General features: G+C 42.2%; 2 protein-coding genes across 4 annotated transcripts; one reads left to right on the top strand and one right to left on the bottom strand.

Annotated features, from left to right (window-relative positions):
- The first annotated feature begins 17,425 nt into the window (after positions 1 to 17,425).
- Positions 17,426 to 50,447, top strand: fxr1 (FMR1 autosomal homolog 1). 3 transcript variants are annotated; one of them, XM_083767638.1, is made up of 19 exons: positions 17,427 to 17,517; positions 23,162 to 23,214; positions 24,291 to 24,384; positions 25,258 to 25,329; positions 27,009 to 27,157; positions 30,955 to 31,045; positions 32,322 to 32,438; positions 33,816 to 33,986; positions 34,836 to 34,914; positions 35,530 to 35,675; positions 36,115 to 36,201; positions 40,578 to 40,818; positions 41,648 to 41,741; positions 42,565 to 42,656; positions 44,048 to 44,254; positions 45,873 to 45,968; positions 47,793 to 47,875; positions 48,247 to 48,460; positions 48,567 to 50,447. In XM_083767638.1, the coding sequence occupies exons 1-18, from the start codon at positions 17,467 to 17,469 to the stop codon at positions 48,418 to 48,420; spliced, it is 2,097 nt and encodes a 698-aa protein (XP_083623764.1). In that variant the 5' UTR covers positions 17,427 to 17,466; the 3' UTR covers positions 48,421 to 48,460; positions 48,567 to 50,447. The 3 variants fall into 3 exon arrangements, with proteins under 3 accessions (XP_083623765.1, XP_083623764.1, XP_083623766.1); XM_083767640.1 differs by having other exon boundaries at positions 17,457 to 17,517; positions 48,247 to 50,447; XM_083767639.1 differs by lacking the exon at positions 45,873 to 45,968 and having other exon boundaries at positions 17,426 to 17,517; positions 48,247 to 50,447.
- A 1,367-nt stretch (positions 50,448 to 51,814) lies between these two features.
- dnajc19 (DnaJ (Hsp40) homolog, subfamily C, member 19) lies at positions 51,815 to 56,652 on the bottom strand. Its single transcript, XM_083767030.1, has 6 exons — positions 56,519 to 56,652; positions 55,838 to 55,889; positions 54,921 to 54,994; positions 53,862 to 53,941; positions 52,452 to 52,522; positions 51,815 to 51,976 (listed from the first exon to the last, which is right to left on the bottom strand). The coding sequence occupies exons 1-6, from the start codon at positions 56,519 to 56,521 to the stop codon at positions 51,906 to 51,908; spliced, it is 351 nt and encodes a 116-aa protein (XP_083623156.1). The 5' UTR covers positions 56,522 to 56,652; the 3' UTR covers positions 51,815 to 51,905.
- Between the last annotated feature and the right edge of the window lie 15,437 nt (positions 56,653 to 72,089).

Here is a 72,089-nt window from a genome sequence, read left to right as displayed (position 1 = left end):
GGTCCTTGACATGAAAAAGGTTGAGCACAACTGACATAGAAACATGGGTTTTTCAGAAAACTTTTACGATTTAGAAGCCTTTTTTTTTTTTTTTTTTTTTTTTACGTCAGGCCTAAATGAGCTAAGTACGCTATTTTCTGGCTGGGCACCTCCACTATAGAATGGGGAGGACTTTTTTCATTTTTTTTTTTTTTCTCCATTTTTATACGCAAGGTTTGTTACAGTCAATGTCACGCTAATCCTTGTGTGTGATATGTCTATGTGTCAACATTGTGAGAGGGGGAGAGTCTTGAGAGGGGCTATAACCTGACAGAGAATGGTGTGAATGATAGACAGACCCCCCCACTGTCCTCCATGACACCAAATTATGGTTTGTCGGAATAAGACGGGCAATATAATACGACTACTTTAGCCCATTCTGAACGGGCACCCATTTTGGTGTTGGCATCATGTTATGCTTTAGCTATTGAAAAATAGCAGATCTACAAGCTCATATCGCGCCACCGAGTGGCGCGATACGAGCTTGTAGGTCTGCTATTTTTGAAAAATCGAAGAGCGACTGTGACATTTTTAGAATCTGATCTCAGGTCAGAATGGGTTCGTCAGACCAGTGTGTGTCCGGCGGAAACCTCGTATGAATCTGATCTCAGGTCAGAATGGGTTAGGAATATATCGTCTAATACCCCACGGATTTGTCAATGCATGTGTGTAGAGAGGCCTTATTGTGGCATTTCCATACAGTCCATATAGCTGATCCAAGTGGGAGAGCTTTTACTGGTGTCATTTTTTTTTAATACTTTATTGATATGCAGTCAAAGGTGCTAGACAATACGTTAACATGAAGGTCACATGATAATATGTGTATGGTGAGTGACAGAGCTTGTTTGTGTTTACGGTCTTCCATAAAAAAAAATAAAGAATAAAAACCAATGACAACCGCAGAGGAGGTCATATTGGGTCCTGACAGTGCTTGTATTATTAACCCATTCTGACCTGAGATCAGATTCTAAAAATGTCTTCTACATCCTGACAGTTTTCTGAAAAAGCTGTTTTTCTATGTCAGTCGTTCTTCGATTTTTCAAAAATAGCAGCTTGTACATCTGCTATTTTTCAATAGCTAAAGCATGACATGATGCTAACGCCAAAAGGGGTTCCCGCCCCAAAATGGGTTAAAGGACAACTTTAGGTTTTTTTCATGTTTTAGGTTGTTATTAGAGAAAGTAAAAGATGAGTGTTCTTTTTTTTTCATTTGCTGCTTTTTTTCGTTTTAGGGATTTTAGCTGTTTTTGAAAGGGGGGCGGGGGGCTAAATATGTTTTTTCTTTATTTATTTTATTATTTACTATAGTCCTACTAGACCGCAAGAAATTACTGCACAAAAGATCACAGGATCTACTGAATGCGAAGGTAGCCTACTGGGGGGAAGCCACGCTGTGTGTCATAGGCTCAATATGTCAGTTTGACACATTCAGTAGATCCTGTGATCTTTTGTGCAGTAATTTCTTGCGGTCTAGTAGGACTTATAGACATCGCAAAAAGAAATCGCTATAACATTTTGTAAAGAAATACATATTTAGCCCTATGCTCGAATGCCCCCGCCCCCCCTGTCAAAAACAGCTAAAATCCCTAAAACTAAAGAAAGAAATTACACTCACCTTTTACTTTCTCTAATAACAACCCTAAAACATGAACCGTGGTTGAAAAAAACTAAAGTTGTCCTTTAAATACTAAATTATGTATTTTCACTTTCACAGTAAACTGACTGTGTCTCTGGTATATATATAGCAGTTGGCACTCTTTTAAGTAGATTCTTATTTTAAATGATCATCCAGATAACTTGTTTTACATTAGTTTATTATTTTCAATATTTCTGACCCAAGTGTACATATTTCCACATGCTTCAGTTCGACTGCGGGGCCAGTTTCTCATACATCTGTGGTAGGTAGCATTAATAGGCCTAATATAGAAACATATTCTGAACCCTGGTCCTCCGGTAAGTAGATTATAAACATTTATTATGGCGTGTTATCATAATATCCTGTGCAGCGTAGCTACTGCAAAACTTCTGTTGGCCGGTTCTCCCGCTGCAGAGGAAGATCATAGTTAACCCATTCTGGGCGGGAACCCCCTTTTGGTGTTTTAAGAATTACGTTATACTTTTAGCTATTGAAAAATAGCAGATCTACAAGCTCACAGAGTGCCGTGCTACGAGCTTGTATGGTCTGCTATTCTTGAAAAATCGTGAAAATGTAGTGCAAATCTTTGAATATATATTCTTTCAGAGCCAACATTAACTCAAATCTTTGAATATATATTCTTTCAGAGCCAACATTAACTCAAATCTTTGAATATATATTCTTTCAGAGCCAACATTAACTCAAATCTTTGAATATATATTCTTTCAGAGCCAACATTAACTCAAATCTTTGAATATATATTCTTTCAGAGCCAACATTAACTCAAATCTTTGCTTCTGGGGGGGGGGGTCCCTGAAACAACATATTTTCAGATGGGGTTCGGCGGCCAAATAAATATAATTCTGGTGGTCCTTGACGTGAAATATTTTGAGAACCACTGACATATAGAAATAATATGGTTTTTCAGAAAACTGTCATGATTTTAGAAGACATTTTGTAATCGGTTCTCGGTCGAAATGTGTTAATTCTGCGGCGTTATGGTAATGCAGAAGGTCCCATATCACTCCCAGCATCACACATACTAACAAGCTTAGGATAAGCCCCGCCTGGGATGGTTATAAGGTTTGAATTTCTGGAAGCGGTTGCTCGTCTCTGCAGCCAAATCTCCCTTCAGCAGAAACCTGGTGGTGGGGTGATTCCTCTGCTTAAAAATTAGTGCTAGTGCATTTTTTATTTTTTTGCAAGGATAGGAGGTTTGGCACCTTGCGAGTAAAAAAAATTGCACTGTGTGTAAAAAAAAAATATATATATATATTATATTTTGGCAAGGCAAGAAATGGTCTTGAGAGTGCAGCTAATCAGCTGGGGACTCTGAAAAGTAATGTTGCATTAAGAGATTTACAGGCATAGGCATTTATATGATCATTGTTGACTCATTTAATCCATTCTGGGCGGGAACCCCTTTTTGGTGCTCGCATTATGTTATGCTTTAGCTATTGAAAAATAGCAGATCTACAAGCTCATAGCGCGCCACCGAGTGGCGCGCTACGAGCTTGTAGGTCTGCTATTTTTGAAAAATCGTTGAAAAATGTGGCGCAAGTCATTGAATATATATTTCAGAGTGAACATTTTTAACTAAAATATTTGCTTCTGGGGGGGGTCCCTGGAACTACATATTTTGAGATGGGGGGGTCCGTGGCCCAATAGAGATAATTCTGGGGGTCATTGACATGAAAAAGGTTGAGCACCGCTGACATAGAAACATGAGGTTTTTCAGAAAGATGTTAGAAGCCTTTTTTTTTTTAATCGACGTCAGGAATAAATGGGTTAAAGATGCCAGCATCCTCAACTTTGTGCACTGTTAACAAGTGCACACGTTGAGTTGGTGTAACTCTGCACTTCTCCTGTACGTGGCTGTAAACCGCCGTGTCTCTGCCATAAGCATGTCATGTCCCAGCCAGGGATCATCAGTCCCATGTGATCCCGGTGCAGTAGCATGCCTGCCACTATATATGACAACATGCTAAATCCTGTTTGTGTGTCTCGGCATGCTCTCTCTCAGCCCTGAGACTAATCTAACCAGCACTCAACCTTGTCTGCCTGTCTGGAACACAGAAAGTGGGTGCATCTGACGATTTGTGAGGACAGGAGGGAGCCCCGAGAATGTGAATCCAGTCCACTCCACAGTTCTCTAGTCAGTATAGAGATCAAATGAGGACTGAGGTGACCATGTTCATCATTACGTTCCTCCGCATATTTAAAGGGGAATTTCTCCCTGAACCTTTTTTTTTTACAAAAGTAAGATAATTATGTATGTAAGATATAGGGGAGCTGGGGCTGGAGAGGGGGCTGGGGGGGGTCTTAACGCTAGAACTCCTATTCAATCGCGCAATAGTTTTTGTGATGTGACGGCAACACTCCATGCATTGTTGTTGACACTGCACTCTTCCTGGTCTACGTGAGCTGACGTTAGACCCCTCCAGCCCCCCCTCTCCAGCCCCAGCTCCCCTATATCTTTTTTTTTGTTGTCAATATACATAATTATCAACTTAACATAACTTCCCCCTTTAAAGTCGCAATCCTTTTCTGGGAGGAACTGATGAAATCCAGTTACTGTACATAAAAACAAACAATTTCTCAATGAAAGAGTATAGTAGGGAGACCTGCAGCTCATAACAACGGCAGATGTGCCAGTTAATAATAACATGAATCTAGTCGGGAACGATGCAAGTTTATGCAATATCCGGACCATACTTGTTGACATACGTCCCATACGACCATACGTCTGACAACGTACTTGTTGTCAGAGTACCCATTGTACCTGTTCTGTTGTCAGAGTACCCAGTGCGGTATCGCACTGGGTATCAGGGATCGCTGATGATGTCATCAGAAACTGCCGTCATACAGTTGCCACTTATACAGGAATGGTCGCAGTGGCACAAACGTGACCAATCAGAAGCCGATAGGTTGGGTTAGCTGGTTGGTGCCTACTACCCCCAAACACATAGAGGTTCTGGGCTGTATTCTGCGTGTCTTAAGTACCAGGTCTTATATTACTTAACTTAAGACCTGGAGGCGTGGTCAATGCCATTTGGCTATTCCGAGTGGCCAAAGAGCATTGACCACGCCTCCAGGTCTTAAGTTAAGTAATAAGACAGACCTGGTACTTAACCCCTGGGCTACAATTAACGGAAAAAACGGAATATTTCTAAAAATACAAACCTCCCGTTCACAGAATTAACGGAATGTCAATCAATGTCAGTTATCTAGGGTTCAACGGAGCAAAATTTTATATTTTTTCGCTAATATCACTAATGTTGGATGAATGAAAAATATAGCATTAGCTTAGCAATCCGGACCAGCCAAGCTAGTGACTAGGGTCAAAATACTGCCGGATGTTGTTGATCGTTGAACCGGAAGTGACTTAGGAAGATCCGTCTATTTTGGCCAAAATCAGCATAATGGTGCGTTCCCGCCATCTGGTGGCAATTCGAGAGAATACACTAGCAATGAAAAAAAACATCTGTTCAAACCACCAGATCTTTCTTGTATGTTAAAACGATGAATTAAAAATATGCCAATTTGTTACCCAAACAAAACAATTGGGATTGGTAGTCCAAGGGTTAAGACACTCAAAATACAGCCCTCTGTGTCCACACAAACAGACAGACAGACAGACAGAGACAAGGTTCTTGTATGTAAACTGGTACCACTCGGCACGGCACACTTATCTGGATAGATACGAACGACATCAGTCATACACGCCACTTCTGTGATTGCAAGAGGTGTATCTGAGCACCGTGCTACCAACAGTGGCGTGCACAGACATTTAAAGGGGCAGGTGCTCAAGTGAAAAAAGGGCACCTTGTGCAGCGCATTTTGGTGCTTTAGCTATTGAAAAATAGCAGATCTACAAGCTCATAGCGCGCCACCGAGTGGCGCGCTACGAGCTTGTAGGTCTGCTATTTATTTATTTTTATCGAAGAACGACTGGCATAGAAACATAGCGTTAGATTGTGGGGGGCCTAAATAATATAGTAGAAGCGTTTTTTATCAAGATTTGATCAATCTCACCGCATAGTCCACACACTACAAATTAAGAAAAAATAAATAAATCTTTTTTTATTTTTTTTAAAGAGCACATTGCCAAAAAGGGCAGGGGGTGCTCTAGCACCCCCTAGTGTCTATCTGTGCACGCCACTGGCTACCAATGCATAATGGCACTGTGAGCCGCCCACTGGCTCCCTGTATAAATGCACCACGTCTCTCTACATCTGTCTGTGCTGTACGTCTGTCTGTGTGTCTGTACGGCTGTATAATGCACGTAACTCGAGAACCGTCCGCCCCACCGACTTCAAATTCGACACAGGCGTTCCTGGAACGCGTGTGTCTACTCCACTCCCCTGCCCGGTGTCGAGTCGGTCGGACCCACGGTTGTCCAGAACCGCCACTAAAGGCCTCTAGCCCGGGCTTTGGACAGGGGGGGGGGGGCCCATGGACCATATATGGAGCTGGAACGGTTCTGACATCACAACACTCCCTATTTGGGCATGCCTGACACAGAACTCCATTATATAGGAATAAAGGAACACAGAGAGACAGATAGAGAACTCTCCATATATGGGCATAGAAGGCCAGCGACACAGACAGATGGGTGGAACGGGTACGCTGACGGGTACAACGGGTATAGAGGGTATGCGCGTGACATCATCATCAAACCAGGACGGCCCATATATCCAAACAGAAATGTCCAATATGCTTGCATTAAACAACGTTAATCCATTCTGAACGGGAACCCATTTTGGTGTTGACATCATGTTATGCTTTAGCTATTGAAAAATAGCAGATCTACAAGCTCATATCGCGCCACCGAGTGGCGCGATACGAGCTTGTAGGTCTGCCATTTTTAAAAAATCGAAGAACGACTGACATTTTTAGAATCTGATCTCAGGTCAGAATGGGTTCATCAGACCAGTGTGTGTCCAGTGGAAAACCTCGTATGAATCTGATCTCAGGTCAGAATGGGTTAAACTCACTTTGCCACTCACTTTGCCACTCGATTTTCCTCTATTCAGCTCTATTGCATATAGGGTGGGACATGGAGCAACTTCCATCGTTCTCCAACTTCCATCGTTACCGACTCTGTACTCTGCGGCCGGGCATCGGTCTAGTATGGAGAATTTGGTAAAGTCCACTGATTTCCAACCAACCAATGTATAAAATATGAAATAACACAATCCACCGAACAAATATCCATCTCTGTCAAGTGGAAGGTAAATGTTGTGCTGTGCTGCTCCTCATGCACTCACCACATGCCTTCCTCATCACTCACAACACTCACACGCTCAAACATTTGAAATACCCATTGAATATCAGCGTATTCAAAAAATACAAATTAAGTATTCAAATCTGTAAATGCTCCAGTAACACCTCAAAACTATCCCCTAAAAGGCTCATACTTTATCTCTAGAATGTAACTGTTAATTGAATTAACACTGAGGAATCTATACAAGGTGCCTTAATTGTTTTCAGATGAACCTGTAGCTCATAAATCATACAAACAGTGAAGGACTGGCCTGAGGATTATTTAACAACCATCCATATCTTTTATGTACAGTTTTAATCAAAGTACCCTAAACTGCAATGCGTCACTCACAACTCGGTGAACTCACAAGTGAAGTGAAATGTTCTAATTCTGTAGAACGATGACATAATTTCGGAATTATAAAAAGGCACTTTGGGTTTGTAGATCCTTGGAACTGTATGAGGTGATATCGGGCTGTATTTTGCGTGTCTTTAAGTACCAGGTCTTATTCCCTAACTTGAGTAAACTAAAGACCTGGAGGCGCGATCAATGCCATTTGGCTATTCTGAGTGGCCAAAGAGCATCGATCACGCCTCCAGGTCTTTAGTTTACTCAAGTTAGGGAATAAGACCTGGTACTTAAGACACGCAAAATACAGCCCTCAGTGTGTTATATTGACAAGGTGTTGGTAAATTGTAAATAATAGAACAATAGTATTTCTCCTGTGATAGAATATAATAGATGGAAGTATAGATGGCTTATATCACTATAAGTAGCATCTAATTTGAGAATCCACTCAACACACGTACTAGGCCCTACTGTCTGTCTGTCTGTCTGTCTGTCTGTCTGTCTGTCTGTCTGTATGTCTGTCTGTCTGTCTGTCTGTCTGTCTGTCTGTCTGTCTGTCTGTCTGTCTGTCTGTCTGTCTGTCTGTCTGTCTGTCTGTCTGTCTGTCTGTCTGTCTGTCTGTCTGTCTGTCTGTCTGTCTGTCTGTCTGTCTGTCTGTCTGTCTGTCTGTCTGTCTGCATGTCTGTCTGTCTGTCCATCTTTTCTTTCTCTAAATGGTAATTTCAGAACCTCACAGATTTGGCATTTGTAGCAGCTAGGTCCATCAGAAAAATTAATTAATGCAAACTCCGAGCGCTATCAAAATTATACATTTGGAGAACACAGATAGAGAGAGAGAGAGAGAGAGAGAGAGAGATGAGGACGTTCTGGTCTCATTAAGAGAGCAGGCAGAGTGGAATTAGTCTGAATATAATGACAGACCACACTATCTCATGTAGAAACAGCCCTGTTTTTCCCCTCGTATTCATTGGCACTAGTAATTAGTTTTGGCCCTAGAACTGCCACCCTTTACACTAGAAAAGGCAGATGTGATTTGAGGTGCAATTTAATCTCGCTTTAATGAAGAACTAATGGACGCATTGCAAATTACTTTTCTCCAAAAAAAAAAAAAAAAACCCTCTCTCTGATTGAACAGGCACTGTTGGTGGAGAGAGAGAAAAAAAAAGAAGAGGAGGAGGAGGGGGGTAGAAAAAATCAATTTCCTGCTTTTGAAAAGATCAAGAGTATCTTTGATAATGGTGAGAGCGTCGCCGGCTGTTTCACCGCAGCGAGCCAACAAGCCTCTTTTTTTTTATACCCCCCGACTCACACAATTCAGCTGGAGAGGAAGGGGAGGCCACAATTAGTGACAAAGCAAAGGCAGAGCGAGTGCTGTGCTGTGTGGGGGCCCGCCGGGCGGGCAGAAAGCCCCCTCTGGGTGCTCCACAGCCCTCCTTGTTAGAGATGCAGTGGCCCTGGAGTTGTCACGTAGCAACAATGAGGCCTGATAAATTACCCCTGGAGAAAAGAAGGAAAAAAAAAGATGTACTACTAATTTTCAATTACACCTATAATGCATTCCCCGATTGGAGGGAGAAATTGGACATCTGTGGAGGAGAACAAACAGTCATCGGACCTCTCTCTCACCCTCGCCCTCTCTCTCTCTCTCTCTGTGTCTCTCTCTCTCTCTCTCTCTCTCTCTCACTGTACATGTTTGCGATACAGGACTATACAGGAGGCTTGCATAGATAGCCTATAACATCCAGAGACTATTATTATTTTGGTGTTTTAACTGTTATACTTTAGCTATTGAAAAATAGCAGATCTACAAGCTCGTATAGCGAGCCACTCGGTGGCGCGCTATGAGCTTGTAGATCTGCTATTTTTGAAAAATCTAAACTTTTTCAGAAAACTGTCGGGATGTATAGAAGACATTTTTTTAATCTGATCTCAGGTCAAAATGGGTTATTATCAATATGGGGTGTATAAGCTATACTCTAGCTGCAGGACATAAGGAAATCGAGATGTGTGCAGAGTAATATCTAACAGTTTATTTATACATTAATTTATTATATTACACTGTAATTTGGAATATCTCTCTGCATGTTTGTGTTTGGAAAAGATAACGTGTATAGTACTTATTTTTAGGGGAAGAAAGTGAGAAAGAAAAAGAGGGCTTTTCCCCCTGGCTTTGGGTCGTGTGTGTGTGTGTGTGTGTGTGTCTGCGTGCGTGCGTATACGTGCGTGAGAACTGCTTGTATGCATGCAGCCTTATATAAACCACTTAGGTGACACTGTGTTTCAAACCGGCGTCGCTAACGGATGATGTTTTATAGAATATATCAAAGCCAAATAATAGTCCTTGAAAAATGGCTGAAAGGGATGCGAGAACTGAGGAGGGTCAGACATGTGGAACATGCATGTATCTGTCTCTCTCTCTCGCTGTGTGTGTGTGTGTGTGTGTGTGTGTGCACGTGTGCGTGCATGTATTTGACTAAACTGGGAGCAAGGCTGAAAGCCTAATGGGAGTGGGCTTAACTCTTGCACACAGCCTCGCTACATATCTGATTACTGGCCCCAGTAATTTTCTTTTCCTTAAATAAGGAAGAAATTGGATAGGATGAATGAAATTTGGCTGTCATATTGCAGCGATGGCGCGGCGGAGAGATTATGTTTTTCACATAATCGTTCATCATTTTCTCCAACCAGTGTTCAGGCTTAGCATAATGGAATTGGTAAACTGGTTTAAATCAGAAACATGTAGACAGACTAGACTGTATCAGGCAGACTGTGAGGGTCTGTGGTTTAAACGTCTCCAGACTCAGGGAAATGTTTTCCTTGCAGAACTAGGCCTACATGCAATGCATGCACTGACTGCGTACACACACACACACACTCACACACACACACACAGACACACGCACTCACGCACACAGACACACGCACGCACACATAGACACGCACACACACAGACACACGCACGCACACATAGACACGTACGCACACAGACGCACGCATGCACACACACACACACACACACACACACACACACACACACACACACACACACACACACGTCTCTCTTCACGTCAAACACAATGTATATATCTTGATTCTTCGCACATGTTCAAAGAGGTATATAAACACGGTATGTTTACAACACTCTTTTATTACATAAAAAAGGTATAAATCTCTAAACTAAATTATGAAATAGAACGCATGCAAACCATGTAAGCTTGACTTTAACACTCTAAAAAGCATTAATTATTATAGTGCCATGATGCAGTGTCTGATGTTGCGTTGTATTTCATATTTTAGTGGAATCATGGCGACTATATATACCTGTAAGTAAAGATGTCTCTATTCCTTACAGCAAACCAAACAAGAAGCTAAATCCTGAAAATGTGCATGCTGTTAAGAATGTCTCACGGAAACAATTAACCCTTTACATACATGAAGCTACCTACTGTAGCCTACATATTCTTTCCTTTTCATGTGTGTGTGTGTGTGTGTGTGTGTGTGTGTGTGTGTGTGTGCATGTGTGCATGTGCGTGCGTGTGTGTGTGCGTGCGCATGCATGCAGTTTTTTCACAACCATTTCATTCTAAGTATTTTGAAGCAGTTGAATTATTCATTTGGATATTATATTCAAAGTGATGGCATGGAAGGAGTGAGAGGGTTGACCTGTTGTTAACTTTGACTGAACAAATATAGTATGCAACAATACATTTAATTGGCCACCATTCACTTCCTGAGTTTGAAGTAATGATATGAAATTAAATAACAGCATAATTGACAATCGAGCAACCTCGTTTTTAGCCAAAGTCTCTCTAGTAAAACAGCCTAAGACATGTTAAGCTCAGTACAATCATTTGCTAGTTATATACTTATATGATTATTAGTTATAATTATGTTTCCAAACAAATAATTATGCACCAATGTGTAATGATATTATTTATTAATATAGCTATTGTCTGTTTAAACAAGCCTTGTAAAACAACATGGTTAATAACTTTGTAACAGAGAGAGTAATCATATTTGTTCTGCAACATTTCTGGACCTGAGGTGACCCAAACATGCAGAGAAAAATATGGGAAATGCAATTTCTATTGAATTTGGGTATAAGCTAAATGTTACGCTCTAACTCTGTCACTATAGCCTGCAATACCAAATGTTTCATTTTGTTTAGCGAGCACAGGAGGCTAACTCTTGTTGGCCACTAGGTGGCACAGTAGTTGCTTCCATAACCACAGCACAGGCTGTTGCCTACAGTATCTGAAATGTGTCTCCAAAATGCACACAGCATGTTTAATGCACTTAAGACTCAATTTGTTGTTGAACGGAGTCCCTCAGGGGGAGGGCTACTAGAGTCTTTTCTGTTTTCGCTCCACACAGTTGCCTATTTTGGAATTGAAAATGGAGGACCCTTATGTAAACAAGTCTTTAGTGCTTTCTCTGGTTTTATCCTCTTAACTGAATTTGTATTGACCTGTACTTTCCTTGAACTGTACCCATTCTACAAACTGATTAATACAAATTGTTCAATCAATCAATCAGTCAATCAATCAGTCAATCACAACGCATTGGAACACAACTCGCTGTGAGCTTGTCGATCTGCTATTTCCTATGAAAGTTTTCTCAGAATATTGATTGATTGAAATATTTATTAACAGTTTGTAGAATTTACAGTACATTTTAAGCACAAACTCAATACAAAGACTGTTAACTGTGAGTGGACGACCCAATTAAGCATTACACTTGTTTACAACAGGGTCCACATTGTTCAATTCATCAAAACATTTAGAGACATACAAAAAAAAACAGATGCTTGGTTTATGTGGTTAATGCAACTTTTCATAGGTCAGCCAAGTGTTATTGTTACGCGATACTGAACAATGATGATAATGATGCTTGGCTTATTGACAAATGATTAGTTTGAAGGAAATACAGGTCTGTCTTAAAGTTATATTATAGACTAGTGGTGTATATTTTGTGTCAAATGACCCCTTGTCTTGTAGCGGCGATGGTTGAATGAGTGGGAAGAAACGAAGAAGTCACCACAGTTTCCATGTCCTGTGGGTCAGCCCGTGCACCTTATCTGATCCATATTCATCACTAGAGCAATAGCACATTCTGACCTGAGATCAGATTCTAAAAATGTCAGTCGTTCTTCGATTTCTTTCAAAAATAGCAGACCTACAAGCTCGTATCGCGCCACTCGGTGGCGCGATATGAGCTTGTAGATCTGCTATTTTTCAATAGCTAAAGCATAACATGATGCTGACACCAAAATGGGTGCCCGGTCAGATTGGGTTAAGACATGCAAATCCCTTACGGACGGCTGCAATTCGAAACTGGACCCCGTAAAATCTGAATCCCCCCCCCCCACCCACTCCCTTTTCCCCCCTCACCCTATATGTTTTTTCCCCTTTTGCCTCTATGATTTCCTGTTTTTGGCTATATATAGAAGTGTATATTTGTATGTCTCTAAATGTTTTGATGAATTGAAAACGGTGGGCCCTGTTGCTATAACAACTGTAATGCTTTTATGGTGTCGTCCACTCACAGTTAACAGTTTTTGTATTGAGTTGTGCTTGAAATGTACTGTAATTCTGCAAACTGTTAATAAATACTTCAATCAATCAATCAATCAATATGCAAACTCCTATTTGCTTTGTTGGATCCACATTACCATGTTGTTGCTGCATGGCTGGCCCTGCCCTCCCTGGTTACAAGAAGGATATTAAGCTATACATCACCAATTCTGTCAATTGAATAATTCCCTGTTCATGCAGTAGATAGCAGTCATCTAATAATGTAATATCATAAAATAGATTGATGCATTCTACAGGATGAGTACAGTATAACAAATATACCACAGACCACATACTGTATGTTATTAGCACAGTATAATTGGGAGGGACTGTGGCCTCTGTTCCACTACACAATACTGGTTTAATATGGGTTACAAATATAATATTATAGCCTCATATATATATACACACACACACACACACACACACACACACACACACACACACACACACACACACACACACACACACACACACACACACACACACACACACACACACACACACACACACACACACACACACACACACACACACACACATGATCAGTACATCTCAACAATATTCTGTTTTAAGATGTCGAGATAGTCAGGAACTTTAAAAATAAATGCACTACTATCCTGGACGAAATTGCACCTTTTAAAACAAAACTTCTTAAATGAAATGCCTTGTACTGGTCCACTGAGCAGCAGAGCAGACAAGCTGAGCAAAAGACAATGCAGAAAGGCAGCGTGAAGATGGATAAGAGATATAAGAGATAAGAGATAAGATAAAAGACAAGCTTGCTGCCTCTATACCTATACACCCTCAGAGAGAGTTTTGATTGATTGATTGATTGAAATATTTATTAACAGTTTGCAGAATTACAGTATACATTTCTAGCACAAACTCAATACAAAGACTGTTAACTGTGAGTGGACGACCCAATTAAGCATTACACTTGTTTACAAGAAGGTCCACCTTGTTCAATTCATCAAAAGCATGAGCAGGCATGCAGAATGCTGTCGAGGAGGCAAGAAGGTCTTATTTCTCTAAACTAGTCACTTCAAATAGTTCCAACCCCAGGGTCCTATTCTAGGCTATAGACTCAGTGCGTGACTCGGTGGTCAGCCCACCTCCCACTCAGCAACTGGAGAGTTCCTGTTACATTTCACAAATAAAATAGAAGCTATTGGGCATCAGTTTACCCCCTGAGCCGGTAACGGACCCTGCAGCATTAAAAAAAAAAACATTTTGGGCAGGAACCCCTTTTGGTGTTAGCATTATGTTATGCTTTAGCCATTGAAAAATAGCAGATCTACAAGCTCGTAGCGCGCCACTCTGTGGCGCGCCACGAGCTTGTAGGTCTGCTATTTTTTGAAAAATCGAAGAACGACTGACATAGAAACATAGCTTTTTCAGAAAACTGTCAGGATGTATTAGAAGACATTTTTAGAATCTGATCTCAGGTCAAAATGGGTTAAGCCCAATGCCAGAGGATGAGACCACAAGAAGCTCCTGTAATATCCTGACCGTGAGGTATGAGCGGAACCAGCCACGTGCCTGGTCCTGCGGTCCCTGATGCCGACCCATTTCTCCAGGCACTGAATTCAAATTGAGTGGTCAACTGGGTCAAACACTGAGCTGCAGAGGTCAAGAAGGATCTCCACTGAGCAATCACCAGAGTCAGCAGCGAGCAGTAGATCATTGGTGACCGTATTGTTACCAGCATGGTTTCTCTGCGTGACATGCACTTTTGGATAAGAAAATCACACGTGTGTGAAGTGAGGGGCGCTCTTATCATCATACATCATCATCATCATACATCACACCGTGCTCAGCCAATCAGTTGAGCATATTCCGTGCTCATACAAACAAACACAAAGCTGTGCATATGAGCACATTACACAGTTTTGTCTGTGAACTGATTGTTTTAAAGCACTTTCTAAACACTGTTTTTGAAAGGCGCTTTATAAATAAAGTTAAAGGTATATTCAGTGATTTCACTTAATTCAAATATCACTTATTTTTTAGTTTTGTTGTGATAATCCTCCCTACTATAGAGTGTGCTGGCCATATAAGGAGTTCCTCCCTGTACCCAGTTAACCCCTGGGGGTCAAAAAACCTTAGGTTTCGTTTTTGACTCTCTATCCTGATTGGACGAAAGGCTGGGTCCCACAGCCAAAAACGAAACGTAAGGTTTTTTGAGTGAAATCACTGAATATACCTTTAATATTTATAGGGGTCAAGCCCTTTCTGTGGACATTCCGCCATTTTAGCAGTTTTGGCAGAGTACTAGAGGGCCGTGAGAATCCGAGAATCAGATCAGCCAACGCAGGGAAGCTGGAAGTACCCTCACTAAAAAGTAAAAACGCCGGGACAACGCTCCACACGTCCCAAACTCTTCTCCCTTCTGGCTCCAAAACTGTGGAATGCACTTCCCATTGCAGTCAGAACTGCAGCATCACTCCCAATCTTCCGCCGTAGTCTGAAAACCTGCACCTTTTCATCCTGGCCCATAGCACTTACCCTACCCCCTTAGATAGCATTTCTGTAGACTTAGATAGCATTTGATACAGACTTATAGCATGTTATGTAGACACTAAACAGCACTATATCATTGCATTGTATGTAGTCATGATAGCACGTCATAGTATAGATTAGTATAGTATAGTTTATATGTATAGTTTCATTATATAGATATTCCACTGTTACGTTCTTAGCTTACGCATGTTTCATGATAAATGCTTTTTATGTGATGTAGGCTATTCCCATGCTTTTTGTTCTTGCTTAATGTAAATCGCTCTGGATTAAGAGCATCTGCTAAATGCCTAAATTGTAATGCCTAAATTGTAATTGTAATCCCTCAGGAACTGAAGCTCACACTCATTCGTCAAAAGACCTTTAGATATCATAAATGTATGATGATCCACTTTTTGTTTGGCCAAGTCAAAGAAATGGCATTTCCATACATGCGAATGACTGTCTGACTGGTTACACACAAAGCTGGTGTCTGTGTGTACCACATTTGTGATGATTTGATTGACTGAGCAGTGAGCACTGATGTATGATGATAAGAGCGATGATGTGTGTAAGTTGCACCACAAGTGTGTAGGACTGTAGGCCTATTAGAAGAACTATAGGCTATGTATGCATGTGTGTAAATATGTCATAGCAGGCCTGAAAAGAAATAAAACATCAAACTCAGTTCATTGAGAAAAACTCATATTAAACAGGGTTATACTGTAGAAAATGAAACAATTACAGCCATAAATCAGCCATTAAAGCCTGGATGTCAGATAATTACCTCCAGCTAAATAATGACAAAACTGAGGTACTTATTGTGGCCCCTGACAATATTGTGCCTAAAGTGGTGGACAGCATCGGGCCCCTCAAACACAATGTGCGTCCAAACATCAGGAACCTTGGCGTCAATTTTGACCAATGCATGCACTTTGACACTTTGACAATAGTCTCACACGCGGAACTGGAACAAATTATCCATGCATTTGTTTCCTCAAGGCTTGATTATTGTAACTCTCTTTTCACCTGCTTAAATAAAACCACCATGGACCGCCTCCAAATGATCCAAAATGCTGCAGCCAGACTACTCACTAGGTCCAGCAAATTCTGCCACATCACTCCAATCCTGGCCTCCTTGCATTGGCTTCCGGTGAACTTCAGGGTTCAGTTCAAGGTACTTGTGCTCACCTTCAGAGCGATGCATGGTCAGGCCCCTGGTAGCCTCGGTACCAGGCTTTCATTTTTGTTGGTGCAAAAATTGAAAGCCTGGAGGAACGCATTGGCCGCTCTGGTCTAAAAGTGGGAGTCAACCCTTCCGGGTGGGCGTCGCTCCAAATGATGTGACGTAGCGCTGCACTAGGGGGGAGAAGGGGGCCGGGGGTCGACGGACAGATCGATGAGATCCAATCAGGGCGTGCGCAAATCTGAGCCGCGACCCGCCCCTCTAGACCAGAAACCTAACACGTTAGCTCAGGCTAGGCCCCTGGCTACTTGATTGACCTGGTACCTCGTTATGTGCCCAGCAGGGCCCTTAGGTCTGCAAATCAGGGTCTATTCGACCCACCCTCCAACAAACTAAAAACTAACGGTGACAAATCATTTCAGGCCGTAGCAGCCAAACGTTGGAATGCTCTCCCACTAGCACTGAGATTTTCCTCCTCTGTGGGCATTTTTAAAAAATAGCCTCAAAACATTTCTTTTTAAACAAGCTTTTGTGGATGGTTCAACCTGAACTTAATTAACCTACCTTTTGTTTTATGTACATATGATGATCATATTGTTGTCCTGTTGAGCTGAATTGTACAGCACATGTTTTATCTGCATTGTTTTGCTTGTTTACCTTGTTCTGTATTTTTATTGTATGCAAAGCACTTTGTGAGTCCTCTCTGTGAAAGCTGGTGCTATATAAATAAAATGTACTTACTTACTTACTAATTTATTGGGTAATCCAATCTCTCAAGACAGACCCTGCAATATACAGGTTAATTCCAGTTCCCAACTATCCCACTGACTTAACATTGCTCCTTGGGGTGGATTCCAAAATTAAACTTCCAACACACATAACAGCACCTGTCCCCCCACAATCCTTTGCGTGTTCCAATATGGAGGAACTGGCGGTGGAGGTCCGTGGAGCAAACGGAGCTTATTACAAGGTAAATAACCGGCTTTAAAACACACGAAAACAAACGCCAAACCCCCACCGCGAACACGAGACTACGCAGCGAAGCTTTTGTCACGCCGTATAGTCGCACGTCCCTGTCGTTGTGTGCAAATTAGACTTATACAGGGCTGGGTTTGAATTGCTCCCAAGTTGCTAAAGCTAGTCGTAAAGTTAGCCTGGTATGCTAAGCTAAGTTAGCATTCCAGGCTAACATTTGCCATGGAATCGTCCGTGATATCATAACAGCGCGCCCGTCTAGCAAAGGAGGCTCCCCGGAACGCAAAACGGCCACTATTGTCACGTAAAAGGCTTAAGTTTACCAATAAAAAATGGTCGCGTTTACACATTTTGCAGCTGAGAAGTTATTTTTCTATCGAGAGGCCCCTTTGTCAAAACTTCTTCAAAAGCACCCAACGAGGCGATACACAGTACACACGCTCCAGGGCTGAGATATAAGGAACCTTATGGGTCTGTATGTAACTCAAGAGAGTGTACAAATGGAACTTCCATTTGTACACTCTCAGAGTTAAATTAACAGTGGTTTTTACAATATAAATTGGGGTACCAGAGATAGAAATGCCATTAAATCAGGGGGTCCGTATAGCATAATGCGTGTGAAACTGGAGGGGGTCCATGAAAGTAATGTGTTTCGGAATCACTGCTAGAGCCGTAAAAAATCCTCCCTTATCCGGGCCACTGGCATGTGTTTTCAAATAGGGGGGGGGTCCCTGGGCCAAACAAATGTTGATTTGGGGGTCCTTAGACACGAAACAGTTTGGGAACCACTGCTGTAGTGTACAGTGACGTGAACCGTGCGATCCTTCGTGTGTTTGTCCCAGAGTTTGAGGAGCTGCAACTCTCTCACCTGTTAGCGACGTTCTTTCACACAGATGATCATGACCTGATAATATCATATCGAACTGAATGTTCCATGGGGATATTTGATATATGATTGTATTTGGCATTAACTAGACTAGACGCAAAAGTCGAAGGCTAATGCTGTTGTTGGCTAGCAGGACTCTGTAAGGACAAAAAGTTTAACATTAGCCATTGCCTCAGTTTCTCTGCTACGTAACATTACACCCGAGAATGGTATTCTACAGCTGACATGGTCACTCACAAATAATATTCCAAATGAGTAAAAGAGAAAGTACAAAAAAAGCCACACACTGGCCACCCACACGGAGCTTCTTGGAAGTTTTAATTGTGTGTTGTTTTTGGTTTAAGTTGTGGGGCATTGAGTTTGTGGCGTTTATTGAACGGACGCTTGTGTAACTAAACTGTAACACACTATCTATCATTTGATTCTGATTCATACCTAAGCTATGTGGTTTTCTCGTTTGCGGCGGGTGTGCGAGTGTTTGTGTGTCAGCTGCCCCTTGTCAATCTGGACCAGTTGTCATGTCAGGACAGGGTCACTGATACTCTGTACTCTGTCTAAGCTATTTCTAGACATGCCTGCTTGACTAACCCCTTCCCCTCCTTTCTAATGGCCCCATTCCTCATCTTTCCTCCCCCTTGCTTCCCCTCTTCTCTTCTCATCACACCTTTTTCCTGTCCCCTTAACTATTTTCTTCTCTCTAGTCTACTCGGCTGCACCCATCTTTTACAATCTGTCTCTTCACAGTCATTCGACCCACTCAACCATTAATTTATCAGTCTCCCTGGCTGCGTGATCCCGTTGCGTTGTGGCCCTCCTTGTTGCCATGTTGTCCAAAGCCGAATCACTGAGTTCTACTGTGTTTTGTAATTTGTGTATCCTGTTGATGTTGTGATTTGGTTTATTCCGTTTTCCTAGTAGGAATGCGTTTTCATTGATGTGTGCGTTGTGTTCCAGTCTTTAACAAATCAAGTACAAACCTTTTTCATTCAAATAATATCATGTGCTCATTGCTCAAGCACATTCCTGACAACTTTCCTGACTTTATATGTTTTTACTGACAAGTAGTTTGGTAAACTTTGATTCCTGTGACTTTAATGATTTGGCTTGCCTTGGACTTAACGTATGGACTTAACGTATCCCTTCTCGTGGCTTGAACCGGTGTCTTACTTGACCCTACCTCTGGTATTTTAAGGTTCACAGACCTTTATCAGTTTATCTTTAATGTTGTTTTCCAACAAAGGCATTATTTTAACTGCAAACCAAGAAGACTGTGCAGGAATCTGTTTTACGATAGTCAGCCCATAATCTTCTGACTCACCTGGTCTTCTGACTCACTTCTGATGTACTGTAGGTGTGGACATTTTCTGCCCTTATTATATCTGTTAGAGTAAAAGGTGAACATTAAGGAGAATATAATAAAGAGAACATGGTCAATTTGCAATTCATTAGATGCACAGATAAAATATGACTATGTATAGGATATTATTCAGCAGTAATTAAAGCAGATAAAGCAGTTGGATACTTGGTTTTATAATTGCTAACTGTACGCCTATTTGGTGCACAGTGATATATATATATATATATTAGGTTAACACAGGACATTGCGGAAGCACATAAACCTCTCAGTCGTTCCCTTTGATTAAATACCAGCCAGCACATGATCGGCCAACAGCCAATGTTTTGATTTCACTCTTCCAATAATAACGGATGGATAAAAGGAATGGATCAAGGAATACTAGCCTAAATAATTCAGTCCTAAACCTGTGTCCGAACACACTTTTTCCTCATATGTGCAGTTTGTGAACACCTCATACATTACAATGTGGTGGAGCCACATTTTACAGGAAAAATCCATCCCTGCTTAAGTTGTGGACATGTTGAGTCGTCGACTTGTGCGGTGATGACTAGCCTTTGGAAACATACTTTGGAAACATACCCAGTGGAAATGGGCAATCATTATTCTTCACCTATTAGGAACAAAGCAAAAACAATTTTGGTGTAACTAATGTGATTCATTTATATTCATATATTCAATCCAACTTTTCATGAATGCTTTTCACTTTCCATTTCATTACGCAATCCAACTCTTCATGGCTTTCACTTTCCTTTCACCAGGCCCAGGAAATGCCTGGTGTCAGGAAAGTCTTAACAGCTTTGCAAGACTGTTAAGTGTTGCATTTGTTGCTGCATTTGTTTATGGCTGGAGGGGATTTTGTTTTGTGACATCATGCACACATAGCTGCATGAACGTGTAAATCTCCTGCTTCTTTTTCTTTAAATGAATATATTTAAAGATATTTTTGGGGCATTTCTGCCTTTTATTGGATAGTGCAGTGAAGAGTGACAGAAACGCAGTAAAGGCCGTCGGGCTCGGGTATCGAACCTGTGACTCGCTGTCAGGCTGCGTTAGAACCTATATGAATGAATGAAACTTTATTGACAGCCGTAGCCAGTAGATGACAAACAACAATTAAAAACATACAACACAGTTACAAATAAATACATGGGTTCATAAAACTCTAACTCTCGTAAAAAAACAAACATAATAAAGAATCTATAGGAGGCACTCATACCATTGTTTCCACATCAAAGAGCGTTATCTAACAGTGCTAAATCTAGGATTAGTTAACACCTTAATCACGTTATTATGTGACCCATCAAGTCTGCTTTTAAAGCTGAACATGAGGTTTCTCAAGAGAGCCTGGAAGGTGGTTAGACCAGAGTCGCAGAGAGCTGACTAGCACTGCCACCCCTAGGCTTCTTCAGGAGAATCCTGAGAGCATGGTTATAAGCCACCTTTAGCTTGCGCAGACTCTCTTTTTTTTTTTTATAGTTCACCCATAAGGGGGCTGTATACAGCGGGGTGCAGTACGCTCTAAATAGGTTCACCTTGACCTCAACTGAACAGTAGTGAAATTTCCTGGCTAACATATTAGCTTGGACATAGAGCATTCTTCGCTGTCTATACATGTCGGCATCATCTTCCATCTTATCTGTAATGATGTGCCCCAAATATTTACAACTGCTGCATACAGAGAGGGTTTGATGCGACAGGTAGAACACTGGAAAATGCGGTATGCACCTTAACCACTAGGCCATCAGCGCCCCGTAAATCTTCTACTTTTGAGGGGACGGGCATGCTATGCTGCATACAGACAGACAAATCCTTTTCTAGGCTGCTTGACCTCCAGGCAGCCACACCATAACAACAGTGATATTTTCTTCATTAGGCTGTCACTCTGTTGTTTAGTTGGGCTGCTACAACGTTGAAATATTATTGAGGCTCCGGCTGCTGGCAGGGTGAAGCCATGGCTCTAAGCCAGTCGGTTCTTCATCTTTCACAACAGAAAGTGTCTGTTTATTCAAACTAAGGGCTATGAATTAAGTTAACCCATTTTGGGTGGGAACTCCTTTTGGTGTTTTAAACATTATGTTATAATTTAGCTATTGAAAAATAGCAGACCTACAAGCTCGTAGCGCGCCACTCGGTGGCGCGCTACGAGCTTGTAGGTCTGCTATTTTTTTTTTAATCCTAAGAATGTGGCGCAGATCTTTGAATATATATTCTTTCAGAGTGAATGTTTTTAACTCTGTCCAAAATGGGTTAAGTAGGCCTTTCTTTTATCTTGGCAAAAATGTCTTGGTCATTTTCCTTGACACTTGTATTCATTTGTCAGCATGATGTGCCTTGAAATGCCAGTCGCTAGACTTCCATTGCAATTAGGAATACAGTATAGCAGACGCTCTTTATCCAGAGCGATATAATACATTAGGCAAGGAAAACGGAAGGTAATGCGGTACAACAATGCATAGAAATAGTGATCTAGGTCAGATGATGGGTAAACAAAAGAATAATAATCAATAATCTGTACATTGAGAGTTGAGACTATCCACAGTACAGTACACACTATAGGATGCCAGGTCTACAATAATGTGGCATCTGTCTACATATGCTATCTAAGTTACATTTTAGCCCTGGAATTTGGCATAAGCCTGTAAGTTCATCATGGCCAGTGCCACGGCCCACGGGTTAAGGTGGAGTCTGAAGAGGTGGGTCTTCAGTCTACAGCAGAGGATTGGGGCGTGAGTCTGCAGTTCTAACTGCAATGCTGGGGAGTTTCTTGTTCCAGAGTTTGGGAGCCAGAAGGGAGAAGAGTCTGGGACGTGTGGAGCGGTGTGTCCCGGATGTTATATGTGAAGGTTCTGAGTTTTGAGTCGACTGTGTCCGTCTTCCCTGTGTTGGCTGATCTGAGTGAGAACAGGAGGGGTTGTTGTAGCGTTAGGTCAGGCTTTGACGAAATGAGGCTGCACGCCCGAGTGATGTAAATAGTCCCGGGATGCAGGGATGGTCTTTTAGATGAGTCCCAGGAACATTTTATGAGTCAGGAGTCATATTTTGCCTTTTTCTTTTTACAAATTGCAGCATTTAACTCCCATTTAATTTTATATGGTTATAATATGGTTATATTCATGTAGAAAACGGAAGACGAAATGATTATTATAACTAAAGCTAGCAAAATAAACTACCGGTAGAATGAAAAACACTACAGTAGTGCATCCTGTGGATGCAGAGGTTGTTGTTTTATTGCGTCCCTTAACTATAAACTGCGTTTTGGGATGCAAAATGCACCCTATTTTAATCTCTGATCATGCCCATACCCTTTTGTTTCCAAAGATGGAAAAATAAATCATCTTCCACATTTGAATGCAAGTTGTATTTAAAATTAATTCATTGTTTTTGTCTGACATGCAGGGCTTTGTCAGAGATGTCCACGATGACTCATTCACCATTGCCTTTGAGAACAAGTGAGTTTTTCATGTTTATGTCCATGCATTTAAATAGTAAATACTTGTTTGAAATGTGTGCACAAATACCCTTAAGAAAATTATAATCTAGTTGTGAGGGCATATTAAAGTGGTATGTTAGCAAAAAAAAAAGCTAGTGTTGGGTAATTTAACCTCAAAGTAATGGTTATAGCATAATATATATTTGTTTTCTAATGTCCAACGTTTACGGGTTTATTTGATGTGGGTGGGGGAATTGGACATGGGGTGGTTCTGTGGGTGCTGTGCACTGTGTGGGTGGACTGGGTTGGTTCTGTGGGTGTTGTGCACAAAAAATAAGTGTGTGTATATGTATATATATACCCTTTCTCTGAGTGTGTGTGAATGAATGAATGAAATATTTATTTTCGTCTCATGCCACTTTGGCCCATCCCATATGGGATTGTATGACACATTTCACAGAGTACATTGAATACAACTGACACTACAGTCGTTCCTGTTTATACATGCGTGTGTGTGTAAGTGAAAGTGATGTTGCCTGTGTATGTCCCAACATTCCTAAAATAAAACCAAACCGAATGGGGTGTGGTTTGAAGGTCTCAGGCTTCAGCTCAACATATACGTATATGTTGTTGTTAATTTCCATTGTCACTGTGTCCAGTTAGCAGCCAGAACGTCAGGTGTATATGTTGTGTTGTGTATATGTGTATATGTTGTTGTTAATTTCCATTGTCACTGTGTCCAGTTGGCAGCCAGAACGCCAGGTGTATATGTTGTGTTGTGTATATGTGTATATGTTGTTGTTAATTTCCATCGTCACTGTGTCCAGTTGGCAGCCAGAACGCCAGGTGTATATGTTGTGTTGTGTTGTGTATATGTGTATATGTTGTTGTTAATTCCCATTGTCCCTGTCTCCAGTTAGCAGCCAGAACGCCAGGTGTATATGTTGTGTTGTGTTGTGTATATGTGTATATGTTGTTGTTAATTCCCATTGTCCCTGTCTCCAGTTGGCAGCCAGAACGCCAGGTGTATATGTTGTGTTGTGTATGTTTATATGTGTATATGTTGTTGTTAATTCCCATTGTCCCTGTCTCCAGTTGGCAGCCAGAACGCCAGGTGCCCTTCAGTGATGTCAGGATGCCGCCTCCCGCTGACGGGAAGAAGGACATTGGAGAAGGGGAGGAGGTGGAGGTGAGCATGAGTCACCCTAATTAACAGAGGATTGTGCCTTCACACGCGAGGATTTCGGCCGGTTTTAAGGAAGATTACATCGGCCGTTAGCCACACAAGCTAAAGGTTGCTACATTTTGATACATTAAGCCCCCGATTATAGGGAATAAAGCGATTACGGGCATTTATGTCAACGGTAATGATGGCTTTTTTTTAATTCATTACGTCAATAGAGGGTATGTGCATGCTTAAAGTGAATGGCACATCGAGTGGCAAAGCGAGTGGCAAAGCAACATGCAAAGTGAGTTTAACATTATTTAACGTTGTTTAATGCAATCCGATAGGACTTTTCTGTTTGCATATATGGGCTATCAAGGCTAGAAAGTAGTTTTTTGCCACTCTGTAGGCATTCCTGCATAACTTCCGGGTTTGATGATGATGTCACGCGCATACTCTCTATAGCCATAAGGGGGTTAACCCATTCTGACCTGAGATCAGATTCATACGAGGTTTCCAATGGACACACACTGGTCTGACGAACCAATTCTGACCTGAGATCAGATTCTAAATAATGTCAGTCGTTCTTCGATTTTTTTCAAAAATAGCAGACCTACAAGCTCGTATCGCGCCACTCGGTGGCGCGATATGAGCTTGTAGATCTGCTATTTTTAAATAGCTAAAGCACGACATGATGCTGACACCAAAATGGGTGCCCGTTCAGAATGGGTTAAAGACATTTCATGCAGTTATAGATGATTTACTATTTATAACTGCTTGCTCTTTGTTGCGCTCTCATTTCCCCCTCTTTCACTGTTTATTGCATTCTCCATCTCTTATTTCATTATTTGTCTCTTGTCTCCCTTCCGCTTTCTCATTTTGCCTCTCTCCTGTTAGATCTTCTCCAGAGCTAATGACCAGGAGCCTTGTGGCTGGTGGCTGGCCAAAGTGCGCATGATGAAGGGAGACGTGAGTTCCATTTTACCTTATAAACTCAAAAGATTTCCTCAGGAGTATTGTTCAGTTAATTCTGGAATTGGTCAGATGAAATGTGGACCTAGAATGATAGGTTTGGATTTGGCAGACTAAAAAATCCCAGTCCAAAATATATAACGGTACACTGGGCCAGTCCTTCTGAAATAGGGAACTGAGAATAGTGCGTGTGCTATTTGTAAATACCTGGTTTTTCATTGTTTACACTACGTATCTCTTGAAGCCAATCTGTTTGGTTAGCTAGGCTAATGCCGCACATCACGGTCAAGTCTTCTATGTACATTTGAGAACGGGGGGATAACCTATTCCGTCCACTACGACTAGTCATCTCAGACGTCGTGCTTGTGGACTCACAAGTCGCTGTCGGTGCGCCTGCCTTCTTGTCAAGTGATGTGCAAATTATAACGATGGGAGTGTGGTTTGCATAATTTGTCAGAGGGATTGTCATTCACTGTTTGTTGGTAACTTGAACCTTTTCTGGCTGATGTGACTGTTACAGCGAGATGCATCCGCTACGTCTGTTTAAGCCTCATTCATAGTGCATTATTCATGTAACCAAAGAGCGTGTTTTGACTGGTTCTCATATTTGAATCCACAGTGCCTATCAATCAGTGAGCCAACAACCACAACCCTACTAGAGTAAACCAAGCCACCTAGGCTTGTGTGTTTCCCTAAAGGCCCACACATACCGGTACTCTACTTTTAGGTGATAACCTACACACCTAAACGGTGATGTTGGTTTGGTAAAAACGGAGTGTCTTGGAGTGAGCGGTGAAGCGCTTATCAATATCACCGTGGCTACAGTGACGTCATGTTTTACTAACCGCCGCGGTTCGATTAGGTTATCACCCTAAATCTGGAGTATGCTTGGCTTGGGGCTTAACCCATTCTGACCTGAGATCAGATTCTAAAAATGTCTATTACATCCTGACAGTTTCATTATTAACCCATTCTGACCTGAGATCAGATTCTAAAAGTGTCTTCGATTTTTCAAAAATAGCAGACCTACAAGCTCGTATCGCGCCACTCGGTGGCGCGATATGAGCTTGTAGATCTGCTATTTTTCAATAGCTAAAGCATAACATGATGCCAACACCAAAATAGGTGCCCGGTCAGAATGGGTTAAAGGAGAATTCCATACTAAAAGGCTTTCTTACCTTTTATTTGTAGTTGTTACGTCCCCACCAAAGAGGTCCAGGTGTTATTTTGTGCAAAAGCGCATTATCGGCTATTTCCCCTACCATAAGCCCTCAATGAATTGAATGGGGCTATGGGGGTGCTAATTCGCTTATTTCCTTCCTTCGCTCAAAAATCTTTTTTTTTTATATATCCTCCCTTCATAGTGTAAATAGTATCCCAAGCGGCACACTTTACTACTTATTTACTACTCATTGTCTGTGTCACAAAAGGGGTTCTCGGGATTCAGTCTAGACTAGCCTGAATAACTTGAAAGCAACCTCCCCACTTTTCTCACACAGCTTTGTAAGTGAAATCCAGTAGCTGACTAAATTAAATGTGGACGTCAAAAGAACATTGTTCACCCTGGGCTGTCTAATTACTGTACCCTAACAATAAAGGGTTCAGTAAATATCTTAAAAAAAAAAAAAGAACATAGTTCATTAAGTCTTGTGTCTTGTGTATGTCTCTCCGTCCAGTTCTATGTGATCGAGTATGCAGCCTGCGACGCCACCTACAACGAGATAGTGACCTTCGAGCGTCTGCGTCCGGTCAACACCAACAAGTCCATGACCAAGAACTCCTTCTTCAAGTGCACTGTCCCCGTTCCACAGGATCTACGAGAAGCGTACGTACAGTGGAGCAGCTTTGCAGTGTTAGCATTATGCTATGCTTTAGCTATTGAAAAATAGCAGATATACAAGCTCATAGCGCGCCACCGAGTGGCGCGCTACGAGCTTGTAGGTCTGCTATCTTTGAGAAATCGTGAAAATGAGGCGCAAACCTTTATATATATTCTTTCAGAGCCAACATCTTTTACTCAAATCTTTGCTTCTCGGGAGGGTCCCTGAAACAACATATTTTCAGATGGGGGTCGGCGGCCAATTTCATATATTTTTAGGGGTCCTTGACGGCTTGACATGGAATAGTTTGAGAACCACTGACATAGAAACATAGGGTCTTTCAGAAAACTGTCAGGATTTTGAAGATATTTGTAGAATCGTTCCCAGGTCAAAATGGGTTAACCCATTCTGACCGGGCACCCATTTTAGTGTCGGCATCATGTTATGCTTTAGCTATTGAAAAATAGCAGATCTACAAGCTCATATCGCGCCACCGAGTGGCGCGATACGAGCTTGTAGGTCTGCTATTTTTTGAAGAATCGAAGAACGACTGACATTTTTTAGAATCTGATCTCAGGTCAGAATGGGTTCATCAGACCCAGTGTGTGTCCGGCGGAAACCTGGTATGAATCTGATCTCAGGTCAGAATGGGTTAATTGACCCATAGATGGGTCCCTGACTAACTAACTAACCAGCAGGCTCTTTCCTTGTTCCGCACTGTATAACCACCGTGTCTCTACTCTCCGGAATAATCCTTATGCTTTCTTGCTATGCTGTCAAGGAAAAGGAGTCCGTGTTGCAGAACTGGTGATTTAATAAACAAAATAATAATTCAAAAAGGACAAACGTGATCAGCCAGCTGGGTTCTAATTCTGTATCCAACCTCCGTAGTGAACAACAAAGTAATATCTCTCTTCCTCTCAATAATGCGACCGCTTCCCTGCACACCAGAACAGAACGTAAACACGAGATATCCCATAATACTCCTCGTCCCAGACTCAGCCCGCCAACACAGTTAACCCATTCTGACCTGAGATCAGATTCATACCAGGTTTCGATTTTTCAAAAAATAGCAGACCTACAAGCTCGTATCGCGCCACTCGGTGGCGCGATATGAGCTTGTAGATCTGCTATTTTTAAATAGCTAAAGCATAACATGATGCCGACACTAAAATGGGTGCCCGGTCAGAATGGGTTAAAGGAACAATCCCCCTGTATATACCTTAGGGTTACAACTGGTTATGCCTTATGGTTGTTTCTGTTGAATTTAAAAAAAAAACATTTTAAAAACATAATTTATGCCCAGTCACTATATTGCACTTGAGTGGTTTCTGTTTTACTAGTACCAAGTTAAAATGAGATTCGAAAGTGACTGGGGGAAAAGAAGAAAAGCTATTTCAATGGTAGTGGATGGAAAGAGAAGGATTTTTCTCCAACCAAGAAACGGCAACCAATGGATGCAAAGAGGGGCAGAACTACGGGCGGGACTGGACAAAAGGGTCAATTCCCACCATGACTATTTATACTTCCACACTATCTACCCCAGGGGGGGGGTCCTATGAGCAACCACAGGGGCTCTGCCAAATCTTGCCAAAAAAATGCCGTCTAGCACGAGGCCTCGCAGGCTGCGACTTCGTGCGGCCCTGTGCGGCCCGCACCATTCGCACAACCTAAAAAGCGGCTTTGTCTCTTTGAGTGCAATATTATAGTTACCGTACTTATATTAGTGCAGAAAAGAGACAATAAATCCAGCTTTGGAGAAGATGCGCTCCGATGGGGTTGTGGTACAGTAGCATGTGGCAGGTAGTCGGGGGTGGATAGAATCATCTTCAACATATTTTAAAATGCAACATGTCACTTTTTACTTAGTTTCCTGCGTAGACGGCATGACTGTAGCTGCACTTGTTGCACCTCGTTAACCCATTCTGACCTGAGATCAGATTCATTCGAGGTTTCCGCCGGTCACACACTGGTCTGATTAACATGCGAGGACGGAGCCATGCTTGCGCGGACCAAAATCTGCAACACAATATTATACTATATGTAGTGGGGGTCTCTGCTTCATCTCTCTCTCTCTCAGCTAAGGGAATTTGAGAGCTAAGAAAATAAAGCATGGTGCTACAAAGTAATTTGAGCAACAAGTAAACAACATACTTGGCAAGTTGGCATCTAAAAGTAACATGACTAGCATCTATCTAAAATGGTAAACAAACGGGAAGTGCAGCAGACGCTAAGATAATAAGGTAAATGCAAGGAGATGAGTTTTCAGATTTTGGCAGAAGATCCGGGGAGTCAAGTGACTCTGCAGCTGAAAGGACGTCTGATGGAGGGAAGTCTTTCTAAAAGATGGGTCTAGGGACAGGGGCGGGCGACTTTATTTTGGATCAAAGTTACTTTATTCGTTTTTCAAGTCACATGAGTCAAAAATAGCACACACACTTTTTTCCTTTACCCCTCCCTCCCCCCAGCGTTCCCGCTCTGAAAGAGCCACAACCCCGGTATCTTGTACCATTAACCCATTCTGACCTGAGATCAGATTCTAAAAAATGTCTATTACATCCTGTCAGTTTCATTATTAATCCATTCTGACCTGAGATCAGATTCTAAAAGTGTCTTCGATTTTTTCAAAAATAGCAGACCTACAAGCTCGTATCGCGACACTCGGTGGCACGATATGAGCTTGTAGATCTGTTATTTTTCAATGGCTAAAGCACGACATGATGCCGACACCAAAATGGGTTCCCGGCCAAAATGAAATAAACGGCCAACAATGAAATAAAAGGCACATACAAATATACATACGTATTAAAAAAATGTAAGAAATTAATCAAATATTGGACACAATATGCAAACAAATAATAATAATAAGCAGGGGTGGTGCAACTTTGACGATGGAGAGGGCCACTATATTTCCACACTCACTCCCTAGGGGCCATATATTACTGTCGTAGCAAAAATAGCCGATCTACAAGCTATCTTCGCTATATTCGAATTTAAATCTTTTTTGCTATTTTTTTAATTAGAATCCTGGAAATTAACATTTATGTAATTTAAAATGCCTTGAATTATACTTGTGTTGAGCAATGAGCTACTAATTTAGACTGCAGTAATTAACAGATTCTGTACATAGGACGTCTGAGAACGTCATAAGGACCCCGAAATATTAGTACTATTGACGTGTGAGGACGTCCTAGCGACGTCCCAGCGACGCGGGGCGAGATAAGAATATTCAGAATTTTTCCTATTTTTTTTTTGGCATTTCGCTTTTCGCTTGCCGTATGCTGTGCAACTATTAGCTTGTCATTGACTCCCATGTTAGCGCGGCGGAAAGAATGACTCGTATCTCCTAATCCAAGGCGCTCTCCGTGGTGATGAACGGATCGATATGCTGGCGCTTCATTTCTGCTCCTCATCCGTCTCTCCCGCAAAATATGAACGTTTTTTGGAGCGTAAAACAATATATTAAGATGATCGGGGATGTGAGGTCCCTTTGTAAAGTCAACTTTTTTAGGCAAGTGTTTCCTGTTTCATGGCTTTCAAAGTAAAAGCGATCAGACAACTCTGGCACTCTATAGCCTTTATTTTGAAGGCACTTCCTGTACTAAATGTGTTAAAGCTTGACAAATTAAGGGGTTGACACCATGGCAGGTAAATAAAATGTTGGGGCAACCAAAGTACAACAAGAAGTATACAATATGGTGCGTTATTGATGTTTGCAGATTGCCTTCTTTGCTAGAGAAACCCAAATTACAATTGCAGCCTGACATTCACATTTAACATACATTTTGCTCTTTGATTTCAGGTGCCAGAATGACCCACATAAGGACTTTAAGAAGGCTGTGGGAGCCATTCACATCTCCTACTGCCCTGAGACCAGCCAACTAGTCATCATGGTGAGTTATTCACATCTCCTACTGCCCTGAGACCAGCCAACTAGTCATCATGGTGAGTTATTCACATCTCCTACTGCCCTGAGACCAGCCAACTAGTCATCATGGTGAGTTATTCACATCTCCTACTGCCCTGAGACCAGCCAACTAGTCATCATGGTGAGTTATTCACATCTCCTACTGCCCTGAGACCAGCCAACTAGTCATCATGGTGAGTTATTCACATCTCCTACTGCCCTGAGACCAGCCAACTAGTCATCATGGTGAGTTATTCACATCTCCTACTGCCCTGAGACCAGCCAACTAGTCATCATGGTGAGTTATTCACATCTCCTACTGCCCTGAGACCAGCCAACTAGTCATCATGGTGAGTTATTCACATCTCCTACTGCCCTGAGACCAGCCAACTAGTCATCATGGTGAGTTATTCACATCTCCTACTGCCCTGAGACCAGCCAACTAGTCATCATGGTGAGTTATTCACATCTCCTACTGCCCTGAGACCAGCCAACTAGTCATCATGGTGAGTTATTCACATCTCCTACTGCCCTGAGACCAGCCAACTAGTCATCATGGTGACTGTTTATTGATCTTGTAGCCTTCTGCCCAGCTTCCGTTCTGTGCCTTTTAGCCTGGGACCCACACTAGTGAAAATGGAAGATCTACACAGGCTCAACAACGCACTACTTCTTAAATATTTGTTTTCTAATTTGTGGAATTTCTTAGATTTGTCTTAATGAAATTACTGACATTTTGTTTTTAATTAATTAAAAAAAAAGAAAATCTTTATATATATATTTTTTTTCTTTTGTGGCTTTCCCCTATATTTTATATATTTTTATAGAGGGACAGACAGTAGGCTGACAGGAAATGGGGAGAGAGATGGGGGGGGGTGACATGCAGTAAAAGGCTGTCGGGATCGGGAGTCGAACCCGGCGGCACACTGCCAGACTTGGGAATACCGGCCAAGGTGCCTGGACCGCTGAGCCATGGCCCAGGCTTGAAAATCTTGTTTGGAAGTAATAATTAAAAGGAAACAAAATAAGAAAGGGGCCCATAAAAATGTGCCTGTGATCCACAAATAGGTTCCTCCGACCCACTGTTTGGGAAAACAGCATTGTAGACTCTAACTGTGAGAGCGGTGTTACTGCAGTAGATGACTCACTCGGGTGCTCTTTTGGTTCTTATCATCAAAGCAACAATGAAGTATGTGTTGGTGATTCTTACGTGTGTCTGTGTGTGTGTGTGTGTGCGTGTGTGTGTGTGTGTGTGTGTCTAGTCCACCAACGAGGCCACGGTCAAGCGGGTCTCCTTGCTCAGTGACATGCACCTGCGTAGCATCAGGACCAAGCTGCTTCTGATGTCACGCAACCAGGAAGCCACCAAACACCTGGAGGTCAGTGACTCAGTGCTAACCATAGTAACACCTCGAGGTCAGTGCTAACTAGGGAGGCCGCCGATTAATCGATTTTTACGATTAATCGTCAGAGTAGACTAGTGAACTGAACGTTTTCTGTTCATATCAAGTACTTCATACCAGCCCCTTATGAAACTACTTCTCCCCGAATCCAAATGGATTTCATTTTCCATCCTGAATGGCAGTAACTTAGCATACGATGAGAACTGAGAAGATCTCCACAAAGGTTTACTCATTATAAAACTGTATCCATCAAAGCATGCACTCAACTTAATGGTTATGTGACCATGGCATGTGCATGTTTTATCTGATATTGATTTAAAATAATCAAAATGAAAATCGGCAGCGCTGTCGATTATTCGATTTTGGCTGGTGGTCACTTTCTGGCATCCCTAGTGCTAACCATGGTAACAAGTTTGAAGTGGACCGGTCTGGCATTTAACCCATTCTGACCGGGCACCCATTTTGGTGTCGGCTTTAGCTATTGAAAAATAGCAGATCTACAAGCTCATATCGCGCCACCGAGTGGCGCGATACGAGCTTGTAGGTCTGCTATTTTTGAAAAATCGAAGAGCGACTTGACATTTTTTAGAATCTGATCTCGGGTCAGAATGGGTTCGTCAGACCGGCGTGTGTCCAGTCGGAAACCTCGTATGAATCTGATCTCAGGTCAGAATGGGTTAGTTTCAGATAGGCTGCAGAGGACAGATACACACTCGTGAATATTTTGAGCATTTATAGTAGGATGCTTTATCCCGTGCCACTTGTGACTTGCATGAGCTGGTCCTAATATCCTTTTTGAGGGTTGCCTAACCGCTCCAATAAACAGCTATGTGTGTCCATATGTATTTACTACACTGTACAGTATGTACGGTATGCATGTCTCCATGGTATGTATGTCCGCTTGAGTACGGCAATACCTGCATTATTTCATTTGGATTTGCACAAGAGGCGCAATACAATAGACCCAAACACTGATCAGAATTAGGTTACATTATATTGTACCAACCAGATATAACTGCTGCACATGCTTAACACTGTGCTATATATAGCACATTGATGTCATACTATTACTTGACACTTGACACAGGATGCTTTTTTTAAGCCACCTATGGATAAATGAAACCACGCCTTCTCCAGATAGACAGACTGCCCATAGTAGCTGAGACAGAACAGTATTTAGCCAACTTTTTTGCTAAATACACACACACACACACACACACCCCCTCAGTTCAGTCTGATTTACCATTATCAACAGAATGTCTTTCTCATTGGAATAAGCTGGAGAATAAACCTATAGAGAATTCTTAAATAATAATAATAATAATGTGTGTATATCTTCCATCTGTCTAATAGAGTTCCAAGCAGCTGGCGTCGTCCTTCCAGGAGGAGTTTACAGTGCGTACAGACCTGATGGGCCTGGCCATTGGCAGCCATGGCAGCAACATCCAGCAGGCACGCAAAGTCCCAGGAGTCACTGCAATAGAGCTGGACGAAGAGACCGGCACCTTCAGGATCTATGGAGAGGTGTGTGAGAGAGTTGGGCTTCACTCACACCTGCACAACAGATTGTATAGCTGATGCACGAGACTTGTTGACTGTTGCAAGCTCGCAATGCATTTCCAATGGAAGTCACATGGTTTGACACAACATTTTTGTTGTATGAGGGGGGGGGGGGGTCACTTCCGGTTCAACGATCAACAACATCCGGCAGTATTTTGACCCTAGTCACTAGCTTGGCTGGTCCGGATTGCTAAGCTAATGCTATATTTTTCATATCTAAGTCAAATTTACCTCAAATCAACCCCAAAACATGGCAAAATATCAATTTTTTTACAGCGACGCACATAGAGACGGCGCGCGTGCACGATAGCGCACGATCACGCGGATTTCGGCCGTTGTTCAAACATTAGTGATATTAGCGAAAAAATATTATTTTTTGCTCTTTTGACCCCCCGATAACTGATATTGATTGTCATTCCGTTTTTTTCGTGAACGGGAGGTTTAGATTTTTAGATTAATTCCGTTTTTTCCGTTAATTGTAGGCCAGGGGGTTATAACCTTTCTTCCAATAGTGCTAACCTCTTTATTTTCCATGGTGGACCAGGTTTGTATTCCAAACAAATTCTGCTCTTTTGAAGCGTGCCAGGTAACGGGTTGTTGGTGATAAGGGGGGACGCTTTTGATTTAGTTTGACACATGCATACAACATTACCACACACGGGACAGTCACACGTCCATCCACGTCTTTTAGGTCAGGGTAGCTCCTATATATCTGTTATTTAGCGAGCCATAGGAGCAACCCGTGACGGTATGTAACTGTGCTTATTTTCTTGAGTTAGATCATGGCTAATATCTGTTGTGTTGTTTTTCCAGACGGTGGAGGCGGTGAAGAAAGCCCGGGGCTTCTTGGAGTTTCTGGAGGATTCTGTACTGGTGCCGAGGGCCCTGGTTGGTACGTTGACAACATACATTAATTTACACTTGAGTCTGGCCATAAATGCCAACAGTGCCTTATATACGGATCACTTAAAAGAAGTGACATTTTGTTGGCTAAAAAAAGGTTAAAACTCTATATTATGATGATATCAGCTATGGCGTTTGATCAGTAACGGGGTCTCCCCTTCTATCCATCTTTTTAATAAACGGAACACTTTTTTTTAGGGGCTGCTGCTGACACTGACGATTAATTATCCCTGCCCAGTAGTTTCCTGAAGTCCCATAGCATCGGTCGGTTAGCCTCAGCTTTTCTCATTGATTGTCACGTTTTCTGACTTTTCCTCCTCAACCCATTCTGACCGGGCACCCATTTTGGTGTCAGCATCATGTTATGCTTTATCTATTGAAAAATAGCAGATCTACAAGCTCATATCGCGCCACCGAGTGACGCGATACGAGCTTGTAGGTCTGCTATTTTTGAAAAATCGAAGAACGACTGACATTTTTTTAGAATCTGATCTCAGGTCAGAATGGGTTCATCAGACACAGTGTGTGTCCGGCGGAAACCTCGTATGAATCTGATCTCAGGTCAGAATGGGTTAACGGTCGGTCTTTCTTTCTGTCTCTCAAGGCAAGGTGATCGGTAAGAACGGCAAAGTGATCCAGGAGATCGTGGACAAGTCCGGCGTGGTCCGAGTCAGGATAGAGGGAGACAACGACAACAAGCAGCCTCGACAGGAGCCTCGCCCGGAGCCTCGCCCCGAGCCACGGACGGACGTAAGCATCCACCGCTCTGCTGCTACCACTGTACAATCCTATTAGGGTTAACCCCTTTTGGTGTCGGCATCATGTCACGCTTTAGCTATTGAAAAATAGCAGATCTACAAGCTCATAGCGCGCCACTCGGTGGCGCGCTATGAGCTTGTAGATCTGCTATTTTTGAAAAATAGTTTGAAGAACGTCTGACATAGAAACGTAGCTTTTTCAGAAAACCGTCAGGATGTAGAAGACATTTTTAGAATCTGATCTCAGGTCAACATGGATTAATTGAATACACTTTCAGAGTCACAAATCACAAATCAAATGCATACAATGTACCACAAAGAATGAATATGCCAACTAGTAGTTTCCACATTTAGTTTATAGTGCTGCAGTTCCGGAGTGTCCTGTACTAACATTGTTCCTGTGTGTGGTCGCGTCTGTGTTGCTGACACAGGGAATGGTCCCCTTCACCTTTGTGGGCACCAAGGAAAGCATTGGCAATGTCCAGGTGTTACTGGAGTACCACATCTCCTACCTCAACGTAAGTACACACACGTGTGTGTGTGTGTGTGTGTGCATCTGTGTGTTTGCATCTCTGTGTGTGTTGCACTGAGTTTGAAAGAGTACTAGGTGTCCTATATCATTATTTTACCTCTTTGTAAACAGTGGATTAAATTCAGTTGGCGATGTGAAAGTGTGCAGGAAAGCAACCCATACTCTTATCTATATAAAGACAGGGAAAAACGCTGGATAATGACATTTAATAAAAGGGGCATGAAAACGAGTAGATTTTGTACTTTTTATTTCCCTGCAGTGATGTTGTTATATTATGCATATCCCGTGTCAGAGACACGTTTTAGTCCAGAAGCATGCAGTAAACTCATTTTGTCCCAAGGGTACCGCATGCATCTGCGAGGTCTGAGTCAGAACTAATTCAAGTTGTAATTTGCTATGCAGCTATGCATGTACAATCTTAACAACTGTTCCACAAAAGTCCTGCCTCGACATGCTCATGCTGGAGTGAGTCTGTCTTGTCTTTCTGTCGGCATGTGTGAGTGAGTGTGTGTGTGCGTGCACTCAGCTGAGAGGTTAATGGGGTGCAGCGTCAATGCATGACGATATGGAAATGACTTCGGAAAACACCCTTGGTAACAAGTTGTCAACGTGTGTATGTGAGAGGGACAAGGACATACAGGCTGTGTGTTTGTGTGTGTGTGAGAGAGAGACAGGTTGTTGTGTAGCCTATGATGTATATCTGCATTTATGCTCATCATACTGTAACCCACCATACATGTCCTCAACACAGGACACCCTTTTGCTACTTAGTTTTTATTTGATATAATTTATTTCGGTGCTTATGTAATGTAATATTATTATAACATTGTTTTCTTCTGCAAGTAAAAGTAAATTTTACACTTTTTTTTTCAATATACATGAATATTAACCACACATAACTATCAAAATATAACTAAGGTCAAACACAAATTTTACCTTTTTTTTTTATTGCAATTTGTAAAAATAAATATAATTTGTGATGCATAGGATATCCCTGGCAGTCCCTGGGATTACATTACATTGAAAACCTAACGTCACTGTTCACCTGTAGAGGTAGATCATTGCAGAACGGTAAAGACATGCTAGACTTAGTAAGCAATAAGATTAACAATGGGTGTTTTAGAGGTAGGTGTGCCAAGAGCCATGGGTGTGTCAATTCAATTCAAAGGGCTTTAGTGGCATGAGAAAACATACGTTTACGTGTGTCAATGTGACAAGACGGTAGTCAACAGTATTGTGAATGCTTGCACTTTGACACACCCTAAATCTATCACACCCGTAAAGTAGGTTTATTAGCTGCAGCTGAGGTGCTTACTGTACGTAACTGTGTACTTTACTACGATAAGGTCGGTGTAATGCAGTCTACAATGTTTTGGTCCTTCTGTAGTTTTTTAACCTGAACCAGAAAACAAAATACAAAGTCAGCCTAGAGTTTCATGTCCCTTTTAATATTATTTTAAATTAGATTCAGCATAGATTGTTTTGAGGGTGTAATTGGCTGTGCAGTTCTAATACAGTAGTAATGAACACCCAATAAATAACTAATTACCATATGTTTGAGAATATGTGTAAAATATAGTGCTACTTAATGTGTCTGTTTATTAATATCCTCATACAGTGTATTTCTAAATTTGGAATGGTTGTCTGATACACACAGTTTCATTTTAAATACCGTAATTTCTCGACTAAAGCGCACCTGAATATAAGCTGCTCCAGCTAAATTTAGGGAAAAAAACGAATGTGTACAAAATCTGTACATATACAAGCCGCACTGGACTATAAGGCGCATAGAGGCCATAGACATAGATAGATTTAGAAGGTCCCCTAGTGGCCGTTAGCTGTAAAGATCCATATATTAGCCGCACCGTTGTATAGGCTCAGGGTTCAAAGCATGGGGGGAAAAAAGTAGCGGTTTATAGTCCGGAAATTACGGTAACCACCATGGGAAATATGCCATTCTGACTGGCCAAGACACACATGGGCTACATTAATTATGTCCATCACTAACAAGAACATACTTTATTGCCAGCTTAACCCATTCTGACCTGAGATCAGATTCATACAAGTTTTCCGCCGGACACACACTGGTCTGATGAACCCATTCTGACCTGAGATCAGATTCTAAAAATGTCAGTCGCTCTTCGATTTAAAAAAAATAGCAGACCTACAAGCTCGTATCGCGCCACTAGGTGGCGCGATATGAGCTTGTAGATCTGCTATTTTTAAATAGCTAAAGCATAACATGATGCCAAAATGGGTGCCCGGTCAAAATGGGTTAAAAAAAACAAAAAACGAATCAGTGCTTACACTGTAATTTTAATTCATGAAAGTATTCCAGTTCTTAATTGGTAAAAAAAAAAAAAAACAGTAGCAACATTGAACGATTTATTTTTTATTTTTTATCATTTCATATTTTTGGCAATTATGGAGACTTCACAGGTTATCTCTGCTGTCGGGAGGAGACCTTATAACTCCAGAAAATGAAAAATATACATTTTTCAGGAAATGAAGAAAACCTTATATATTTTTTTAAAACAAAGCAATACAGCCTCATCAAAGTTGGTGTTGTAACTTTATATATTGTCAATTACTTCCATGAGAGGAGGTGGGAGAGTTAGGTGCTTTAGCAGACATTTTGAGGGTCCAATGGAGTTAAGAGGTTTTGTCCTAAAGCACTTTTTACTACTTTCCATTGGTTCAATATTTTCGAAACAACACACAGATATAAAGGGTGTTCAATAGCACTGATTTATGCAACAAAAGAAAATCTAAAAACCTCAAAAATGGAGTTATGAGGTTTCCTCCCAACACCAACGATATGTGGGTTAATGCACTGTGAGCGAGTCGGTTGAGAAAATCACCCACTAAAGTATTTTCTCATAACCGTCTAGCTCCCAGTGAATTTATCCATTACATAATTTGTCACCCAGTTCTGATGAGCATACCTACAGTGTGTCTTTTGCTTTGTGTGTGTGTGTGCTCTTTGTTTTGCATGTCTTGTGCTGTTCTGAGTGGTGTGTGTGTGTGTGTTTGTTGCATCCTTTTCTTTTGTTTTGTGCATGTGTGTGTAATGTAGGAGATGCTGCAGCTTCATACGAAGAGCCAAGAATTGCAGGAGGCGCTGAGGCAGATTACACAGAGTCAAGGCCTAGCAGCATTGAGAGTCAGACTATGCAGCACGAGCCACCCGTGTGTTGTAGATGTGTGTATGATGCATATAACCTGTGCATGATGAGCGCCCGCTTCCAATGCTTTATCTACCCATACATACACACCAGTAGGTTACTCACCAAGCCCATGCTATGGAGCAGGTATAGGCTCTACTGAAGCCTACTGGCTGCGATGGAGGAAAGGAAAGGTACTATGTTTACCCAGGGTAACTGGACTAAGGAAAGGAAAGGTACTATGTTTACCCAGGGTAACTGGACTAAGGAAAGGAAAGGTACTATGTTTACCCAGGGTAACTGGACTAAGGAAAGGAAAGGTACTATGTTTACCCAGGGTAACTGGACTAAGGAAAGGAAAGGTACTATGTTTACCCAGGGTAACTGGACTAAGGAAAGGAAAGGTACTATGTTTACCCAGGGTAACTGGACTAAGATCAAGAACTTGTTTACAGCCAGGCCCTGCTCATAGAACATTTCATGGTAGGGGTTCAATGCCTTGTCCATAAAGGGCACTTCAGCGGTGGTAATTTTAAACGTGCCGGTCCGGGGATACGAACTAAGCGACCTTCCGATATCAAGACCGCTCCGCAAACAGTTCGTCCACCGCTGCCCCTGAGCAGGTAGGCTCTACAGGAGCATACTGGCTGCCATTAGTAAAAATGACTGCCGCAGAAGCTAATGCATGGTGAAACTGCGCTATGCAACAACTTGGCTTCATGTTCACTTACGACGTGGCGGGTTAAGACTGAGGTTAGAGTTAGGGGTTGGTTATAGTCAGACAACACAACCAATGAGATTACTGGCTCCATTAAATGGGCTTGATAAGTAAACATACTGGTTGATATGGGTCGATAACACTCTAATCCGCTAGCATGAGACGACGGGGTCAATGCTTTTGGAATATACTGTACCTGTGCATGAGAATGATGATGAAATGACTCTTTTTTTGAAGAGCTCATTCTTTTTTGTTTTTATGTATTTATTCATCAGTCTTTTTCTTTCATTCATTCTTTCTCTCCCACACCCCCACCCACATCTTTTGGTTTCTCATCATCCATCTGTCTGTCATTCCTTTCTGTTCTGTTGTCTCCTCTCTCTCTCCCTGGGTTTGGATCTCCTCTCTCTCTCCCTGGGTCTGGATCCTCTGCCTGGGTTTGGATCTCCTCTCTCTCTCCCTGGGTTCTGATTCCTCCAGGAGGTGGAGGAGCTTCGCCTGGAGCGTCTGCAGATCGACGAACAGCTGAGGCAGGTGAACCAGGGCCACCGGCCCAACGACAGGGAGAGAGGAGACCGGATGAGGGAGAACAGGGAGAACGTGGACGGCAGCGGCGGCGGCGGCGTGGCCTCCTCCTCCTCTATGCATAACAGCCGCTCCTACTCTGGCCGTGGCCGCGGCGGACGCAGGGGCAACAACAACAACTACACCTCTGGATACGGTAGGTTCTGACCTGAGATCAGATTCATACGAGGTTTCCGCTGGACACACACTGGTCTGATGAACCCATTCTGACCTGAGATCAGATTCTAAAAATGTTAGTCGTTCTTCGATTTAAAAAAAAATAGCAGACCTACAAGCTCGTATCGCGCCACTCGGTGGCGCGATATGAGCTTGTAGATCTGCTATTTTTAAATAGCTGAAGCATAACATGATGCCAACACCAAAATGGGTGCCCGGTCAGAATGGGTTAAGGATTAAAAACGAGCTGAGCCTTAGACGTCGCTGGACGTCCCATAGCACATCCTCAGTGATACGGGGCGAGATAAGAATATTCCAAATTTTTCCTATTTTATTTTTGGCCCTTTTCGGCTGCCGTATGCTAACGCTCTGGGCTCATATTAGCTTGCCGTTGACTCCCATGTTAGCGCGGCGGAAAGAATGACTCGTATCTCCCTAATCCAGGGCGCTCTCCGTGGTTATGAACGGATCGATTATGCTGGCGCTTCATTTCTGCTCCTCATCCGTCTCTCCCGCAAAATATGAACGCTTTTTGGATCATATATCGTATAAATTAAAATGATCGCAATGTAAGCTAGCAATGTAAAGTCAACTTTTTTTAGTAGATTGTTTCCGGGTCATGGCTTTCAGAGTAAAAGCTCTGAGACAACCCCCGGCCACCCGGAGCTCCTATTTTGAAGCACTTCCGACGCAAGGAAACAATGCCGTTTACCTTTTTGTCAGGTGAAACTGATTGAAACATTGATTGTGTCAGAGCAGTCTAATGCCTTCACCTCTCCTAACATATCCATGCATCTCCTGCCTACTAGGCACCAACTCAGAGCAGTCTAACGCCTCGGAGACGGACTCAGAGCGCAGAGATGAGCTGAGCGACTGGTCCCTGGCTGGGGAGGACCAGGACAGGTGTGTGTTCATTTGTTTTCATTTGTGCGCATTTGTTTTCATGTTCTATGCACTTTCTTTGCACTTTAATTTGTGCGCATTTGTTTTCATGTGCTATGCACTTTCTTTCTTTAAACTGCAATGATGAGCCTGCACAAACAAGAATTTTACCCATGTTACTTGTAATGTGATGTGACAATAAAGCTTGATTCTGATTCTGATTCCGACTTAGCCATGTTCTCTCCGCAATCCTGTTTGACGGACATGCTTGAGCGAGTGGTAACTGGTAGCCAGAGTGATCTAGTGAGAGAGTGGTGACACGCTTTGACCTCGCCGCAAAGCGGGTGCCTATGGGCTATAGTTCCAAACATTGCTCCTATGGCTGGAACTATCCCATTGAGATAGAATGAGCACTTCCGCATTCCATTGTTACAACGGGAGTGTCATTACTCTCTTACTAGATTACTCTGCTCGTAGTCCTGGTCGTTAACATTCATCTTGAGATTCTGATAGTTTTTTTTTTAGGTTATGTTTTTATTTCAATGGTGTTGCTTTTCATATAAAGTACAGCAGTGACCCCCAAAAAAGAAAAGAAAAAATACGTTTGCCCGAGACCCAAACTGCTGAAAGGAGCAGATTGGCTATTTTCACTACTACAATTTATTGGATTTCTTTATGAAATTAACACATTGTTTTAAAATCATGAACATTTTTGCTTTTTATTTTTTTATTCTTTTATATCCCATTCTGGGCGGGAACCCGTTTTGGTGTTTTTAAGCATTATGTTATACTTTAGCTATTGAAAAAATGGTGAAAATGTGGCCCAAATCTTTGAATATGACAGGGAGCGTGAGAGAGGACCACGCCCACAGAGGGACAGTCGCAGGAGGCCGGGACCCGGCCGGGGCCGAGGAGGACGAGGGAGAGGAGGATACGGTAACGGCTCTGGGGCACACGGAGAGAGTTACACGTTTAACCCTGACCTGAGATCAGATTCTAAAAATGTCTATTACATCCTGACAGTTTCATTATTAACCCATTCTGACCTGAGATCAGATTCTAAAAGTGTCTTCGATTTTTCAAAAATAGCAGACCTACAAGCTCGTATCGCGCCACTCGGTGGCGCGATATGAGCTTGTAGATCTGCTATTTTTAAATGGCTAAAGCACGTGAATGGGTTAACTTGATGATTCATTGTCACACAAATAATAAGCGATTTTAAGGATTTAATTGTGTTTTTGGCGTTGGTTGAACATTGGGAACTTTGATATGAAACAAATTCAATTTCAGATTGCCTTCAACACTAGCATGTCTGAGGTCATTTTGACCGTTTTGTTTTTTTAAGATTTTGAAGTTGATTATCTTTGAGCCCATGAAGCTTTCAGAAGGTTCCCCTTCCATAACCATCATCATTCCATCATCTCATAAATGTTTGACATCTGAAAACATTTCCTAAATATGAATTTAAGCACATGCTACTTCTGTCTCATTTTACTTCAGACAATGCTAGTGTTTAAGGACTATTCGTACTCCAGGTTTCGGTAAAACTGGAGTGACGAGGTCACCTCATCACCTAAACCTGGAGTATGAATAATCTTTATGACATGGTAATAAATAAATAAAAAAGCACAGTCCATAACTGACGAAATGATTTTTATACGTAAAAATAACCCAGTAAAAATAGAGGAAATAGCTGATCTACAAGCTTACAACGTCACAAAATGAGGCGTCGTAAGCTTGCTTGTAGATCTGCTATTTAGCCAATTATGACCATTGTGCAAATAATTGCAATTAGACGATTATGTAATAATTGTGTAATTGCGAACTCAGTGAGCACTAACTATGAGACCCTGCAGATCATGTCTGTCTGTCTGTGTGTCTGTCTGTGTCTGTCTGTCTGTCTGTCTGTCTGTCCCGCTGTGACACCACCTGCCCGCCACCAGAGGGCGCAGCTGCATCACACAAAACACACGCACGCACACACCTTAACTTAACAAAAACTTAACTTAAAATGAAAAAGAAAAAACTTAACTTAAAAAAAACTTTAAAAACACTTAACTTCAAAAAACTTAACTTCAAAATAAAATCTTAAACACAAAAACTTAACTTAAAATGAAAAAAACTTAACTTAAAAAAACCTTTAAAAACACTTAACTTCAAAAAACTTAAATTAAAAATAAAATCTTAAAAAAACAAAAAAAAACTTAACTTATTTAAGTAAACTGCCATTTACGAGCTGCGTTCGCTTCCCGCGTTTGCGCGTCTTACTTGTAAACATGTCGAGTCCGACGGTGACTCTTATTTGAATTGTGCGTTTCCTCCCCCAGCCGGTACTCGTGACCCCGAGGGTAACCACGGTTACGGAGCCGCGGAGACCAACACGGAGACCGACCAGACCGCCGACACGGACGCCAGCGACTCCAACCTGATGGCCAACCGCCGCCGCCGCTCCCGGCGGCGCAGGACGGACGAGGACGCCACGCTCATAGACGGCATGAGCGAATCGGACAACGCCGCCAGCGAGAATGGAATAGGTGAGGGGAAGAAGTCTCTTTATGTCCTTATGTTAATGTCCATGTTGATTTAAACGCTGACAATTCATGAAGATTAAAGGCTTCTGACAGTGCAACCTGGCCAAGAGGGCAGCACCACCCACGTGTAAAAAAAAAAAAAAGTTTTAAAAACGTATGAAGTAGTTCCAAAAGGAATTGTCCAGGCATCCCGATAGCTGAGTTTTTGGGGCATATAGAGCGTATGCGCATGCTTAAAGTGAATGGCACATCGAGTGGCAAAGCAACATGCAAAGTGAGTTTAAAGGACAACTTTAGTTTTTTTCAACCAAGGTTCATGTTGTAGGTTGTTATTAGAGAAAGTAAAAGATGAGTGTTATTTTTTTCCCATTTGCTGCTTTCTTTCGTTTTAGGGATTTTAGCTGTTTTGTACAGGGGGGCGGGGGGCATTCGAGCATGGTGCTAAATATGTATTTTTTTACAAAATATTATGGAGATTTATTTTTTTATTATTTACTATAGCCCTAATAAACCCCAGGAAATTACATCTGGCCACAAATAAATCACAGGATCTACTGAATGTGAAGGTAGCCTAGTGGGGGGAAGCCACACTGTGTGTCATAGGCTCAATATGTCAGTTTGACACATTCAGTAGATCTCGTGATGTTTTGTGGCCAGATGAAATTTCCAGGGGTTCATTAGGACTATAGTAAATAATTAAAAAATAAATCGATATAAAATGTTGTAAAAAAAATAATACATATTTAGCCCCATGCTCGAATGCCCCCGCCCCCCTGTCAAAAACAGCTAAAATCCCTAAAACGAAAGAAAGCAGCAAATGAAAAAAAAAAGAACACTCATCTTTTAGTTTCTCTAATAACAACCTAAAACATGAACATTGGTTGAAAAAAACTAAAGTTGTCCTTTAACATTGTTTAACGTTGTTTAACCCATTCTGACCGGGCACCCATTTTGGTGTTGGCATCATGTTATGCTTTAGCTATTGAAAAATAGCAGATCTACAAGCTCATATCTGATCTCAGGTCAGAATGGGTTCATCAGACCAGTGTGTGTCCCAGTGGAAACCTCGTATGAATCTGATCTCAGGTCAGAATGGGTTAATGCAATAGGACTTTTCTGTTTGGATGTATGGGGTTGTCGAGGCCAGAAAGTAGTTTTTTTGCCACTCTGTAGGCATTCCTGCATAACTTCCGGGTTTGGTGATGATTTCACGCGCATACCCCTCTATACCACATGGGCACAATGCTTTGACCCATGTGTCTCCCAATTCGATTCCCGGTCGGATGGACCATTTTGCTAAATACTCTCTCCGTCTTCACCTGTCTCTCTCTCCACTGTCGCTGCCAATAAAGGCCTGAAAATGCCCCCAAAATATCATAAAAATAAAAAAAAGAAGATGGCTAAATACCAAAGTAAAGATTGTAGTGTTCAGCCATCCGCAGTGCTTTCCTCTCCGTTATGAGACCGGAAACGAAAGTGGGTAAGCTCCTCCTGAAGATGTGCATCTGGTATGCCACCCCCTCCCTCCTTTTTTTTTTGTTCCTCCTCCACCCTGGTTCCTTTCCTGACCCCTCCTCCACCCTGGTTCCTTTCCTGACCCCTCCTCCACCCTGGTTCCTAGATGATGGCGAGGTTAAACCTCAGCGCCGTAACCGTAGCCGGCGCCGCCGAGGCGGTGGCGTTGGCGGCGAGCGCATGCCAGAAGAGAGACAGCCAGGTAACTGTGGTAACGAGTCTTAACGACTGGCTGTGTGTGTGTGTGTGTGTGTGGGGGTGCGTGGTGGTCACACTTACTAACTGCTTGTGCCCAACGGGTTGTGGACCCCCAGTTCTGGTGTTTTTTCCGACCACAACAACACACTGAATGTTTTCACATTGATATTCATCGTTAAACCCTCTAGACTTAGTAAACTGGTACCTGAGTTAGCTCTTTACTGTTTCTCAGCATATGGATGCTGGGGTTCAAGTGGTTATAATGTTTACGCGTTGGGTTGCTGTTAGATGAAATTGTCGCTTGAGTCAGCTGATTAACCCATTCTGAACGGGCACCCATTTTGGTGTTAGCATCATGTCGTGCTTTAGCTATTTAAAAATAGCAGATCTACAAGCTCATATCGCGCCACCGAGTGGCGCGATACGAGCTTGTAGGTCTGCTATTTTTGAAAAAAATCGAAGAACGACTGACATTTTTTTAATCTGATCTCAGGTCAGAATGGGTTCATCAGACCAGTGTGTGTCCGGTGTAAAACCTCGTATGAATCTGATCTCAGGTCAGAATGGGTTAAGCCAACTGATTATGAGCTATAGGAGACGGATGTGGCTCTTCCATAATGCACCACTGAGAGAGTGTCATGACATTTTCACCCTTATTCAAGGCTACTGTACGGTGTATTATTGATGCATCTGCAGCTTATTTTATAAGGCATGTGGAAATCTACTTATTCACTAACGCCCCCTGCACTGCACAAGATACAGTATACTATTTGTTATAAAAAAAATGCACTTATTGTGTTGCATTGCACCGTGTGAGTTGATTATAACTTGTGGTACTTTAACCCATTCTGAACGGGAACACATTTTGGTGTTTTTAACTAAGCATTATGTTATACTTTAGCTATTGAGAAATAGCAGATCTACAAGCTCGTAGCTTTGTAGGTCTGCTATTTTTGAAAAATCGTGAAAATGTGGCACAAATCTTTGAATATAATATTTTCTTTCAGAAGACTTTTTTTCCGACGTCAGGTCTAAATGGGTTCATATTATTTCCCCACTTTTTTAAAGATAAACAAGGCCTGCAGCTGCTACTAGCACTACTGTGGTGATCATTTATATATGCAAATGCATATGCAAGTGTACTAAGTCACGCCAACATGTCACTGCTTGTACCTGTATGAGTGAGTGACTCATACAGGTAACCTTCTGTCAAATGTCTTGGTTCCAGAAATGTGACAGAAACACACTGACATTTTCCTGGGGGTTAGAAGACGAACCTAAAATGAAAATGCTTTAAGAATTAGCCCTTCGCTAAATCCCACCCCAAAAAGCGTCCAATGCCAAATCCAAATGGTTTAGCAATTACTGTTGCTATGCAGATCAAGCTCTCAACCTCATAGCTGTCAATGTTATTTTGCATGGCTGTGTTGTTGGAACATATACACGGCTTAACGTCGGGGAAAGTTACCAATAATACTAGTGATCAGTGCATAGCCTCTACTGCAGGCCTGGTTGACTAGAGTAGATTCAGAAGATACATTTTGAAGGTTTTGCTTCTGCAATGATCCATTATTTATATGGAGAAATCCTGTCATTTAACATGCATCTCAATGGGTTAAGGACAGCTTGACCTGTCTCTTCGCTGCGAACGTGCCTATTGGACAAGGACGGGTTGGGGAGGGACTTGGCGAAGGGCTAATTGCTGTTTTAGTAAAAACAATTCCATTAGTCATGGGGGGAATTGAAGTTCCCCTATGACTCAGCATGAGTCCCAGCCCCTAGTCAGAGAGAGGAATATCTTGACTAATCGGCGTCTCTATTGTGTCAGTGACGGTGACGGTGGCCGACTACATATCCAGGGCGGAGTCTCAGAGCCGACAGAAGCCTGCCAAGGACCCAAAGAAGAACAAGGTAATGTAAAGCATCATGTTATGCTTTATCTATTGAAAAATAGCAGATCTACAAGCTCATAGCGCGCCACCGAGTGGCGCGCTACGAGCTCGTAGGTCTGCTGTTTTTGAAAAATCGACTGACATAGAAACTTGTTCAGAAAACTGTCATTTTCAAACAGACATTTTTAGTATCTGATCTCAGGTCAAAATGGGTTAAACTATAATAAGCCAAAGTAATATTTTTCTGATCCGTTTTATATATGAACGAGGCAATCTTGACTGGGCAACCCTAAGATGTAACCATTTAAGTAAAAAAAAACACAAGTGCACTAAAATGTACGTTGGGACCGTAATATAAGTCTAACCAGTTTTATCTGTCACTCGTCTTAGGGTCAGGAGGACGCCATTGCAGAACACGGCTCTACCAACGGCAACAGCAACAAGGATAACGGCGAGGAGAACGGCAAAGCGGCCAGAGCTCCCAGGGCTTCCGCCGAGAAGCCTGACAAAGCCTCTTATGAGGGGGATTCAACCCACCAGGCTGTGGTCAATGGACTCTCCTGATCCAGACCTCCACAACAAGAAAGAAAAGAAAAGGAAAAAGGTATTCAAAACTTTGTTGCGTTCTTCCCATTTCTTGGACGGCATCGGCGATTTAGAATCTGAGAGTAAAAATAACACAAGCTCTCCTCTTTTCTTTTTCTTTTCAGATATTTGAGACCTGTAGGTTTTTTTGCTGAGGTCTGCCACTTTGCCCCCCCCCCCCCCCCCCCCCCCCCCCCAAACAGGTTCTGTCCAACTACATTCATTTTGCTACCGTTTTTAACGATAGTTCTTCTTGTTTGAGCTTGCCAAAGATAGTCAAAAAAAACACACAGAGGTGCAGATATCGCTTTTCAGTCCCTTCTCCGTGGAGCGGCCGGACTGAATAAGACTTTAAAAGACAGAGAGATTCCACTCAAACCCAGACTGTGGTATTTAAATGCAGTAGCTCTTTTTCACATACTTGAAGAATATTATGGTGTGGTTTTAGTGTTGAATACTTTATATCTTCTACCCAGGTGGACTCAGTGAGACGTTTTCCAAATGCTTTTCCTTTTCTTTCACAGAATACGATGTTTTTGTGCATCAAATGTTTATAAAATTCTACATTTTTTTGCATGAAAAGGTACCACAGTGTAGGTTTGCTGGAACTCAGTCCAAGTATGTTTTAACCATACATGTGATCAGCTGTTGTGCCTTGAGAGTAGATTCAACGTGTCGCTGCCTGGCTCCCCCCAAAGCACCTGAAATCCGTTCATTTTACTTTGCGTTATATTTTGATTGGCCTCGCCTGCCTGGAACTGTTCAGTTGTCCCCAAAATGGGAACTATTCTAGGCTGAAGTAAACGTTTAATGCATATGGAACTATTTCAGTGGCATATTCTTTTCTGCATTCAGGTCTCTGTTCTATCCATGGAAAAAGACGAGTCCAGTTATCCTTTTATCTTATCTGTTGAGGAGTGTCGTTAGCTGCTTTCTGTTGACTTGTTGGTTTTTTTGTTTTTTTCAATATGCAACCACTTCTGTCATAAGAGGCAATGTTATTACAGTGTGTCTGGAAAAGAATCAAACGATATAAGAGTTGTTTTTTCTTTGCACTGAATTGTAACTTTTCCTTTATTAATTGTAGTTGAGTCTGGAAAGGTGGCCTATTGCTGTTTCAGTGTAGCCATCACAGCTGGGTTTCTCCAAAGCATCTTGGTGCTACGCAGTGGGTCTGTTTGATAATGAGGAGTGCCGTCTGCTGTCACATTTCCCCACGAACCATTCTTAAAAATGGAGAAAGACATTTGTGTTAACAGAGGGGACTCCTTCATCTCCCTCTAATCTGCCTCTTGCTAAAACTAGACCAGTTGTTCTCAACCTTTATGGGCTGGGGACTTTCCCAAAAATACTTTGGCCATGTCTTGCGGAAATTTGGGCACCCCCAGAGGGGTCGCAACCCACAGGTTGAGAACCCCCAGAATAGACTATCGAAAGGTTAACCATGTGACCCTATTCTGGGGGGGGGGGGGGGGGGACGGACGCCGCGTGCCTAAAAATAGCCTATCTACAAGCTCACAGCGAGCGCGTTGTGGGCTTGTAGATCGGTTATTTTCAGCACCTACTGTCGAGATGCTTGTGGGAAATTGAGCCCAGGTCACAATGTCATTTTCATGGTTCTTCCACAGACTGGCTGGCTGGAGACGGTCATGACTGTTTCACTGAGGAAGGAGATTTATTTGGTTTATTTATTTAAAAAAAGAAAAAGTAAAAAAAAAAAAAAAGTAATAATAAAAAAAAAAAAGAATGTACAGTATTTAAAACAAAAAGAAGCTGTTTTATCCTTTTCCGACACTAAAACTGGCGTTCGTTAAGTCATTTTCTGAGGCAGGTGACAATTTGGACTACTGAGAGTTGTATCTCCCCAAGTGTTTCTGTTTGGGTCGACTACAGTATGTTTGTCTGTTTTTTTAAAAGGATCATTCTGGTTGGTTGATGTGCAATATGTTTTGTATGCAGGTAGTTCTTAAATAAATATGATCTTCCATCTAGATCTAAAACCCAAACCCTTTGTCTGTGCCTTGATATTTTTTGAATGAAAACAATATATCTGCCGTAGATATGATACAGTGCAACTATGACACTGTACTGTATAAAAATAAGCACTTAACTCATAAGAACGACCAGTAGTTAACATAGCCAGACTTCAGAATCAAAGGAGCGACAGATGCAGAAGATTTGTTATAAATTGAGACGATGCCTCCTGGGTTCACGTGCCAAATCTCCTGTGTAATCCGTTTAACCCATTTCTGTGATGACTCACTCAACCACCGCAGGCAGAACTTTGACGGTGGGAACCACTTTTTTTTTAACTACTCGAAGCTCGTAGCATCTCCCCAGGCATCTTCTCTTCAGCTCTGTGCCCCGACATTGATTATGAACTTCTTTATTGGGGGAAAAGTCTTGGTGACCTCTCACACGTGACCCCCACCTTCACCCATTCTGAACAGGAACCCATTTTGGTGTTGGCATCATGTTATGCTTTAGCTATTGAAAAATAGCAGATCTACAAGCTCATAGCGCGCCACCGAGTGGCGCGCTACGAGCTTGTAGGTCTGCTATTTTTGAAAAATCGAAGAACGACTGACATTTTTAGAATCTGATCTCAGGTCAGAATGGGGATAATCAGACCAGTGTGTGTCCAGTGGAAACCTCGTATGAAATATGAATCCGATCTCAGGTCAGAATGGGTTAACCTTCTTCCTGTGGCTCAACTTGTGGTATCGACCCATGGTTTGAGAATCTCTGAATACTTTCACAGAGGTGGTGGTATTTGCATGACTAAGATTTGAGTGGTGCTAGCCACTCCTAGGCCCTTTTTGAAACTAGGTCCTTGCCACTCGCCCTACACACTTCCACTCGGTTTGAGTATAGATAATGGAGAGAGACGGCACCAGGATTCCCCTCCCATCCAGTGCCACCAAAGTGTGTAGGGCGAGTGGCAAGGAGCTAGTTTCAAAAAGGGCCTAGGAGTGGCTAGCACCACTCAAATCTTAGTCATGCAAATACCACCACCTCTGTGTAATGATAGTTTAAAAAAAAAGGGGGATAGACAGCAATGTGTCCCTGGCTGTGTCTGTCCATCCGTCAGAGTACGGAAATAGCATTTGTTGACCACCAAGTGTCACTGTTTCACAGCCTAACACACACAGGCCAGTACTACAGCACCACTCAGTTCAGATGGGTCTGATTTTATTATGTGTTGTATGTACTATGTATGCATTTGCAAAGAACAGCTGGCATTAATAGTATTGTTTGGATTTAGCACAGAGAAAAACTCATACTGTTATTGTTAACTGTTTGGATCAATGGGAAAATCTGTAGGATAATCAATGATATACAGTACATTCAATGAACACAGCCACTAGACAAGTGAGAAATCAATAGATAATTTATTTTGGGCACAATCAAAGAATCAGCAGAATAACATCAATATCAACAACAGTATGACAGAATAATGTCTTCTAGGTCTTATTCTGGACATCCATAAAATCCTTGGCTTCATTTATCTTCGCTGCTAGGTAAGGAGATCCACCTGGGACAGACACACGGACAGTCACAGTCACACACCTTTAATTTCATAAATAATGCTCTCTAAACTGACTAACTGTTACTTTCTTAGCTTACGCATGTTTCATGATAAATGCTTTTATGTGATGTATTCCCATGCTTTTTTGTTCTTGTTTAATGTAAGTCGCTCTGGATTAAGAGCGTCTGCTAAATGCCTAAATTGTAAATTGACTGCCAGCCTGAATAAAGACTGACTGAAGGTACGTATAATTTGAACTCTACATTTTTTTAAATCTGATCTCAGGTCAAAATGGGTTAATATTCTGACTGACAGGTCCTCTAGTGAGATATAACAAGAGCTTATCATATACAGTATGGTTGTAGGGTGGTTAATTTCACTTTAAAAAAATATATACAAAAAAAGAATATATATATATACCGTATTACATAATGTTATGGTTTCAGAATAGTATTTTCCTGAATAGCAGGGTTCTGTTTACCTCTATCAGGGTGGTTGAGGATCATCAGTTTTCTGTGGGCATCTCTTATTTTATTCTTGTTGGCTGTGGGACTGGAGAACAGAAGGAAAATACAGTAAATATTATATCATAGTGTATAGAATATTAGTTTTTAATGGTACGCTGAGACTAGTGAAGCGTGCAAGGAAAGATGGAATGGAGCAATGTTGTGTTTTTTCTTTTTACATTTTTTATCCCACGATGTTGTAACCCATTTTTCACCCCTGTGTCAATCATCTAATGTGATCCTGGGCTCTACAAACCCTCCACCAACCTAGTCCCCATATATGGGGGACAAGGGGAGAGCAACGGACTTGAACTCATGCTTCCTTCATGCCTGAGTGTCCAAGTTGCTCCTTTACACCTGACAGGGGGGAGTTTCCCTGGTTGGACGTATAGCGCGTGGAAGGAACACGTTATTCCAACCAGTTCCTTTCCCCTCCATCAGGCGCCCCGGCTGGCCAGGGGGAGGCGAGCAATGTTGTGTTTGAGTGAGAAAAATATACTTAACCCATTTTGGTGTTTTAAGCTTTACGTTATACTTTAGCTATTGAAAAATACCAGATCTACAAGCGTACCTACAAGTGTGTAGGTCTGCTATTTTCTTTTAAGTCGTGAAAATGTGGTGCAAATCTTTGAATATATATTTCAGACCCCTTCTGGGGGGGTCCCTGGCTGGAACTACATATTTTGAGATGGGGGGGGGGGGGGGGGGTCCGTGGCCCAATAGTGATATTTCTGGGGGTCCTTGACATGAAAAAGGTTGAGCACAACTGACACAGAAACATGGGTTTTTCAGAAAATGCATCTCTTGTCCGGCCCAAAGAGTTGATCCAGATATCGATAAAATATTGTTGAGTAGATCAACTCTAACCATGTTCTACAGATAGTAGTCTAAAAACTACGTGAAATGCAACATATTCTGCTTATCTATCAGGCCCCTTTTCCACCGGTTGGTTCCCAGTGGGAACCGGTTCAGTTCTTTTTGGTTTTTAGTCCATGAGCCAGAGCTCCAAAATTGAGTGGGCAAAACCATACCTATATTAGATTGTTATCACCATTAAACTTCCCCAATTGAGTACTTACACGAAGACAATGATTTGTTGTATTACAAATTTTACATTTTTAAATATGCAAATGAGGCATTATGTAGGAAAATATGCAAAATAATCAAAAATATGAAAAAGGTACTACTGTGGAAGGGTTATCATGTATTCATTTACTTGTAATGATCCTATAAACAATTGAATATAGGGTATAGCTTGCCCACAAATTTTGGAGCTCTGGCTCATGGACTAAAAACCAAAAAGAACTGAACCGGTTCCCACTGGGAACCAACTGGTGGAAAAGGGGTCCCAGTGAGTTGTAAATGGGTAAGCTTCAGATACACACCTGACACCTAAAACCAGTGCAGCTTCTCTCTTGGACATCTTGGGTTCAAATCCACCTTTATAATATCCTGCTCCAAACGCCTGTAGCAAGGAGCAACAACCAAAGGTCAAACTGGGCCCTGTATTCTTCACACTTATAATATTAACTGACCTGAGATCAGATTCATACGAGGTTTCCACTGGACACACGCTGGTCTGACGAACCCATTCTGACCTGAGATCAGATTCTAAAAATGTCAGTCGTTCTTCGATTTTTCAAAAATAGCAGACCTACAAGCTCGTATCGCGCCACTCGGTGGCGCGATATGAGCTTGTAGATCTGCTATTTTTCAATAGCTAAAGCATAACATGATGCCAACACCAAAATGGGTGCCCGGTCAGAATGGGTTAATATACAATACTACTTGGTCATGGTTCTTGAAATCAGTAGGCAACTTTTACAGAGATCATGCGATATTACCGGCATGTCGAAGAAGCTGCCGTTAACCAGTGTTGTTTTCGACGACTAAAACTAAGACGAAACAATTTCGACTACCTTTTTTTCCACTGAGGAAAACTAAATTAAAACTAAGCTATGGTGACTAAAACTAAGACTAAATATATTGACAATTTCATCAACAAATTAAAACTAGACTAAAATGTTAGGAAGGGACTATAGTGGACAAGAGATCCAGTATAAGTCATTTTACACTAACACGCAAGTGTAAAATCTGTCATTGCAACGGCATCAAGCCCCGACAAAATACATTTTAGTTGACTAAATCAGCCGTAGATTTAGTCGACTAAAATCTTGATATTTAGTCGACTAAAACTAGACTAACACTAAGACATTCCTGGTGACTAAAACTAAAAGGAAAGTATTCAAAAGACTATGGCTGAAACTAAAATAAAAAATTGCTGCCAAAAACAACACTGCCAACTTTGCGTCCCCATTTTGGGCATGTCTTTATAGGCGGAAATGTTCGTGATGCGTGTGTGCAGCCAATCAGGGTCAGAACATTTCCATGATGAAAACAAACTTGTGATTATTATTTTGTTGCGCGTGCAACTCCATCCGTACCGAATTGGGAAAGTTCTGCATGGCTTGTTTCATCTGTGGCTCCATGTGTTTCATACCCTTCATTGCATAGCGGCCTGGAAGACAACAGAAATACAAAGCCACGGTAAACACCTTAATGAATGCCTTCTCACAGTAGGAAATACGGTGCTCTTGGAACAAAGAAATATACAAACAAGATCCATTGGGATATATTCTATTCCATATGTTGGACACACGCAGTCACGTACTGGCTATTATAGTACTGTCTGATTCTGAAGAAGCGTAATATTTCTCAGGCAACAGGACATGAAAGTTACGAATTGTAGCTTTAAAATCAGTGGTTTTCAACCGTTTTCATAGGTCCATTATTTAATTCAGCATTTGAGCCACGGACCACCATTTGATCGAGATTCAGCCTCTCAGAGACAAAACATTCACGCATCAATCACAATTAATGTTCCATTCTTCTACATTCCATTGTGTAGACATCAAGTTGTAAATTAAGTAATGCAGCTGTTTAACAATAATTTTACTCTTAAGAGCTTAGAATTTTACAGCTTACATTTTACGCTCTCAAAAGTTGAAGATCTAATAAGGGACCATCACCATTTCATGGTTACCAACTCTCTCATCATTTAGCTGTGGACCACCTGGAACCCCTCAAGGACCACTGGTGGTCCCCAGTCCCCACCCAGACCACTTGAAAACCACTGCTTTAAATGATCTACCCTCTTCTTTGATGAATTGAACAAGGTGGACCCTCTTGTAAACAAGTGTAATGCTAGCCGCAAATTGCGGCTATAGTGTAATGCTTAATTGGGTCGTCCACTCACAGTTATCAGTCTTTGTATTGAGTTTGTGCTTGAAATGTACTGTAATTCTGCAAACGGTTAATACATATTATTTCAATCAATCAATCAATCAATTGCCCCATTTACCTGCAAATCCTACTGCTGCCAGCGCCAGTCCCGCAGCAATCGCAGTACTGGCCTGTGTGTGGATGACAGAGGTCAGTTTATTAATCTGAACGGGAACCCCTTTTGGTGTTAGCATCATGTTATGCTTTAGCTATTGAAAAATAGCAGATCTACAAGCTCATAGCGCTTGTAGGTCTACTATTTTTGAAAAATCGAAGAGCGACTGACATTTTTTAGAATCTGATCTCAGGTCAGAATGGGTTAATCAGACCAGTGTGTGTCCAGTGGAAACCTCGTATGAATCTGATCTCAGGTCAGAATGGGTTAAAACACACACCATAGTGACTGCAGTCAGTCAGTCAGTCAGTCCTCCTCATGCAATGGTTGATTTCTTATGAAACAAGTTCAACTCTCATAAGATCAACTTTACTGCACATTCGATTAGCCAACATTAGCATGTTGTTAACTTTACAATTCGTTGGCAGTCAATGTAAAACATCATCGCCACAACGGATCAACTGACACAATAATATGTTTCTGTCTGCACCGTGATGATTGATAGCAACTTCAATCATAATGTCTGACCGTAAAGAGGCACGGTTATGGATATTACACTTGAAGCTATAACACTTGCTAAACAATCACAACTTGACATGCTTCTTTTTGCACTCAACTCATGTTCGGAGGTGTACGGACACTCACCATGTTTATGTACCGTTGACGTCCCTGTTCAAATCTACTGTCATAACTTCTTTGTGTTGTCAGTTATTAACTGTCTGTCACATTAACTAACTGACCTCAGTCATGTTGTTTACCTCTCGACTCTCGTGTCTAAATGCGACTGCCGGAAAGCGTCGCAAAGCTGTCGTAAAGAAGTACGCGTGCCAAACATAGACATGGTAGACTATATGGTGCCCAAAATATAATTCTGGCAGAGAAGGGGTATTTTATTTGAGTTAAATTCCGGTTACAGTAATAACTGTCCACTTGGTGCGATACGGTGGTGTCTGTGTGATGTAATTATAAATACTCTCTCGACGACGTAGATGTATTTGTCTACATTTTGGCTTAATTTCCCTGACTTCCGACAGACGGGCACCAGCTGAGACGTCGTCAGGGCTCCGAAACATATACAAATGTAAAATATAAGGTGCTTGCCCTGATGCCCCAGGTGTTAGGGAGGCCTACGGGGTGCTTGTGCAATGTATTAGTCCGTGGTTGTCAATAAAGAAGTGTTTTAATCCCGTGTGTGGCCGATCTGTCGGAAGTTCCCAAAATGTCAAAGAGAGAGAGTTCCCAATGGCCATAGATGGCGGTAGTGAGGGAGCGCGTCCGGCTTAAACCGGAATTACGCTCAACGTAAACAGGAAGAAAACGAGGGGGGGATGCGCGGGGATGGCGTTTGGTCACAAACGGGATTAAAACACTTCTTTATTGAAAACTACGAACTAATTCATTGAACAAGCACCCCGTAGGCCTCTCTAATGTTTGGGGCATCAGGGCAAGGGCACACGCCAGCTTGCTTGTAGGCCTGCCGCCTACATTCTCAGGAACAGGTAGGAATTAACTGCAGCGAGTACTGCCATTGATTGATTGAAATTATGTATTAACAGTTTGCAGAATTACAGTACATTTCAAGCACAAACTCAATACAAAGACTGATAACTGTGAGTGGACGACCCAATTAAGCATTACACTTGTTTACAAGAGGGTCCACCTTGTTCAATTCATCGAAACATTTAGCCCTCCAAGCAGAACCCAAATGCTACTGAAGTTTCTGACATTTTGACGACCCAGATAGCATTGGGTCCTGTTGCACTACTACCATGCCACCTGGTACGCACCCATTCTTAAACATAAACAACATGTTTAGCGCCTCTCCGCGCTCGGTGACGACATATTTCAGTGTGAGGCTTTCTGAATATGTAAAGTATAAGTACCCATACATCCCGCTGCGAATATCTCCTGTGGCGCGGAAGCCGTTAAGTATTTTTAATATATGTTTGCCCGATTTGGAAGCTTGGATTCTTCTCTTCCTTCCTTGTTTATTGACACCTCATTGTACCGCCTATCTGGCTAGCTAGTGGCGCTATAGCTATGACACAGCAGATCAGAGGCAGGGACGTAGCCGCACAAGCCAACCGCACACCGGGAGGCGGTACAATAAACGGTAAACAAACAAGAAGAAATAAAGCGACCAAATCGGTCAAACAAAGATTAAAAATACTTAACGGCTTCCGCGCCACAGGAGATATTCGCAGCGGGATGTATAGGTACTTAAAGTTACCGAATTCAGAATAACAAAGGCAAAAAAATGCCGTCACATGGCGCAGCTTCTATTTTAGAGAGAATGATTACTTCCGCGTTCTGGAATTTCCATACGAAAATATAGTTCTGACCAGGGACCCAACATAAAACTCATCAAAATTTCAGAAAAGCTTTATGTAGGGTCCCGAGAGGGGCTACAAAACATTTAGAGACGTACAAATATATACTTCTAGTCAAAGAACAGAACAGGAATTCATCATAAAGGAGGTAAAAAGGGAAAAGAAACATATACAGTGAGGGGGGAAAGAAGGAAAGGAAGAAAGCCTCACGAAAGATGTGCATTTTTCTTAACATGTGAAGGACTGCCAGTGGCGCAAAGACAAGGCATTTTTATTTAAATGGTGATGGAAAGGAATTGTCATTATTAAGTAGGCTAATGACTGTATATGTTTCTTTTCCCTTTTTGCTTCTTTCATGATGAATTCCTGTTCTGTTCTTTAACTATATAGAACTATATAGAAGTGTCTATTTGTACTTCTCTAAATGTTTTGATGAATTGAACATGGTGGACCCTTAGATACACCTGTATGTCAAATATATCTTAACTTGTTTTGTATGATTTTATTTTATTCATTTTTTTTATTGAGAAGAAATATACAGACAGTTGAGGTGAAAAAGACAGCACAAACAACAAAGACAAAATAACAACAAAACAAAAACAGGACAAGTGTACAGAAAAACAATACAATGACATACAGTAAAACAATACAACAATGACATCAAGGTTCGGGGAAAAATGACTCGTATACACAGTTGTAGTCTTGTTTTATTTATCTATAGCAGTGGTTCCCCCTAGTGACGTCTGGGGACCCCCAGGGGTCCTTGAGGGAGTTCCAGGGGGGTCCCCAGCTAAATGATAGTTTGCAACAAAATGGACCCTTATGGGTCTCACTCTGTAACTCTTATCAGCTGAGAGTGTAGGCTACAAATGGACCCTAACGTGGTTCCATTTGTACACTCTCAGAGTTAAATTAACATTGATTTTACAATTATAAATTGGTGGTCCCAGAGATAGAAATGCCATTAAAACCCATTCTGAACGGGAACCCATTTTGGTGTTGGCATCATGTTATGCTTTAGCTATTGAAAAATAGCAGATCTACAAGCTCATATCGCGCCACCGAGTGGCGCGATACGAGCTTGTAGGTCTGCTTTTTTTTTTTATCGAAGAACGACTGACATTTTTAGAATCTGATCTCAGGTCAGAATGGGTTAATCAGACCCAGTGTGTGTCCAGTGGAAACCTCGTATGAATCTGATCTCAGGTCAGAATGGGTTAAATGGGGGTCATAGACTAATCTAATAGGTCACTTTGGAAATGAACTATAACCTCTGTGGGTTTGACAGGGGACAGCGGAAACGCTACAAGGACCATGAAGACCCTCCTGAAGCGCTGTGCTATCCAACCCTCTGCACTGGAAGACCTGGCGCACCGTCAGCCACGAGGGCATCGCGCGCCTCCCAGGAGCCGACCACGGAGAGGAGAAAACAGAAGCGCGTACAGCGACACCGGCGTGCAGTGCAGAGGGGACCTCCCCTCATCTGAGGATTTCATCTGCCCCACACATGGCAATCCATACGGCTCGCGCGTTGGCCTGCATAGCCACATGCAATGGCACCGTCGCAACCCCCCCTCAATAACCCACGCATGGAGCAACGTCATCATCGAAATCGATGGACAGCCATAAGCAGTAAGTAAAAACTTGAAGACAGCATGTTATTGTTAGCATAACGATGAAGATTGAAACTCGTTTCTCTTGTCTTGACTTTTCGCTGCGGCGGGTTTGTATACCGGCGAGTTCTCCGGTATTCCACTAATGTATGTCAAACTCTGGGGGGGGGTCCTTGAAATTAAACGGGTTGAGAATCTCTGAGCTGTAAACAATCTTCTCTTCTGGGGGTCCCTGGCATATCTTTTCAAATGGGGGTCCGCGAGCTAATTCAATTTGGGGGTCCTTGACATGAACCACTGATCTATAGAGGGTATGCTCGTGACATCATCATACCAGGAAGTTATGCGGGAACGCCCACTGAGTGGCAAAAAACTACTTTCTGGCCTTGACAGCCCATACATCCACACAGAAAAGTCTTATCTGATTGTATTAAACAATGTTAAACAACGTTAAACAACGTTAAACTCACTTGATTTGCCATTGACTTTATGCAGGCGCATTCCCTCTATTTGTATAGGTTAGTCTCCCTATGGAGGTCCTCGATGCACGTCCCACTGGGAGGAGACCCCCCGGCGCAGACCAAGGCGCAGATGGAGGGATTACATCGACTCACTGGCCTTGGAACGCCTCGGGATCCCCCCAGGAGGAAGTCACTAATGTTGCTGTGGAGAGGGATGTCTGGAGCTCTCTGGTGGAGCTGTTGCCCCCGCGACCCGACTACGGATAAGCGGTTGAAGATGGATGGATGGAAGGCAGAAGAGTTCCAGAAAGCTGGCGACGGAGGTTACCAGAAGGCAGGTAACATAATGTCACACACGCACACACACGCGCGCCAGTTCACCCTTGGTCAAGTCCCGCCGTGGTTGTGCCCCTCTTCGCACCACTGGTTGCCGTTTCGTGGTTGGACAAAAATCCTCTCTCTACATCCACTACCATTTACAGTAAATAACATGTTTTTCAGTTGCTTCATATTGATATTCTGTGCGTTCAATACTTATTTTAAACTTGGTGTCAGTAAAAAGGAACATCACAGGTGCAGCATGGTGACTGGGCATATCGTTAGTTTCTTTTTTCTTTTTTCCAAAAAATATGTTTTAGCAAAACGAGGTGGAACCAGGGCGGAACAAGGCAGAAAGAGCCTGCTGGTTAGTCAGTCAGGGACCAATCAGAAGGCTGACAAAGGGTGAATTGTAAGAAGGCAAACATGCTGGACGGACGGTGGTGGTGACCTGGCTGATGTAAAATGAATTCTATTATGTAGAACACGGTGTGTGTCCTTTTAACATAGGTCTTAGCCTGGCTGGCCACCTCGCTGGTGTGAATCGTGTAATTTTATTTTGTTTATAGTAAACTTTCCTAAATATTGTGGGGTGTTGTTGGCAGTCAGTCAAGTGGTTTAGTCTAGTAAGTACTGTATTGTATAGGCTAACTAATATTCTACCTGCAGCCAGGTATAATCGTTTGACGATAACTGCCCGTGGCAGGTAAATGAAACGGTTGGGCAGGTGGAGTCTACTTTCACGTTGTCCCGCAAGTGTGTCTGAGTAGGGATTGGAACATGCATACATATCGAGGTATCAAACTTTGTCCATATCATGCAGCCCTTGAATTCGCAAGTAGAAGGTAAAGAATAAGTGTTAAAGGGATTGTGACATTAAAAAAAAGGTTTTGGAATTGTTCTTGTTTTTTTTAGGTTTTCTAATCTCAATTGCACCCAAAAAACATGAACTTTTAACATTCAGTAGATTTTCTGTGATCTGGGGTTTTCTGGCTCAAACAGGTGCTCTGATTTGCCGGCAGTAAGTGACATCACTTACTGCAAATCCCATATATGTCAATGGGATTTGCCAGCAGATGTCACTGTTTCACTGTGTTGCCTGTTTTCATTGTAGCTCAAAAGGCCCAAAAAACCCCAAAGAAAACTTCAGACCACAGAAAATCCACTGAATGTTCAAAGTTCAGGTTTTTTGGGTGTAATTGAGGTCATAAAACCTAAAAGAAAAAAGAAAAAGAAAAATAAATGAAAATGAATGTCATAAAACCTTTAAATAAATGGCAATTCAAATTTCACCTGTCATTTTGGGCAAGTGCACAGGCATGACCTTTTGGCCCAAGTAGACACATGGCCTATACTTGCCCGACAGGCATGTTTCTCTGATACATTTGTGTCAACCCCTGATACCTGTCGCCCACTGGGGTTGTCGCCCACTGGGGTTATCGCCCACTGGGCTACGGCCCCAAGTTCACTGGTTCACATCCCAGGTTGTGATCCTACTGGGTCATAGATATTATTTCTGGCGGACAACTTTGTATGTTATGGCAAATGCAGGTTTCCTAAAAAGAAAAAAAAGGAAAAGGTTTGCCCCCTGGGTAATCTGGATACAAGCATACCTCGCCTTGGAATACTTTTCAAAACTCTTATTGCCTACTGATCTATTTTTTAACTCTGGGGGTTGTTATAGATGCCATCTGATTGATTGATTGATTGATTGATCGATTGATTGATTGCATACTTTACTAACAGTTTGAATGGACAAGCACAGGGAAGTATAATACAAGGTCTGCTAAAAGAATGAATCCCAAGAAAGCCTTTCGTCTTGTTTACACTCTCATGTACTCAATTCATCGAAAAACATGAATGGTAGACAAATGGAGAGAGAGAGAGTAGGGATTCACACTTCTTTATGGCTGTTGGTAGGGCATTCCACAATGTGGTGGCAAATCTGGGTGATTTTCGGAGCCCCCTCTGGTGTTGTGATTGTGGACTTGATAGGCGTTTTTGTAGTATTTTGACAGGTATCAATGGGGTGTAGTCACGTGTATCTTGTAGACCAGGCTTATTGCAAGTTGCGGAGACGGATATGGAGAGAGAGATTCTGGGTATGATCGTGGTAAATAAAATCATGTATTGATTTGGAGGCCAGTAAAGGGTGGAGACATACAGTAGGGTTGATCTGGTCATAATCCTTCTGGTTGTAGAAACATTCTAACTTGAGAACAAACGGCACATGGCAGTAGTTGAGTCAAGACAAAATAAATGCATCTGCCATGTTGTTGGTGGCAGGAGTATAGAGTAGGGCCGCAACGATTCATCGATTCATCATAATCGAATCGATTATTCAATTAGTTGTCAACTAATTTAGTAATCGATTAATCAAATCGGCAACTAATCACAATTCTTTTTGCAATTTATCATAGGTGATTTCCATGCACTTAACCATAGTTTTTCCAGTGTTAAGTGTAAGTAAAGTAAAAGAAGTGAGCCATCTCTCTTCCCTTACAATCTGATGATAGTTGCACAGTAGCGACTGCAAAGCAAAATATGACACATAACGATTATAATATCAAGAACAAGAACAATATTTATTTTTAAATGACCCATGTATTGAGTTCAGAAGAGTACTGTTCCTTCTAGACTGACACATGTGTAGCTATTCCTTAATCAAATGTATACGCAGAATAAGCCTAAAGACACCATGAGTTGCTTTAATTAATTTAAATTTAGTTTGTCTTTTATTTGAATAGCAGCCTAATCATAGCTAAATAAGTGTCATAATCCGATTAATCGTTAAAATATTCGGCAGATGAATCGATTATGAAAACTAGAAAAAGTGCCCTTCCGGGCACAGGTCTCCACCAGGTTATCCACAGATCCGTGCAGTTAGAGGTAAAAACACTTTTCGGCCAGTTATAGCGCCACCTTGAGGCTGAGTTGAAATTGTTCATGTGGCATTTCGTCCTCGGCCTAGTGGGAATGTGGGTGCACAATTTCACGGAAATCACGCGATGTGTTCATGATTTGCAGCATTTTGTTTGAAACTGAGCACTCCTGTGAACTTTGGAAGCCAATCTTAACCAATCAGGATGGAGTGTGATAAATCTGAAAGACCCGTTTCGTTGAATGGCTCTAGAGAGACTGTGTACCAATTTGCGTGATGTTTGGACAAAATCTGTAGGTGTACTGTGCAAAAACTTGTTTTGCACAAAGCGGCCTCTTGGTGGCGCTATAACAGGCCGTTGTGGAAAGTTTGGGGCAGAGGTTCATCGTTGGCATCCAGGGAGTGTGTGTGCAAAATTTGGCATCGACCGGGTTAACGGTGAAGTTTTTGCACAAAGCGGCCTCTTGGTGGCGCTATAACAGGCCGTTGTGGAAAGTTTGGGGCAGAGGTTCATCGTTGGCATCCAGGGAGTGTGTGTGCAAAATTTGGCATCGACCGGGTTAACGGTGGGCGAGATTAGCCTGTCACGGACACACACACGGACGGACGGACGGACGGACGGACGGAGTGCAAAACATACTCTCCCCACATGCCTTCGGCCTGGTGGAGACAATAATCGTTAGTTGCAGCCCTAGTATAGAGCGTCGCAGTCCCTCCCCCTTTCAGAACGACGAGTGGCCCAGGACATGAAATGCAATGCATTTCTCCCATAGGATTTTCTTTAAGTATTTATTTAAAGACGGTTACGCCGCGGACAAAGCCGTGACAAATCATGACAATGAACACAATGTTCTGGGGCCGATCAAATAATTTATAAGAAGAAAAACAAAACAAATAGTGTTGTCTCCTGCCTTTATTTTCTTCTTTCTAATGATTTGATCGGCCCAAAATATTGTGTTCATTGTCATGATTTGTCACGATCCGAAGTTGGCTTTGTCCGCGGCGTAACCGTCTTTAAAGACAATCCTATGGGAGAAATGCATTGCATTTCATTTCCTGGGCCACTCGACGTTCTGAAAGGGGGAGGGACTGCGACGCTCTATAGAGACCAACAAATCACATGGGATTACAAAACATTGACGGGACAGTGTGGTCATAGTATAAGTGATTCTAAAACCGTGGCCTCTCACAAAGTGGCTGAATAATATTGCATTGCATTAACAATTAGGCTTACTTACGGATTAATGGGTTATTCTAATTGCACAGGGGAAATACTGGTAAACAAGTACATTTACTTATTTTAAGGATTAATAAACTTAATATTGTTTACAAGGTTCCAACCTTCTTTCATTCTCCTTGAAATACCTACTACATAATAGGTATACTGCACATTTATTCTCTGAAATTGTTTTATTTCCTTCTTTCAAGCTTCAGGAAAACAAGTTCTGACCTACGTTTTGGGAGCAACTAGCCCATGTCAGCCTGACAGGCTATATATTACAAATTGGTTCCTCATCAGCATAATTTGCGCCACTTAAATATCAGCACGTACATCTCTGTTTCATTCACAATGTAAACAGTTAGCCCGGGCCAGCTCTTGTATAACTTAAAAGCGAACAGACAGGCCTCCTCCACTAACAGCATTTTGATATAACATACCGTACTCGTACTGGTCAAAACAGCTAGGCTGTTGTTGAGAAGACCTATTATAGGGATCTCCCAAACAGAGTATATGCTACAGTATATGGGAGCAGCATAGTGCGCATACAAGCAGGCATTGTGGCAGGAGTGTATGGCTGAAGTTGCAATGAACATCTGCAGTCTGTCTGTGTGTGTCTGCGAGGAGCAATTTAAAACAGAGTGTACCCTGCTACTGTGTTGCTTCTTCTGCTATTGGAACAGAACATTGCAGCAGCTAACACAATGGGACAGCAAAAGGGCCTAATTATTGCCCCTATCATTTGCATAATTACAATGTTTTTCCGAGGCAGGGGCAGTATAGAAATTGTAAATTGTAGTGGACCTGCTGTCTTTCTTTAGTGGGAGTCAGGTTTAATGGAGAGAGCCTGCTCTGTTCACCATCACGAGCCAACCAGGCAGCCAGACTCAGGCAAGGGGTTCCAATCAGCCAGCCACACAGGCTGCTTTTTCAATAGGATTTAAAAAGCCAACTGTGTGGAGAAATGAGAGTTTTGCCCCCCAAATCATATGGAATTACAGTGCTGGTTGCATGTGGGGGGGAGCCAGTGGCAGGCACAAAAGCCCACCGGAAGCAGCTATTTCTGTGTGTTTTATTAACCCAACCAAGCAATTTAATTCTTTTGTTCGGGGGAGTTCTACTTCATTGATTAACAAAAGCGGGGATATAATTTTTTTCAGCCCCGTTTGAAAAGCCTGAAATGTCAAGCCTTTTAAAGGAGATTATTCTGCCTGTGTGCGATGAATAGAGCCCAGAGTAACCTTTTGTCTACAATTAAATATTCCAGCATAAATATAAAAGAAAATCAGAGATGGGGAAGATTGAGTCAGGAGAGATTGGAGCGGTAGATCCTCAGCCCCGATAGTGGCACACCAGCCTGGCTCTAATTAGATATGCCAGGCGGGCTCGGAGCAGTCGCTCCCCGCAGCACGCAGAGAGAGGAGGTAGCCGGCAGAGGATAGAGAGAGAGAGAGAGAGAGAGAGAGGAAACCTATCTGCTCATCTGTCTGTCCAACGTCTTCCTCTGGGCATCCACAAGGTATTTCAGGAGAGAGACCTTTTTGTTTTGTTTTCCTTCACTGTTTGTTTTTTCCGCGCTGTCTTTTCGCAGGAGAGGCCGTTCTGAATAGGCAGTGCCTTTTGGGATCTGAGAGAGAGGCTGAATAAAAAGTTGTGGGATTTGTTTATGATTCTGAGGAGTGATTAGGAATGACAATAGCTGCAGCACACGTTGGGGACTACGAATGTTTTTCCTTTGACTCAGAGAGCACTTTGGAGAGCTCCGTCCGTGCTGATGCAGTGTTGCGTTTAGTTGAAGTTTTGGACTTGACTTTTATGTTGAAGAATGCATGGAAGGCTTCATTGGAAGGAAGTGACATGCATTATGGGTATGAATCATAACTATATACACATGACATTATTTTTTATTTGACATTTCTTTTGACAGTGGTTAATGTTTTGACATTTGATTTGATTCAAGAGGTTTTATTTGTCACATGCTCATACAAGTATGTGCAATGAAATGTTTGTGTGGGTATGCTCCACCACACTGTGCTAAGAATTACTAATACTGTATTAAAAAACATATTTAATACTATTAGGTATTGACTGACAGTCAATCAGAAGTTGTTGAGACAGAATAGCCACGGTACCTTAGAGGAAAGCCTATGGGCAAGGGCCTTGCCTTCCACCCCACTGGATGACAAAACTGCCAACTAGTAGCAAGTTGCTGAGGTTGTGGTGACCTGGCTGACTATTGGGCGGATTATTCTCCGGACCAATCACTTGCCAGAATAAGTTCATGATAATGACACACTTCTGCCAATAGAAGTACTGCTGATGGCTTTTGACAGGAAACTTGAATCCACGTGTGACATGATTGGAGTCAGCCTTGTACAGTTTAAAACGTCTTCTTCAGCAAACAATTATTATTCTAAAGCAATTTTTTCCCATTTGATGAATATTAGCAACTTTATCTCTTATGTTTACTGTGCCATGTTGCATGGTTGGTGATAAAACATGCTCTTAACAGACTGATTTGATTTGTTTATGTTCATCAATTGGCTCTAGTCGCTGTAGCTGAATAATCATACAGGCATGCATTCCTTCCAAACGACAAAGTCAAACTTAACTTTTTAATATTTTCATAATAAATTGTATCTTTGATACACTTACATACAGAGAGGGGGTTAGAGAGAAATAACAAGAGTTTTCTCATTGCATTTTATAGACAGGCAGGATCTTTAAAATAAATTTGAGATTCATTTATTTGAGATGTGTTTACTCTGCCCATAATTTCAACCACCTTGTTACTAACCCTGGGTTAGGGTTAGTAACTGGTAACATCAACATATGCCAAATTAAGTATTATTGGGTTTGATTCAAGGCTTTGTCTCGCCCTGCACATATCAATAGATACTAGTACTGCTGTTTGATAGTGGGCTAATATACAATGCAAAACAAGTGGAAGAATTGTTATTAGACATGTTTTCTCCTCATGTGTAATATTATAATTTCTTCTTTTTCCTATTTCACAGAAAATATGTCCTTGTCCTTTCACTTAATAAAAGTGAATTAGATCACAGTTGTTAGATTTTGTCCAAACACACCAATGTGTGTGTCAAAGTATATGCAGTCAGTCAAAATAATATGAATCGGGTCAACACTTGCCATTTATTCAATTCCTAGCTCTTGATGTTTTAAGACAGTGGTACCGAAACTGTTGAATGTTTTACTAAACTAAACATACATTTAAGAAGATAATGTGAAAGTGTGTTTGTATGGCACATCATCCCTCTCTATAGCCTACTCCTTTTAACTGTTGTAGGCTAAAGCTTAATGAAGCTTATCATCGTTAGTTTATCGCCGTACGAGGCGCCGGGAATAGCAGATCGACAAGCTCAGAAGAATGCATCGCGAAGCAAGTAGTGTTAGTATACAGTAAATCAGGCTTTAATATCCTAGGTTTTGCGTTTTATTTCTGGCTATACGGTAATACATTAAATGTTGTGTTTCTTGCACTGTGAAGCAGCACTGCTTCCATAACTTGAAGGAACATAAGCTGTCAATATACTCTGTCCTTACACTTCATTATTGTATACCGTATAGCACAATGACATCTCTATAATATCATCATATGGAGACCCATTACTATTTGGACCCTTACTTCTTGTATTTTAGATGTAAATTGTAAACAACAAGACATGCACGAATATGGGATGGGAATGTGATTTCATGATTGGTGCAAAAACAAACCTAGAAAGGTGTGCTCCTCGGAGCGCAGATCTCTGCCAGGCCTGGTTGCCTACCCAGGGCTATATATAGGTAAGTCAGCTGTCATGAATGCGAGGAAGCTGTGGGGGGTAAATAGTTTGTACGACAGACGGTGCAACTGTTTGTATTTGTGGCACCCCTCATGTATGGCAGAAGTTTCAGCTGTTTGTAATGTATTACCTGTTACCACGGTAACTCTGTCATTTCTCAACCGTTTCGGACGTGGGGTGGCTCGCCTGAACCGGACCGGCACCCTGGGCTCGTTCCTGTTGGTCTGGATGTTCCCGGGGAGCCCCTGGGGACCCCCACACAGAGTTGCACCACTCACTTCACATGGGTGTGATTATTTGGTTTTTTAAATATTATTTAAAAAAAAAATCAAACATTCCCCCCCAAAAAATCGAAACTTTTAATTAATTGTCTCAGTAATTTCATGAAGAAATAAAATAAAATTTCCATAAATTGGAACAAATATTTAAGAAGTAGTGAATAATATACCTACTTGTACCCTATATAGATTGATGATTGATTGATTCTTTATTGCAGACTCAGGGGGATCCATATCACAGTACAGAACAGCAACACAATAGATAAAAAGAATAATAATATAGAAAGAAATATACAATAAAAAGAGTTCCACCATATTCAGTTTCAAACATACAGACAAGTTGGCCAATGGTTCCACAGTCTGGAGGAGAACCTGACAGAACTACGTATCGTGTTAGTGATGACATTAATGATGTCATTTACTGACATCATTAATGAATTTATACATAAGATTGCGTAGCACAGCAGAGCAGGTGGGAACCCCAACATTGACAAACATTTGACTTGCACTGGAGCTTCTTGGAGCTCTCAGAAGCAGCCTCATACAGTCATTGTATGCCACTGTCAATCGTCTGAAACTGGCCTGCTTGTAGCGACACCACAGGTGGGCGGTGTACAGGGGTGTACAAAAGGATTTAAAAAGTGAGATCTTCACCGGTACTGAGCACATGCTAAATTTTCTACACAGCATGTTTCCTTGCGCATACAACATCCGACGCTGTCTAAATATATCCTTGTCATCAGAGAGGTCATTCGAGATGATGTGGCCCAAATATTTAATCTCACTGCAGACACTAAGGATAGAGCCAGAGAGATAAAAGTCAGGAAAGGTTAAATGTCTGTCTTCCCTGCTACGGACAATCATAATCTTGCTCTTTTTTGCATTATATTTAATGTCAAAGTCAACACCGTACTGTGAGCATGCACTCAGCAGCTGTTGAAGGCCAGCACTATATGGTAATTATAGGTTGTGTACTTCACTAGTATGGGTCCCGGCGGCGAATATGTAATTTCTGTTGTTTCGGTCATTCGGTAAAAAGTTTGGAAACCACGTGACTGAGCTAGAGGCAGATGGCCTCTGGGGAGTAGCTTGGGAGATGCTGAGCTGGCGTTGACTGTTCAGTGGACAGTGGTTCTGTAATGACTGTTCAGTGGACAGTGGTTCTGTAATGACTGTTCAGTGGACAGTGGTTCTGTAATGACTGTTCAGTGGACAGTGGTTCTGTAATGACTGTTCAGTGGACAGTGGTTCTGTAATGACTGTTCAGTGGACAGTGGTTCTGTAATGACTGTTCAGTGGACAGTGGTTCTGTAATGACTGTTCAGTGGACAGTGGTTCTGTAATGACTGTTCAGTGGACAGTGGTTCTGTAATGACTGTTCAGTGGACAGTGGTTCTGTAATGACTGTTCAGTGGACAGTGGTTCTGTAATGACTGTTCAGTGGACAGTGGTTCTGTAATGACTGTTCAGTGGACAGTGGTTCTGTAATGACTGTTCAGTGGACAGTGGTTCTGTAATGTCCACTGTTCAGTGGACAGTGGTTCTGTAATGTCCACTGTTCAGTGGACAGTGGTTCTGTAATGACTGTTCAGTGGACAGTGGTTCTGTAATGACTGTTCAGTGGACAGTGGTTCTGTAATGGCTGTTCAGTGGACAGTGGTTCTGTAATGTCCACTGTTCAGTGGACAGTGGTTCTGTAATGGCTGTTCAGTGGACAGTGGTTCTGTAATGGCTGTTCAGTGGACAGTGGTTCTGTAATGACTGTTCAGTGGACAGTGGTTCTGTAATGTCCACTGCCCACTTTTCAAAGAGGTGCATGATGTCTGGACGTGAGAGGTCAGCTAGGATCATTTCACCTCTGCTCCTATAGCTCTGGTGTTGTTACTGCTCTGTGATGTGACCAAACAGTCAGCCTGTAATCTTCTTGGCTATAGGGCCGGATCAGAGTCTATGGGCCCCCTGGACATATAGGGCCGTATCAGAGTCTATGGGCCCCCTGGGCATATAGGGCCGTATCAGAGTCTATGGGCCCCCTGGGCACATAGAGCCGGATCATAGTCTATGGGCCCCCTGGGCATATAGGGCCGTATCAGAGTCTATGGGCCCCCTGGGCACATAGAGCCGGATCATAGTCTATGGGCCCCCTGGGCATATAGGGCCGTATCAGAGTCTATGGGCCCCCTGGGCATATAGGGCCGTATCAGAGTCTATGGGCCCCCTGGGCATATAGGGCCGTATCAGAGTCTATGGGCCCCCTGGGCATATAGGGCCGTATCAGAGTCTATGGGCCCCCTGGACATATAGGGCCGTATCAGAGTCTATGGGCCCCCTGGGCATATAGGGCCGTATCAGAGTCTATGGGCCCCCTGGACATATAGGGCCGTATCATAGTCTATGGGCCCCCTGGGCATATAGGGCCGTATCAGAGTCTATGGGCCCCCTGGGCACATAGAGCCGGATCAGAGTCTATGGGCCCCCTGGGCATATAGGGCCGTATCAGAGTCTATGGGCCCCCTGGGTATATAGGGTCGGATCAGAGTCTATGGGCCCCCTGGGCATATAGGGCCGTATCAGAGTCTATGGGCCCCCTGCGGGCATGAGACTGCCTCCGCCCTCCCTCCCCCAACACACACAGACGCATGTGGGCTCTTTTTGGTTCAGCCTGAAATCCAGGGGCTCTAGAAGTGGGTATAAATTCAGGGGCTCTAGAAGTGGGTATAAATTCAGGGGCTCTAGAAGTGGGTATAAATTCAGGGGCTCTAGAAGTGGGTATAAATTCAGGGGCTCTAGAAGTGGGTATAAGTTGGCCCAATGTTATAAAGGACCATGACAGGCTATGCCTGTCACAATTATTATACATAAACACAATAAATTGCAATTATTTGAGATAATTTGCATAAAAATGTAGCAGAAATGGCAGATCAACTATTTCCGCCATTTTGTAATTATGTTGGAAGAAAATATACATACGCAATTATTACATTATTGTCAGGCCAGGCTTGTTCTGGGCTCAGGGGGGGAAACACTGCAGCCATGGCGTTGGAGCTGGCCTCTAGACTAGATCTCTAGAGGTCTCAATGTTTTGGGCCAAACAAATTAATAATTATTTGTTTGGTCCAAAATATTGTGTTTGTTGTCGTGATTTGTCACGACTCGAGTTGGCTTCGTACGACGCTTAAAAGCATTGGGATTCATTTCCTGGGCCTGGCGTCGTCATGAAAGGGGGCGGGACTGCGACGCTCTATATGCATCCTCATTGGTTGAGCTCTCGTACTTCAATTTGGTTACCGTCGGCGTATACTTGTTTTGTACA

The sequence above is a fragment of the Protomyctophum parallelum genome, assembly GCF_964188405.1.
Source record: "Protomyctophum parallelum genome assembly, chromosome: 6".
Taxonomy (NCBI): Eukaryota; Metazoa; Chordata; class Actinopteri; order Myctophiformes; family Myctophidae; genus Protomyctophum; species Protomyctophum parallelum.
This window is presented reverse-complemented; position numbering and strand designations above follow the sequence as displayed.

Bases quoted from the DNA above. Each gene is read 5' to 3' on its own strand.
- fxr1 (XM_083767638.1), top strand. From the start codon at position 17,467: ATGGAGGAACTGGCGGTGGAGGTCCGTGGAGCAAACGGAGCTTATTAC. The intron at 33,987-34,835 runs GTGTGTGAGAGA...TTGTTTTTCCAG, and splicing joins CCTTCAGGATCTATGGAGAG to ACGGTGGAGGCGGTGAAGAA. The intron at 42,657-44,047 runs GTAACGGCTCTG...TTCCTCCCCCAG, and splicing joins ACGAGGGAGAGGAGGATACG to CCGGTACTCGTGACCCCGAG.
- dnajc19 (XM_083767030.1), bottom strand. The intron at 52,523-53,861 runs GTGTGTATCTGA...TCTGTTCTCCAG, and splicing joins GCACTGGTTTTAGGTGTCAG to TCCCACAGCCAACAAGAATA. The intron at 51,977-52,451 runs GTAAACAGAACC...TGTCTGTCCCAG, and splicing joins CCTCAACCACCCTGATAGAG to GTGGATCTCCTTACCTAGCA.